At 41.5% G+C, this 72,089-nt stretch overlaps 1 protein-coding gene across 3 annotated transcripts; it reads left to right on the top strand.

The window, feature by feature from the left end:
- Nucleotides 1-10,286: 10,286 nt before the first annotated feature.
- ehbp1l1a (EH domain binding protein 1-like 1a) lies at nt 10,287-58,018 on the top strand. Of its 3 annotated transcripts, XM_085349758.1 has the most exons (31): nt 10,287-10,575; nt 17,465-17,522; nt 17,831-17,926; nt 18,003-18,056; nt 19,139-19,317; nt 19,627-19,772; nt 23,121-23,189; nt 26,442-26,510; nt 27,410-27,655; nt 28,183-28,245; nt 31,498-31,713; nt 31,831-31,974; nt 32,092-32,265; nt 32,384-32,443; nt 32,525-32,630; nt 35,172-40,441; nt 40,528-40,582; nt 40,777-40,980; nt 43,194-43,520; nt 43,827-45,413; nt 45,657-45,807; nt 49,933-50,099; nt 51,764-51,812; nt 51,911-52,423; nt 52,523-52,550; nt 52,655-52,698; nt 52,810-52,921; nt 53,023-53,122; nt 55,321-55,394; nt 56,342-56,456; nt 57,015-58,018. In XM_085349758.1, exons 1-31 carry the CDS (start codon nt 10,472-10,474, stop codon nt 57,106-57,108), a joined length of 10,674 nt encoding a protein of 3,557 aa, XP_085205884.1. In that variant the 5' UTR covers nt 10,287-10,471; the 3' UTR covers nt 57,109-58,018. The 3 variants fall into 3 exon arrangements, with proteins under 3 accessions (XP_085205884.1, XP_085205885.1, XP_085205886.1); XM_085349759.1 differs by lacking the exon at nt 40,777-40,980; XM_085349760.1 differs by lacking the exons at nt 40,777-40,980; nt 43,194-43,520.
- Nucleotides 58,019-72,089: the final 14,071 nt, after the last annotated feature.

The following is a 72,089-nucleotide window of genomic DNA, read 5'->3' on the forward strand; positions in this document are numbered from 1 at the left end:
AAAAATGGAATAAATTAATTTTTCACCTCAAAATTCCACAAACAATATCCCACAGTGACAAAGTGAAGACAGTTTAAAGCTCTTGTAGAGTGATTAAAAATAAAAACCTTTTTTGTGGACTGTAAGGGCCCCTAGACTGAGGCTCTCTTTATTGCAACAGTTTACCTCTGATGGGGGTCTTTCCCTACCAAATGTTTTAATGTACTACTGGTCTTCACATATTCATAAGCTGGCCTACTGGCTAAATTCACCCAACCTGATTTGGTGTAAACTTGAGATTCAATCAATTTCTCCATACTTTTCTCCTGCCTCCCTTATCTCTTCATCATTAAAACATCTTCTGTTGCTTCAAATCCTGCGGTGCTCTCTACACTTTAGATCTGGTTTCAGTTCAGGTCGCATTTTAAATTCATATCGCCGTCTACCAGGTTACCATTGTTAAGGAATCCTCTATTTTCCCCTGGCACTACTAACGCTGCCTATTTGATTTGGCACGAAAGAGGCACAAAGACCATGAGAGCCCTTTACAAAGATGATGTCCTTCTGAGTTTCTCAGAGCTCAAAATGTGACCTACCTCCTTCTCACTGGTTTCTCTATTTGCAAATTAGACACTGTGTCTCATCACTGTTTCCAAATTTCCCAGTTCTCCCTGCTGATCCTCCATGGGTTGACCTTCTGCTTGTTAGGCCCAATCAAAAATCAGCTATATCAAATATACATCAAACGCTTATGGTGACCGAATCTGACTTCAGGTAAAATCAGAACCGCCTGGGAGCGTGAATTAGGTGTTGAACTGTTTGAATCATGCTGGGATAAGGTGAATGTCATCATGCGCTCAAGTACACCATGTGCTACAGCTTGTACTTTAAAGTAATAGACAGAGTCCGTTTATCTAAACTTTTTCCTTTAGTTATAAATGTGACCTCTCCTTGCAATCTAAGCCATGTGTTGTTCTTCTGTCCAAGTCTGAACAAATTTTGAAGTGAATTATTTTCTGTACTTTCAGGGTTTTTTGGAATTCAGATCCTTGAAGATACTCTAATTGCCATATTTGGAGTTCCAAAGACTCCTCTTAATATGACTCCGCTGCAAACAGATCTTGGCTTTTTGTTCCCTTCTTGCTAGACGCTGTATTTTACTCCTTTGGAAATCTCCCACGCCTCCATCTGCATCGCAATGGCTTAATACTGTCCGGACATTTCTGAGGGTGGAGAAGATCTCACTCAAAGTGAAAGGTAGTTCTGTAAAAATTATCTGCAAGTGGAATATCTCAAATCTTTTCCTTAGAACAATGCAATTTACCCACCGACTGGACTGAAAAGAATTTGAAATTTACTTTTTTTAAAGGTAGGCATAGGATTTAAGCACCCCCCCTTTTTTTTCTTTTTTTAATTTATTTTATTTATATAGTGTTTAATTTTTAATTTATTACTATTATTATTTGAGTTTTACTTTATTTTTTTTACTCACTTTTTCTTCTTTTTTTCTTTCTTTTCTCAGTTTTCTGTTCTTGTGTTGGTATGATGTTTTTTTTGTATTTTAATTTGTCTTTTGTTTAACAAGAAAAAGTTAAAATGATTGGGGAAGAAATGTTTGAGAAAATATGTCATGTAAGATGCATACAATACAATGTATGTAAGTTTGCATAATCTCTTGATGAACAAATAAAAAATAAAAAATAAAAAACAAAAATATAACGTGCATATGTATTTACAGAGTTAGCTGAATACTTTGTTGAAGCAGTATTATTTAATAAAACTACAGATTTGTAACTCCATAATTAGAAAACTCCCATTTCCATGAACAAACTGGAGTCCATTGAAATCACTGCAGCACAATTGTTGAACTTGTCTGTTAAGGCGTCTGAGGATGGATCTCAAAACTGGGTTATAGCTGGCAGACAGTTGGTATTGTAGGAAACCCCCTCTGTGGCTTACAACCATATTAGAACCGGGGGCTGATAGTGACACACACTATCAGCAAAGGGTCAGGGTTTAAAAGTCTGCCAAAGGGGTACAGGTGTGATTATGGGGACGGTGGAAATGAAATACGTGGATAAAGCATTTACACTGAAGGCTGCGTTAGCTCCGGCGCATCCCTGAGTCTGGGAGCTGATTGGCCCGGGTTCAGTAGGTTAATGGGGCTGTGTGTGCGGGTGTGTTCACAACTGGCAGGGACATGCAATGTTTGTGTTGCGCTCAGCTTGACACCCACATACGGGAAGACCACACCCAGCTGTTGATGCCAGAAGCTGCAAAAAAAAAAAAAAAGCTGAGATGATTATCCAGGTGGCTCATTTGAACCCCGTGCCAGGTCATATAGGATATGACAAAACTCTGGAGTGAAGGGGGGAAGGGTGCAGTCCACGAGGACTGTGGGGTCAACGGCTGCTAGACCGTCCCACCATATCAATGTACTGCACGCCGTCTTCCTGGCGCTTTGGCACTTTGTGCCTCGACTGCAGGGGTTCCACGTGATTCGTCTCCTCGGTCAGATTATCAGGACGGACAGCATGGTTGCGGCGGTCTATGTGGTCGAACAAATCTGCCACGGCTTCAGGTGGGCAGAGGTCAACCTCTTTGCCTCCATGGAGTCAACACACTGCCTCCTGTTTTTCTCCTTAAAGGACACGACCCTCCCCTAGGGTGGGATGCCCCAGGTATTGCCTTCTCTCCTTTCTCCCTCCTCCCCTCGGTCGTCCACCAGGTCCAGACCGAGGAGGCAAGGCTGGTCCTGGTGGCCCCTCATGCCCTCAGTGATCCCGCACCCCCTGTTTGAGGGATCTTCTGTCCCGGGGGAGCAGGTCACTGCTTCATCCCTTTCCTGGGGAGGTGCGGCTGACAGCCTGGCCCCTGAGAGGGAGAGGCTATATTCTCCCCCTTCTACTTAAAATGGCATCTTATATCCATAAGATATAGTCCACCTGCTTGCATTTTCCCCCACTGCAGACAGGTTATGCTGATTCAATGATCCTCCCTCTTCTTAAGAGCTTGAAAAGGAAGCATTTTTAAGTTTTTGAAGACATTTCACCATCCAAGCTTTTTCAGTTCCAAAACCAAATAATGAAGAGTCCTAAGCATCTACACTCTGTAGGCTGTCTCTTATGAGGTGGTTGTCACATAGTGCTTCAAATGTGCTCCCCAATCATGTTGATAGAAATTAGCCAGGATTATTACTTGATTCCTCATGGCCTGTTGACTTTTGCGAATTCCCATCTCATGGCCCATACTCACTAACTTTCAAATATTAATTGATTATGAATTACATCATAATCAAAGTGGTGAGGTGATATAATGTGTGTCACCTCACCACAATGTGTGTATGGTGCATTTCATTACTGCTGGGTGCAGGAAATTACAGGCTTCACCTTCCACCCATCTATCCGTCCATCATCTTCCACTTGTCCCCTTCACTATCACGGGGGAGCCTATCCTAGCTGCTATGGGTCGACCTCTGACAGCCGTCCATTGTCACCAGTCTATGACGGGGCTATCACAGAGAGACAGACAACCATTGACGCTATAGCCATTAGTAGTAGTACAAGACGTGGTTTACACATTTGCCTAAGAAGTGAAAGATCACTGCCTTGCTCTGAAGAGGAGCCAAATCCCTTTGGGGTTGTGTCGGGAAGAGCCTCTGATGTAAACAACAGTCAAATCAAACATGTATGACTAAGTGAGAAGCTAAAAGTAGCTTCTTTATCGTTACTCATCATGTTGTTAGAAAGGAATTTCCCAAATAAGTGTATTTCTCTTCTTTCCTTGTAGTACTACAATTAATTAATGCTTCAATCTTAAATATGACAAGGTTGATAATAGGGTCATAGTAATCAAACCATTACTTAAAAAGCCATCCTTGAAAGAGTTAAACAGCTAACAGATCATCTGCTGAGGAATGGTTTATTTGAAGAGTTTCAGTCAGGTTTCAGAGCTCATCACAGCACAGAAACAGCTTTAGTGAAGGTTACAAATGATCTTCTTATGGCCTCTGACAGTGGACTCATCTCTGTGCTTGTCCTGCTAGACCTCAGTGTTCGATACTGTCGACTGTAATAGGTGTTAATGTAAGTGGACTAGTTCTTCTATAACATTTTTCTACTGTATTTGAGCACTGTCAGAAGGTGGGAAACTCAGAAAAGTCCCACTTCTGTACCAAAAGCAGACTACTCCCACACACACTAAAGAGAGGAGAGATGGAGCGACAAGAGGAGAGAGAGAAAGCAGCAAATCAACCTGAGAGGGCCGAGGCACCGTGACAAACTCGGGGTTTTGCATCTTGCCCGAGGATATTTTGGCATGCAGACCGCACATCAGAGATAAAACCACCAACCGCCCAGTTAACGCCCTCTCACATCCTGGGTCATTTGATCTCAGTAAGTCACATGATAGGCTGGGGCAAGTTCTTACAACGGTTTACCTCAGCTGATGGTGACCCACACCTGTTTTCACACTTTGGCTCATGTGATTAGGCAGATGATCAATAGTGGGTCAACTCTTTAGGGACACTCCCAGTAGGGCTTAAAAATCTGGGACTGTCCACCAGTTGCTCTGAGAACTGAAGAAGGTTCTCAGGTGAAACGTCTTCAAGAAAAGTCCAGACACTTTTCTTTCCAAGCTGCTTAGATTACCATGACCTGGATGACTGAGAATCTTCACAGACATGATTGGATGAGGGTTACCAGCCTTGCCCTGCCCCCTCAACCCGCTGCCCCATCCCTCCTCTGCACTCGTGCCACAAACCACACTCTGACACATGGGTTTTGTGTTTTATTCTAAAATAGACATTTCCTTCTAAATTCTTTTCATACATGATAATTTGTAGTGTTACCACATCTTTATGACAAGTATGTTATCATAAATGACTGTAATGAGGAACAACATGGTGATCCAGTGGATTTTCTTCTTTGGAACATTTGGGAAACAGAATGTTGATAACCCCACTGGTAGTTTCTATAACCAGTAAGGGGAATGCTGGCGTTGTCCCCGTTTGTTCAGGAGGAGGTTAACATATTGGTAACTGCAACATAAACAGAGGACACAAACCCCAGTGTTTGGTTGTGTATACATTTTGTTGGTGAAAGAACATATAACTGTTTAGTTTGAAGACTTGTTTACATTTTGGATGAATGTGCCTGTAATGAAGCAGCTGAAAGGTGCAGGCTGGTTTTCTTGGAGTTGGAACAGAGGGCTGTTGTGTCCTCCTGCTATGGACGTATTTGTAGACTTGAAATTGAGCTGGTACCAAGCTGGTCTGCTCTCACCTCCCCTCAGGAACACACGCTCATACCCAGCTGTGCATCCATGACTCTACATTAATTTGCTGGAGACTGTCATCTTAAACAGCACTGCAGCTTACCGTTTCCATACCTAACACATCCTGAACCTCAACACATCTCTTTACCCTAACATTGAAACACAATAGGTGTTTTTTGCTGCCCACATAAAGAAGAGGCCACTCACTCAGTCACTGGAAAACTAAATATAAAATCTGGATCTGTCAGCATGAGACAGTGTAGAATAAATATGTTAACATACACTTAGAGTTGTTTTTATTACTAGACAAAAAGACTCATGGAAACATTTGAAGGTGAAACTGAGTTCAGCTGACTCGCTGCTGAGAGCCTCCTTTGTCATTTCCCTGCAGTCATGAGATCAGTGTTGAGCTGTGCTGCGGCTGTGAGACGCACAGATGACTGATGGTCAAGCACAGGATTAAATACCACAGCCAACTGTTGTTCCCGATTTAGGATCCTCAGAGACAGCATGTCAAGTACAGACAATCCTGCAGCTCCCATTCACTTTAGAGTCTTAATAGTTTTTAAAATCTTTAATATTTTTTGGTTTCCTGCTTCCAACTTGAATGCTTGGATTCCTTCCTCTGCTTGTCCCACATTTCCAGGATGTACTCAGTAGAGAATGTAGGAGCTAAAGAGCAGGATTTTCAGTTTTATCTTTCTGTAACATATTGTGCTGTCTAGAGTCTATGTAACTGAGACTGAAATGTAAACTGCTGCATCATGGCAGCGAGGACAGTTCGATGTTTTGTAACGGTAATATTTCAGTGCGTGCTTCTGACAGACAGCTCACAGGTGTCTGGCTTAGCCAGGCTACAGTTACAAAGGTCACAGGCAGGAGTGCAGCAGGGATCTGATTGCTTTGACCTTACTACAAGTTTCCAAGTATATGTTATGATCATTTTGAGCTTGAATTCTTGGATGTTTTTTAGTGAGCTCTTATTGAACAGTAGAATTTCAAAACAATACAAATAATACTGAAATGGTTTATGGAAACCATCACAATCACCAGGCTGTGGTGAATGATTCTGTATGTGGTTGTACCAGAGCACTGACAGTTTCTGTAGGTTCACCAAAGCATTGGAAAAATAGCAGCTACAGTTAGGTTCACAATGACACACTTCCTTTATTTTAACTTTAAACAATCAAGATGTGTTCGAAGAGAATGTTTAGCTCTGATGACAAAGATTTAAATTGTTACATCATTGTTACATTAAGTGTTCAGGAATTACAGCAATGTTCCTCTGAAGCAGGCCACATCAGGGGATCAAAGGTAAATGGGCAAACTATTCATGTAATACTTGCATGAAAATTCCTCGCTGTCAAAGACTGTAAATATCATGGACATCAGCAAATGCTGTAATTCCTCCCCTCTGATGTTTTGCCAGATGTTTGCTTCAGCCTTCATCAGTTGGTGCTTGCTCTTGGGTCTCCCTGCGTTCAGTTATGTTTTCAGAAAATGAAAAACATGCTCTGAGATCAGGTGAGGGACATTTCCATTAAAAAAAAAAGAGAAAAAATTAATTTTCTTTCTTTCTTTGGATGGTGAAGGCAACAGTGGTACTAGTGGCAATCAGAACAGTTGGTGCAGTGACCTTCAAGCTGGGCACAGGGCTCCAGGAGATCCCAGGAGCAACACCTCTGTCCAGAAGAGCTCAGTCCTAGGAACAGCAAAGATACTGCGCAGGACCCTCAAGCTCCTCGTCTCTGGTAGGGGACTCGAGCTTGAGGAGAAAGACCGCCCGCAGTGCCCTCTACTTTAATTTTACTAATCTTGCCAACCCTAAAAATATAACATTCTTTAAAAAATGAATCAATCTATTTCTTATAGAATTTTGCATTTTTAAAAAATTATTATTATCGTTATTATTATTTTTTAACATTGATCGGTACCTTACACGAAATACAAAAACAACCCTCTTTACATTTTTACATGCTGTAGTGCCATATTTTGGGAGCATTTCAATTTGCTATGCAATAAAATACAAACATTATATCCCACATTTTAATAATATGTATGTATTAAGTCCATAGTAACTACATACATTGCTAAAATGTGCAAAAAAAGACAAAGAAATTGAAAATCGTTTTTGTTTTTTGTTTTTTTACTCATTTTTCTAGTTACAGAAATGTCAAAGATACATTCCTCAAAACTGTAAATGCAAATATAAATTCACTGTAAACAGCAATGACAGACTTATTATTCTCCTGCTTTCCTGCTGGTAAGCAGCAGAGCACCAAGCCTCTGTAAAACAACACATGCAGATGGATTATAGTGACTCACTGTTCATTTCGTATTCATTACTGTAACACACTTTAGGCAGAAGAGCATTTTTAAATATTATCCGCATATATTTGTATAGTGTTTCTATAATTTACCTCTACAAAGCTTTATGGTGTAGACGTTTGTGTTCAGTTCATCAGATTAAGAAAACACACTGCTCTGTTTGACCTGGGACATGGAGGGTGACGTGTTTTAAAACTCCTGTGGTACAGCTGTGTACTGTGGGTGTGGAAAAGAATGATCATTGTACTGTCTGATAATATCTACATGTAGTGAGAAAAGCAGGGCTCCCAGCCAGTTTCCTCATGCAACTCCAAAACAAAAGTCCAAACTAAGACTATTCACATGTAACACGTTCCTCTCTGTAACGTGTTACATGTTTGGATCTAGATAAGAGCACATTTAGAAACCAACCTATTATCAAGATGGGTTAAATAGATACCACGGTCAACTGTGTCAACTCAAACTGTGCAGTCAGCTTTTCCCTGATCTTAAAGCTTTGGTGTTATAATTGTTCTGTTTACAGTAAAAAGCAGTAAAAAGCCACTCTACAGACCACTGGAGCATTTGATATCCACACAGTAATCTATTTTCTTTCGCTTACCCTTGTCCAGATTGTGGGAACAGTGGTCTAGGCAGAGATTCTCAGACATCCCTCTCTGCAGCCATGTTTTCCAGTTCTTCTGGTGGGACCCTGAGACATTTATAAGGTGGGCAAAATATCTGCCCAACGGGTCCTGGGTCTAGTGTCTCCTCCCAGTTACACATGCCCAAAACATCTAACCTGACCAGATATTTTTTTTTGTTGTGGAACATAAGGATAAGTGGAAAAGGATGGATGGATGGATGGATGGATGGATGGATGGATGGATGGAAGAGCAGTGGCTCTAGTCTGAGACTCTCCTAAATGACCAAGCTCCTCATCCTATCTGAGGTCGCTGGAGGCCTTACTGGTCCAATCCCTGATTGCCACTAAAGTTGGGCATTACTCTGCCAGTATAGTGATTTGGGTCTGCTGGATTTGGAAAAAAGGAAGTCATGATACATACATTGGCATAAACGTAATAAAAGGTGAAAATCCCCTAGTCGAAGTTCTTCTTTAAATGTTTTTACAAATGATAAAATAGGTTACTTTTAGCTCTCAAATGTTTTTAAAAAAAATAATTTCCCAATGTCATCATTCTTTAGACTCTGCATGTAACAAATATAAAAGGCTGATGCCTGTGTGTGCCTCAGAAGCTGCATTACATCCTTCATGTGCTAGCAACAGATTATAAATAGACTGACACCTAAAGTGGAAAAGTCCCCCCAGCTGAGGGGGGCTCATGACAGAGGGAAAGGTTTCCTGCCAGTTAGTTTGTGCTTCACATTTACTCCTTGCTAAAACATCTGAACAACAGCAACAATGTTATTATTATCAGATTATCCTCCAGGATATGAAGCCACTGCATGTGTGACGTGTTAAATTAATCTGAGCTATGTCAAGGCACCCATAGTTATAACTGTAGTGAAACAGGAAGTTTAATAGGTTAGAGAACAGCTTTCATTAAATAACACATCTCCAAATTAGATAAGTTACACTACCAGCTAAAAGTTTGGACACATCTTCTCATTCAATGGTTTTTCTTTATTTTTACTACTTAAGATACTTAAGATGGATAGTAGATAGAAACCGAACAACTCAAATATATGAAGCAAGATATTATGTAGCAAAACACATTAATAAATATCTGTCTGTCTTGTATTTTAGATTCCTGAAAGCAGCACCCTTTGCTTTGTTGGCAGCGCTGCAAACCCTCGGCCTTCTCTCAGTGAGCTTCGTGATGTCATCACCTGACATGGTCACAAGAGTCACCTCTGCTGCTGAGGACGCATTCATCGGAACCAGCATGGCTACCACAGCATCCTGCAGCCACATGCATCCCATCCAGTTTGTGTTTAGTTGGACCATCATTTGTTTTCCAAACACACCTCCAGGCTGTGTCAGGGCTGTTTGACCAAGAAGGAGAGTGATGGAGTGCTGACCAGATGGTCTGGCCTCCACAGTCACCTGACCTAAACCCAGTGGAGATGGTTTGGGTTGAGATGGAGCTCAGAGTGAAGGCAAAGGACCAACAAGTGCTCAGCATCTCTGGGAACTCCTTCAAGACTGTTGGAAACCGTTTCAGGAGACGACCTCATGAAGCTCATGGAGACAACGCCAAGAGTGAGCAAAGCAGGACTCAAAGCAAAGGCTGTTTGGAAGAATCTGAAATATCAAACATGTTCTGAGTTATTTCACACTTTTCTTGTTTACTACAGAATTTCATGTGTTTATTCATAGTTTTGATGCCTTCAGTGAGAATCTACAGCGTAAACATTCATGAAAATAAAGAAAAAACATTAAATAAAAAGGTGTGTCCAAACTTTTACTGGCAGTGTGATTAGCAGTGAAACCACAGTGTAAACACTGGGTGGGGCTCTTCTGTGTGCTTTGGCTGCTCGCCCTGTGACGCTCTCCTTTGACTTCCTCTTATTTATTTATGTATTTGTGCCAAAATATAAGCATTCTAGTGGAAAATGTATCATTATTTTTGTTAAAACCTTTGTTTTAAATGCTCACGATGAGATTTAAACTGTAAACTTCCTCCTTTGTTGATGGGTGGAAGTTGGAAGAGACATCTGATTTTATTTTGAAAGTCCCAGTGACGATGGGTTCCGGTTTGTCCGCGTTAACTTCACGATACGTGACCGGAGTATTTGTTTTGTACCGTGTCTACGGATCGAGCACTGGTGAGGATCTGTCATCGAGGCAGGTGGAGTCTCCCATCCACTCCCCGGTGAAGGAACACGGAAGAGGGGACACGCCTGCCCTCCGTGTAATTTAACTTCAGCGTGTGTGACAGGGTCGAGCATGACTTCGGTTTGGAAACGGCTCCAGCGGGTAGGAAAGAAGGCGTCGAAATTCCAGTTTGCGGCTTCGTTTCAAGAGCTGATCATAGAATGTACAAATAAATGGTGAGTGATATAATTCTTATATTTGTCAGTATTTGATAACTGTGGATTTGTTGCGCACCCCGGCACTGCTCCGTGGTGTGCTCTCTGAGCGTTAAAGAGGCTGACAGAGAGAGTGATGCCAAACTCCGGTCAGGCGTGTGAACTTCTCATTTCGGCGAGTAAAGCCTGTGAAACTAAGTGTATCATCCACACTCAGTTTACACGAGCCGGCGTATTCATCACTGCGCATTAACGTCTTATTGACAGACTTAATACAATTACTCCGTGTAATTACAGGTCGTCGGCACAATACCTCAGGTTTTAATGTTCAGAAAAAATAATGCTAAATGCTTTGTTTTGCTGCAGAGAGAGCCCGCCCCATTACTTCCGTGTTTGTTTTCTTGATAAGAGAACTGTAATTGTTACCATGCGGCATCCTAATAACCATGGCAACGGGTCAAGCCAAAAAACTGTCGTGGCTGTGGGAGTGAGTGGTGGTGCAGTTTAGTGTCACTGCTGGTGTCACGTGTGCTGGTGGAAGGATGAAGCATCTACGCCGTCATCATTGGCTGAAAGTAGACTTCTGGACACTGAGGTCATGGATAAAAACTTCCCCTCTTATAAGAAATCTGTGGCAGGCCCAGGTCTGCAATAACTGTTGGGAGGAGTTAAAAACACGAGGAAACCTTTTTTTGAAGGCAAACAGTTGTTCCGGTAAAGTAGCGCTTTAACCAGATTCAAACACTTGTGTTTTTGTGGCTCATAATGTGATTCTGGGTGAGTGCTGGGCCACCACCAGCTGACTTTACACTAACTGGTCACATTTTGTGAGGCTGGGCTGTATAAGAAATCAGCCACCACTTTAATCACACTCTGGAGCTCTGACATGTGGCACAGAAAGTGCACATTTAAGAGTTTTGTCTATTTATTACTTAACAAAATTTACATTTACAATAAAGACAGCTGGGGAATAGATTTCATTACAGTATCTTTTGGAAGGTGCTGTAACATAATTCCTCATTGCAGAGAGTACTGTGCTCCCTGAGCCTGGTTCTGCTGGAGGTTTCTTCCTGTTAAAAGGGAGTTTTTCCTTCCCATTGTTGTGCTTGCTCATAGGGGGTCATGTGATTGTTGGGTACTGTGGCCCCTCTGTGAAAGAAAGCCTCAAATCAGAAGTGGACTCCATGGTATAACTCTCAAACATGCACCTTGAGATGAAGTGGTATCTCACTAATTTAGAATACTTTACCAGTCCCTTTGTAAAGGCCCACAATTAAAACCATTTAACGAAGGATATTTTATTAAAGCAATATAATAGGAGCAAAACAAAAGCAGAACCAAATAATACTAATCAGAAAATATTAATCAAATCACCTCGGTTACATGTGTCTAATGAACCCATTGTAAGCTAATGCTGAGCTTGTTCGGATCCTTGTGAAGAAGGAGGTTGGAGAGATGGGCACACCCAGGCATGAGGAGGAGCTTCCAGCTGTGAACATCTTAGGTCCAATCCTCTGAACTGCTCTTCTTATCTATTCTGCACAAAGCTTTTATACCTGCTCCTCCTTTCTCCCCCTTTTTACGTCACATCGTCTAAGATAACGTCTGGTCTCACCTGTGGAATCACTGTCCACCCGTACCTCATCATCCTCTCCCTGTCTGTCTGAGTTGTCATCATACATGATTTAAAACTAACTTTAAAAGTTAAAATCACTTCATTACAGTTTCTTTTTTTCCATGTTATTCTTACCATAGAAAGTTTCATTGTATATGAACATTCAGTCGCATATTTCTCCTTATGTTCCATTAGTTTATACAACCTCTCTGTCATGATCTTATTCTTACATGAACATCTTTTAGCATAATCCCTTTTAATCCAGTTACAGGAATACTTTCTTTTGCTGTTTTTCTTTAAAACTGAATACTCAATACATTTTCTTTTATTTAATCATACATTTATAAAGTCAGACATTCTCTCAGATTAGTGGCTCCTTGGTGTCACACCCACACACTAATTATATATATTGGCAATTAAGAATTAAGCAAAAACAAATATGAATTATGGCCGTTTGTCCTTAATTTTTTTTTTTAAAGGCTTAAAACTCCCCGAAAAGCCTTCAGCTGATCCAAAATGCTGCAGCAAGAGTCCTGACAGGGACTAGAAAGAGAGAGCATATTTCTCCTGTTTTGGCTTCCCTTCATTGGCTTCCTGTTAAATCCAGAATTCAAAATCCTGCTCCTCACATACAAGGTCTTAAATAATCAGGCCCCATCTTATCTTAATGACCTTGTAGTACCATATCACCCTATTAGAGCACTTCGCTCTCGCTCTGCAGGCCTACTTGTTGTTCCTAGAGTATTTAAAAGTAGAATGGGAGGCAGAGCCTTCAGTTTTCAGGCCCCTTTTCTGTGGAACCAGCTTCCAGTTTGGATTCGGGAGACAGACACTATCTCTACTTTCAAGATTAGGCTTCAAACTTTCCTTTTTGCTAAAGCATATAGTTAGGGCTGGACCAGGTGACCCTGGATCCTCCCTTAGTTACACTGCAATAGACGCAGGCTGCAAGGGCTGGCTTGCTTTTGTCCTGTCTCCCTCCTTTCACCTCCAGCGAGTCCTGGCTGTTAGCTGGTAGCTGTCCCTCCCTGAGCCTGATGCTGCTGAAGGGTTCTTCCTGTTAAAAGGGAGTTTGTTTCCTTCCCACTGTTACTATTTAGTGTCATCTGACTATTCTTATAGGGTGGAGGGTCTTTACCTTACAATATAACTGACCACTGTTGTTGTGATTGTGAAACATCAGCATGTAATGGTGCACAAATCTAAATAACAGAATTATTAAATGAGTCTACCAGTGAGAGACGGGGCCTTAAATGAACCCAAAAAGCCGACTGGCCCAGTCACTAAAAGTTTTGTTTTGGCAAGATAAGGACCTTTTTTTCTCTCATTATTCCACGACAGATTAATCAGATCAGATATTTGGACCTGATCCCAGATGTTGAACTTGAGTATGAGAATAAAGGAGTATAAAGGAGTACATGATTAGGATGATGATTGCCAAATTCTTTAAGAAAAACTACAATATTTTGCAAAGTGAAGAAAATTCTTTAGGAGGTAGATCTATAACTGACTCTACGAGCCAGAGACATCTTCATGGATGAACCATCAGTCCCCATTGGCCTCTTCCAGAAAACATCTAAAATCTTGGTATTTGCTCGGCATTTCTCTTCTCGTGAACAGATTGGATGATTAGTCTGGTTTTCAGTGTTCAGGACAAGCTTGAAACATGTTCCTCTTGGCCATTTCCAGTTTATGTATACAGAGGATATTGTGCTTAGCTTTAGAGCTGCTGTTTTAGGTTCGGCATGTAGGAGTTCCTTTAATTCCACTGGCGTTAGTCATTGTTCAGTCAACATGTGTTTTCAGTCTTCTGGCCCTGGCTTGTATTTTGGCCGGCCTTCCTTTCACACTGTTTGTGCTTTGTGGTAGTTTAGAGAGATTTGTCACATTTTGCATGCTCTGTACTGGGGTCAGTGGTGTCTGTTAAGGCAGTGTTACTGGAAATCTAATGACAGCACACTGTAAAAGGTAATTATCATGTAATCACGTCCTTTCTTTTTGGGCTCTGAAGGAATCTCTGAGGTCAGAGTGCCCGAGGTGGTTTTAAGCATCCCTTATTTTGTCCCATAGGATTTTCTTTTCTGGATTTCATCCCAAGACAATTAGATCAAAGCCAATATTCACCGGAACAATAAAACCACACACAAAAGTTTAACACTGAAATAAGTTAAATGTCAAAGCTAAAACGGTGACAAAGATTTTGACACCACGACTAAAACTAAACTTTTATTTCTTTCCCAGCAAAAAGTTTTTGAAACTTATGATCTATAATTGTACATTTCTTCTTCTTCTTCTTCTTCTTCTTCTTCTTCTTCTTCTTCTTCTTCTTCTTCTTGTTATTTGAAACAAAAACTGAAGCAGCAAAGTGCATAAGAAACAAACTTTGTGTCACTGCTAAAATGTTTGGTCATGTCTGTAGGACAAAGATGCAGCCAGTTCATGTCAATAGTAACCAGTTTTATACCAGGAGTAATGCAGATTAGCAGCTCAGATCGAGGACACTCAGTGAAGGAGTGAGTAATGTAGTAAGCAGACGGTTTACATACGTCTGTATTTCTTTCTGAAAACATCGGGCCAATTCAGACCAGTGAAAGGGGGCTGAAGGAGAATCTGTGTATTTGTTGATGTCAGGGTCATGAATTGCTGTGTGAAGCAGGCAGGACAGGATCCCACTGCAGACTCACAGACAGGCCTTTATTTTAGAAGACACAGCTGTGAAATATAAAACTAAGTAAACTGGGACGACGCCTGAACTAATCAGGCAGGCAGAACACACAGCAGGGAAATGAAGGAGGTCGCGACAACGGACAGAGTGAAACGAAGGGCTGAAGTATACAAGGATAATGAGGGAACGAGAAACGGGGGGAAACACAGCTGGGGCCAATCAGACGCATGAGACGAGGCACCTTCAAAGTAAGACAGGAAGTGACATGTACAGTGAGAACCAGACAACGACAGTAGGACATTGAACATGCAGATATGCACGCAGACAACTAAAGGGCCAGATGTGACCCCGAGGTCGTCTACCACCCAGTCACACTGTCTAATTTGCAACAAGAGTTAACAACATGCTTCAGTTTGACCTCCGACTAAAATGATCTCAATAAATGTTTTTTATAGGCAGATTCATCATGTAAACACCCAAAACTGGACTGATTTGGCTTTGATGAAAACTATTTTGATCATAACTAATAGAAAAGATTCCCAGAACTACAAGTTGTCAAGTTGTCATAAAGCTTAACCAAATTGCTCTAAATCAAAAACAAATACAGTGAGTAAAGCAGAAAACTGTTGAACACTTGCCCAAATGATCAACTAACCAGCTGCTTTTGGTAAGAGACTGTGAGCGATGAGTGAGAATGAAAGCAACGGACAGAGAACAGACATGGACAACACGCTTCACAGAGCTTAGAGCAACACCTGCTGCACTATTTATAACAGACATGTTTCTGTGCTGACCTATAAATGTACAGGCCTGTGGTGGTGAGTAACTCAGTGGTTTGTAGAGACAAAAGCGCCTGAAAGAAAACATTCACAGGTACCAGGAATGATGTATAACGACCTCATTTTAAAATGCACAGTGTTACAGTGTAACCATATTAGAGGAGGCTTCACAGTTTGAGGAGCATACAGCCTAGCTGATCCATATTTAAAACATTCTTCTGATAGACTTGTACAATGATTGTGATGCCACAGAAATGTCATTTATGGCAAGCTTAAATGATTCGCCCACACCCATGCATGTGTCTTACCCCAGGCTGTAGAAACAATGGGCTCAGCTTCAGCCTGAAAACTGAAAGGAACATGAAGGTGCCTTAAACCTGAAAACATCCTGTTTAAGTATACCAAACCTACCTGACCGTAACCCATAGATGTCTATGGGAAAGCTGCCCTGAACCTTGACCTTGTAAACTCTTTTCTGATGAGTTTACGGGCTTAGTCGCTCACTGAGGGTTGAGGGATGTAGCTCAGGTGGTCACTTACTAACTAGGTTGATGGTTGGATGGTGCTCCAGTCTGCATGCCAAATCCTCAGGAAAGATACTAACTCCATGTTACTCTTCGATGCATCCACTGAATGTTAGATTGGAAACAGCGTAGAAAAAAGTGCTTTTGCGAATGATCGAGTCTACAGGTTGTGTTAAAGTGCTGTATAAGAACCAGTCCACTCAAAGGAGACACTCTCTCCTGCACCATGCCTGTTTGTGATAATGCAACTATGCCTCAGTCCACTGAGCATCAGCCTGGTAGTTTTACAATGCCCATGTTATAGCTGCTCATCGCCGATGCTGTAGAATCGCCTTCTGAACAAATGTTCTTTCAACTTTGGGAACAGATGAAGTCTGGACTGTAGGGTGGATGATGAAGTTTCAACCAAAGTTTTGCAACAGAGTGACAGTTTGACAGGCGACGTGTGGACGTGTGGACGTGTGGTGTCGTGGACGATGCTTACGCACAGTGCTCAGCTGTGTTTTGGGACTGAAAGGGGGTTTTGTTGGTTGACTTTGATGGCTGGCACTGTGAAACACTGGAAAAACTCAGAAGGGCATTTCTGAACTGGAGAAGACAAATGCTGAGCAAGAGCGTAAGCATTCTCCACAACACCGCGCATCCACACGTCGCCCGTTAAACTGTCGCTCTGTTGCAAAACTTTGGTTGAAACGTCATCACCCATCCACCCTACAGTCTGGACTTCACCTGTTCCCAAAGTTGAAAGAACATTTGAAAGATTGTGCGGCGGCGCTGGTGAGCAGCTATGACACGGGCACGACCTGTTTATCTTTCTATCCCCATTTCGGTCGATGCGGGAGTCCTTACTTTTGGGATTGCGCTTGTATGTTTCAGTTTCTTGTCCATTTAGGTTCCCCTTTTGTCTTTGTCCTCTGTGTGTTTGGCATGTATGTGTGTGTGTGTGTGTGTGTCCTTGTGTGTTTTACACAAGGTCTGACCAAATCGTGGGTGCCATCATCATTGCCACACAGATTGCAATGAAACAGGCAAAACATGTCAGTGTTTCTGCTCACAACAGAGTCAGTGTCTATTGTAAAAAATAGATTTCACATACAGCCTGGGACTTGTTACCAACATGAAGCTGGAGAAGAAAATCTACAGCCTGGCTGAAGTGAAAGTCAAACTTTCATTCAGAAACTGGTTAACTTGTTTATCTGTGTGTAAGACAGTGTCTGTGTTGAAAAAGGATTTTAGTTGTTGCTGTAATATACTCATTGTATGCTGCCAGACACAGTAAAATCAGTAAAATACAGTAAAATACAATATACGCTCTGCTGTTATTCAGGCAACCGGACAAACTGAGAGTGGTGTGGATCAGAAGGAGCAGACGTCACAGCACAAAGGTAATAAAAGGAGAAACAAACGAGCGTCTTTACAAAGCACTGAAAGGAGCTAGTTGTGCCAGCGCTACTTAAGAACAAAATTTGACTTGTCATAATATAAAACCAGTGTTTCTACGTGAGCATCTGACAGATGGAGTAGTTTTTACACTGGGATTAGTCATTACTAAATATTTTGACCTAATACATGAAGGCTGCACATCCAATTTGCATAGCAATTAAAACGTACCACATTTTCCATTTTGGACTGATATAATCCTCTTTAGTGATTTGCAGCCTTTTCTTGATGCTTCCTGTTTCTGTTCTGTCAGCTGCACAGCTGGCAGCCAGGAATCCAGAACCCCTACAGAGGCTTGGTGGTTTGGCAGGTTCCAGAGAGTTTAGATATCACGGTCACACTCTTCAAGGTATGGAGCTGATTAATTATATGGATTATAGATGGGGAATATAATGTCATTCAGCTAATTATTTATGCTCTGACAGGAACCGACTGCAGAGGAGTTTGAAGACAAAGAATGGACTTTTGTTATTGAGAATGTAAGTCTGATCTTTTTGTGCTAGCTTTCATATTGTGGTATGATCATAAACACTTGGGGCCTGAAACTTGGCTACCTGGCTAATAGGACATAGAGGTGTTCTGTGGTAACGACACAGGACCAAAGTGGAAGAACAACAAACTAAATTAGAAGATGTTCTCACCATATCCAGCCATACTGAGTAGCAATGGCAAGATGATTATGTGACTAACTAGTACCGAACTGATGGGACAAGAAAAGTACGAAGTAGAACCAGAACAGCTTAGGATCCAAAGCACATCGAATCCCTTATCAAAGATGGTGGGGCAGAGGGAGTTGGACATATCTATGTCAGATGTCGTCTGGGATTCATTCCTTTGGTAAACTCCACGTTGCTCTGTGCTACTCCCTACTGCAATTCAAAGTACCACAGGGCCCACTTATCTAAATCCAAATTAGCTACAATCTATCCTATCTTAGACCCTCGCTGTAACAGGTGCAGGTCTGATGATGCCAAACTAACCCACGTTTTGGATTTACCCTGCCTTGGCAAATTTTTGTGAGGATGATCAGTATATTACTGGGCAAAACGTCGGCTGCGGTCTTTCGGTTCCCTCCTGGCTAGGCGTGCCATGTTGTTGAGGTGGAAGGCTGCTGCCCCGCCCTCCCACGATCATTGGCTGATCTCATGTTGTGTCTCAGTCTTGAAAAGATCCACTGCTCCATCCAGAACCAAAAGGGCACATTTGATCAAATCTGGGGTCTTTTTCTGACAAACTTCTCTAACCTTAACCTAACCTTCAGGATGTTCCTGCTGACTAACTGACTTGCTTATTCCATCGAGGTCTGATGTGTGTCTGTGTTAATGGGAACGTGAAGCTCAGTGGTGTTGCAGCTAACTTCTGTGGGGTTTGTAAGGAAAGGGTTTGTTAGTATTGATCACTCAATAAAAATATTTTGAGTAAAAAGATGGCGGGGGCAATGTTATGTTATGCCATACTGTGGTTAGACCTTGAGTTGTGTTGTTGTTGAGTGGTGACTAATTATCTTTGGGATTAATGAATGTGTGTGCATTCAAACTTGAACTCTATTTTTTTAAATCAGGAGACAAAAGGATGTAAAAAAGTGCTGGCATCAGCTGATGTCAATATGAAGAAGTATGCAAGCGCCACACCAGCTCAGTACGATTTAACACTGACGCTCAAACCACTCTCTGTGAAAGTGGTGGAAGCCACACTGAAGCTCAACCTGTCGTGCATCTTTCTCAGGGAAGGCAAGGCCACGTAAGTCAAGAAGCATTTTTATTTATTATTTTTTATGACGTTCCAGGAGCAGTGAGGATTACTTTTCTCTGCAGATTTCCAACGTAATGTCCAAGTTGTTGAGGTTTTACTGTGGTCTATAAAAATCTGTTGGGTTAAATTTGTATCTGGACATTTGAGCACAGCACGCTCAGATCAGCAGTTTGTGTAACATCCAGTGTGACATCAGCAGCTTTGCATTGAATCTAAAACTTTCTGTTAGGTATGTGAAAATATTAGTGGAGCTGGATAAAGGTAGTGATGTCTGCTGATTTCTTTGTTTTATCACAGAGATGAGGACATGCAGAGTTTGGCCAGTCTTATGAGCATAAAACAGAATGATATTGGTAATCTGGATGACTTTAATGACAGCGACGATGAAGTCAGCGAAGAGAGAAGGTCAAACTTTGGAACAGGACAAGTTACTTATGTTACAGGTAAGATTTGTGAGGATACCTGTGCACTGATTCAACCAGGCTAAAAATGACAGAAGACAAAATACTCAACTTTTAGGTAAAAGCAAAGCCTGGAAGATAAACGATGTCTTGTGGTTTACCTGTGTCACACATTTAGTAGGTGCCTACAGATAGTAAATGTAATGATGAGGCCCAGATATGATGGCTAGATAACAGTTATATCATCTCCAAAAGTTCAGGTTCTGTGTTTGCTGCATATGGGACTGCATGGATATGTACTGGTCAGAGTGCTGGTACATGTTCACCAGCAGAAGTACCTAAAAGGCCTGACAGCATCAGAACTAGATGATGAGACAATGAAATAGGGTGGTCTGGTCTGATGAATCAGGATAAATACCTGAGGTAGTCTTAGATAGTTCTACAAGTGATTTTTGTTTGTGTAATATTTTCTGCTACAAGAGTCAATGCATGCCTGCGCTTTTTAGGTTTTAAAATTTGCAGCTAGAAATATTGGATTTAAAGTGCAAATATGTACCTAAAAAGACAATACCAGAATTAATACATACAGTGCCATGAACAAGTATTTGTCCCCTTCCTGATTTCTTCTGGGTGCTTTGCATGTTTGAGTGACGAAATGTTTCTCCCACTGAAAACGCGACGTCCAGATAACCAGAATGAACTTTTTGGGATTAGACAAAGATGACCTGAATAAATATAAAATTCAGCTTTTAAATGATGAATCATTTATTAAAAACTAAGGAGATCTACCTGCCCGGTGTGAACAAGTAGTTACTCCCATTTGAGGCTGGGCGATATGGCCTAAAATCCATATCGTGGTATAATTTGAAGCACGTGCGGTAATGATATATATCGCGATATATTCTTTTCTTCTGTATACCACATTTTCCGCACTATAATGCACACTTAAAATCCTTTAATTTTCTCAAAAATCAACAGTGCGCCTTATGTATGAATTCTGGTTGTGCTTACTGACCTCAAATCGATTTTATGTGGTACACGGCGCTCGAAAATCTGTCAAAAAATGTTTTAGTACGACTTTGGTAAGCTATGAAGCCGCACCGCTTGATGGATTGTCGGAGCATTACGGCCACCGTAGTCAGGAGCCTCGTGGAGTAATCTGGGTCCTAAACTCTGTCCGCTTCAGGTCCCAAAGTCAAACGAACACAGCCGCATCACTGAGAGTTAAAAACTGTCTAAAATCTTTCATCTTTAATAAAATGATCAGCATTGCTGCTTTACCAGGTGTAACAATTAATTTTAACACCCAGGCATCCATAAAAACAGGATTAGTTACATTTAACAGAGTTAGAAGCTAGCAGGAAGTTAGCTCGCTAGCTTTCACCTAAACATGATGTAGCATGTTCTGACTGAGAGATTTTTGACAAAATTCAAACGTACAGCTCTGCTATCACTTCCAACATGAATGAAGACAGAAAACTAAACAGCAGTGACGTTTGCAGGGTTACTGAAGTTGGGCTAGCTGGTATATAATGATGTGCTACGTGATCGCTAGCGACACAGCTATGCTACCATAACATAAACACAGCGAAGCTGGAGAATGAATGCTAACTTTTTTCCACTCGATAAAAGTTAACGTGAGGGTTCCCGATGGTTAGAGACAAATAATAATAATGGATTGGATTTATATAGCGCTTTTCAAGGCACCCAAAGCACTTTACAATGCCACTATTCATTCACTCTCACATTCACACACTGGTGGAGGCAAACTACGGTTGTAGCCACAGCTGCCCTGGGGCAGACTGACAGAAGCGAGGCTGCCATATTGCGCCATCGGCCCCTCTGGCCAACACCAGTAGGCGGTAGGGAAAAGTGTCTTGTCCAAGGACGCAACGACCAGGACAGAGAGCCCGGGGATCGAATCGGCGACCTTCCGGTTACAGATACGCGTCCCAACCCCCTGAGCCACGGTCGCCCCGCAGTGTCATGGCAGGATGCTGTAAGATATCGTGACACTCAGGCCTTATTACTGCCAGACCTAGGAATCAAGAAATCACTTGACTAGAACCTGCGTGACAAAGTGATGCTGACCAGAAAAAAATGGACTTCATGCCATGACTGAAAGAAACTGGAGAACAGCTGAGCAACGTAGTCATTGACTTCTATCAGTCTGGAAAGGGTTTCAAAGCCATTTCTAAGGGTTTGGGAATCTAGCCAACCAACAGAGGCGATCCTTCTTTGGAGTGGCCGGCCTATAACAACAACATTGATCTAAGTACACCATCATGACTCATTCAGGTGGCCTTAACAGAATCCAGAACAGCATCTAAAAAACTGCAGGCCTCACCTGCCTCAGCCCATGAGAGAGTTCCAAGGCAAAAACCACTTCTGACCCCAAAGACCTCAACGACTCGTCTCACATTAGCCAAAAAACTACTTGAATGACCTCCAAGACTTTTAAGAAAATATTCTCTGACCTGATGAGACAAAAGATTAACTTTTTGGAAGGTTTGACTACTAAAACTCTAAATATAGTGTTATATTTAATAAAAAGAACATGATACCAACAGTCAGAAATGGAGGTGGTACTGGGATGGTCTGGAGCTGCTTTCAAGCTTCTGTACCAGCAGAGACTACTATGATTGATGGAACCATGAATCCAGAAAATCAAATAATCTCCAGTTCAGGGCAGGAAAGTCAAGCATACTCGAATAATGCAGCAGGACTATGATCTGAAAAACACACCAGCAAGTCCACCTCTGAATGACTAAAAAAACAATCTGCTAAAAGTCTGAACTCTGCAAGGAAGAGAGCCAGAATTCCTCCACAGCGATGTGAAAGACTTGTTGCCAGTTATTGCAAACACTTGATTGTAGTTCTTGCTGCCAAGGGTGGCACGAGCAGTTATTAGGTTTGGAGGCAGTTAATTCATGATTTAATAAAGGCAGCAATTACTTTTTAACAGAAGGCCAGGTAGGTTTGGATGGCTTTGTTCCAATAATGAAATCGTAACTTTATTGTGTTGCAGTGTATTTTGTATTTATTCTCCTTATCTTTGTCTGATATTAAAATTTTCTTGATTTGTAACAACAAATATGAAAAAACTAAGAAATCTTGAAAAGGGCTCATATGTTTTTCATGGCACTTCCAAACAGATTTGTTCTGTTTCTGGTAGATATGGAATCAATGCCACATGAACGAAGCATTTTAGAAACTGTTTTTAGCTTAGACTCATGTTGGAGGGAAGAAATTATGCCCCTTCTCTCTATTCTGTTTCTCTTTGAACTTATATTCCTTAACTGTTGCTGCTTCCTTTTTGGTTTCCTATATAAAATGTGCTTTCCATTCTTTTAATCACTCTGCCTGCTGTTTTCTTTCTTCATACAAAAGCCTCTGCTTCCCCCACTGAAAGAGTTCATGATCTGGCCTGGAGGCCTGTAGTTGAATTAGGCCCCACAGGTAATTCTCACTTCTGTGAATTTATTATCATTTCTCTTCCTCCTTTCAGTTCCTCTCTTCCACTTTCCACACTCACATATGTTTTCTTAAAAATAACACAAAAACCCACTTTCATATATGCATCTGCGACTTTACTTTAACCCTCTAAACCAGGGTGTCAAACTTCAGGCCTCGAGGGCCGGTGTCCTGAAACCTTTTCATGTGTCACTGCTGCAACATCCCTCGAGGACTGGAGTTTGACACCCTGATCTAAAGCCTAACCTGTCGCCGTGCATTTTCCAATGTTTTTTTTTAAACATCTGTAACTCCTGAAACATTTGCTGTAATATTTTCTGCTACAAGAGTCAATGCATGCCTGCGCTTTTTAGGTTTTAAAATTTGCAGCTAGAAATATTGGATTTAAAGTGCAAATATGTACCTAAAAAGGCAATACCAGAATTAATACATACAGTGCCATGAACAAGTATTTGTCCCCTTCCTGATTTCTTCTGGGTGCTTTGCATGTTTGAGTGACGAAATGTTTCTCCCACTGAAAACGCGACGTCCAGATAACCAGAATGAACTTTTTGGGATTAGACAAAGATGACCTGAATAAATATAAAATTCAGCTTTTAAATGATGAATCATTTATTAAAAACGAAGGAGATCTACCTGCCCGGTGTGAACAAGTAGTTACTCCCATTTGAGGCTGGGCGATATGGCCTAAAATCCATATCGTGGTATAATTTGAAGCACGTGCGGTAACGATATATATCGCGATATATTCTTTTCTTCTGTATACCACATTTTCCGCACTATAATGCACACTTAAAATCCTTTAATTTTCTCAAAAATCAACAGTGCGCCTTATGTATGAATTCTGGTTGTGCTTACTGACCTCAAATCGATTTTATGTGGTACACGGCGCTCAAAAATCTGTCAAAAAATGTTTTAGTACGACTTTGGTAAGCTATGAAGCCGCACCGCTTGATGGATTGTCGGAGCATTACGGCCACCGTAGTCAGGAGCCTCGTGGAGTAATCTGGGTCCTAAACTCTGTCCGCTTCAGGTCCCAAAGTCAAACGAACACAGCCGCATCACTGAGAGTTAAAAACTGTCTAAAATCTTTCATCTTTAATAAAATGATCAGCATTGCTGCTTTACCAGGTGTAACAATTAATTTTAACACCCAGGCATCCATAAAAACAGGATTAGTTACATTTAACAGAGTTAGAAGCTAGCAGGAAGTTAGCTCGCTAGCTTTCACCTAAACATGATATAGCATGTTCTGACTGAGAGATTTTTGACAAAATTCAAACGTACAGCTCTGCTATCACTTCCAACATGAATGAAGACAGAAAACTAAACAGCAGTGACGTTTGCAGGGTTACTGAAGTTGGGCTAGCTGGTATATAATGATGTGCTACGTGATCGCTAGCGACACAGCTATGCTACCATAACATAAACACAGCGAAGCTGGAGAATGAATGCTAACTTTTTTCCACTCGATAAAAGTTAACGTGAGGGTTCCCGATGGTTAGAGACAAATAATAATAATGGATTGGATTTATATAGCGCTTTTCAAGGCACCCAAAGCGGTTTACAATGCCACTATTCATTCACTCTCACATTCACACACTGGTGGAGGCAAACTACGGTTGTAGCCACAGCTGCCCTGGGGCAGACTGACAGAAGCGAGGCTGCCATATTGCGCCATCGGCCCCTCTGGCCAACACCAGTAGGCGGTAGGGAAAAGTGTCTTGTCCAAGGACGCAACGACCAGGACAGAGAGCCCGGGGATCGAATCGGCGACCTTCCGGTTACAGATACGCGTCCCAACCCCCTGAGCCACGGTCGCCCCGCAGTGTCATGGCAGGATGCTGTAAGATATCGTGACACTCAGGCCTTATTACTGCCAGACCTAGGAATCAAGAAATCACTTGACTAGAACCTGCGTGACAAAGTGATGCTGACCAGAAAAAAATGGACTTCATGCCATGACTGAAAGAAACTGGAGAACAGCTGAGCAACGTAGTCATTGACTTCTATCAGTCTGGAAAGGGTTTCAAAGCCATTTCTAAGGGTTTGGGAATCTAGCCAACCAACAGAGGCGATCCTTCTTTGGAGTGGCCGGCCTATAACAACAACATTGATCTAAGTACACCATCATGACTCATTCAGGTGGCCTTAACAGAATCCAGAACAGCATCTAAAAAACTGCAGGCCTCACCTGCCTCAGCCCATGAGAGAGTTCCAAGGCAAAAACCACTTCTGACCCCAAAGACCTCAACGACTCGTCTCACATTAGCCAAAAAACTACTTGAATGACCTCCAAGACTTTTAAGAAAATATTCTCTGACCTGATGAGACAAAAGATTAACTTTTTGGAAGGTTTGACTACTAAAACTCTAAATATAGTGTTATATTTAATAAAAAGAACATGATACCAACAGTCAGAAATGGAGGTGGTACTGGGATGGTCTGGAGCTGCTTTCAAGCTTCTGTACCAGCAGAGACTACTATGATTGATGGAACCATGAATCCAGAAAATCAAATAATCTCCAGTTCAGGGCAGGAAAGTCAAGCATACTCGAATAATGCAGCAGGACTATGATCTGAAAAACACATCAGCAAGTCCACCTCTGAATGACTAAAAAACCAATCTGCTAAAAGTCTGAACTCTGCAAGGAAGAGAGCCAGAATTCCTCCACAGCGATGTGAAAGACTTGTTGCCAGTTATTGCAAACACTTGATTGTAGTTCTTGCTGCCAAGGGTGGCACGAGCAGTTATTAGGTTTGGAGGCAGTTAATTCATGATTTAATAAAGGCAGCAATTACTTTTTAACAGAAGGCCAGGTAGGTTTGGATGGCTTTGTTCCAATAATGAAATCGTAACTTTATTGTGTTGCACTGTATTTTGTATTTATTCTCCTTATCTTTGTCTGATATTAAAATTTTCTTGATTTGTAACAACAAATATGAAAAAACTAAGAAATCTTGAAAAGGGCTCATATGTTTTTCATGGCACTTCCAAACAGATTTGTTCTGTTTCTGGTAGATATGGAATCAATGCCACATGAACGAAGCATTTTAGAAACTGTTTTTAGCTTAGACTCATGTTGGAGGGAGGAAATTATGCCCCTTCTCTCTATTCTGTTTCTCTTTGAACTTATATTCCTTAACTGTTGCTGCTTCCTTTTTGGTTTCCTATATAAAATGTGCTTTCCGTTCTTTTAATCACTCTGCCTGCTGTTTTCTTTCTTCATACAAAAGCCTCTGCTTCCCCCACTGAAAGAGTTCATGATCTGGCCTGGAGGCCTGTAGTTGAATTAGGCCCCACAGGTAATTCTCACTTCTGTGAATTTATTATCATTTCTCTTCCTCCTTTCAGTTCCTCTCTTCCACTTTCCACACTCACATATGTTTTCTTAAAAATAACACAAAAACCCACTTTCATATATGCATCTGCGACTTTACTTTAACCCTCTAAACCAGGTTGTCAAACTTCAGGCCTCGAGGGCCGGTGTCCTGAAACCTTTTCATGTGTCACTGCTGCAACATCCCTCGAGGACTGGAGTTTGACACCCTGATCTAAAGCCTAACCTGTCGCCGTGCATTTTCCAATGTTTTTTTTTAAACATCTGTAACTCCTGAAACATTTGCTCAAATGAAAAAATTCCAAAGCTTCCTAAAAGCAGCGATTTGTGCTTTTCAGTTTTATTAGAGTAATTACGGTAATGCCAGGCATGGTGTTGCATTAAAGTTTGGTTGAAAGAAGAGAGAGTCAGTGTGATGGAGCTCTGCAGAAAACAGACATTTTAAAGGCATTTTGGTTCTTTTTATTGTGTTTTTTTAAAAATTTGTTTTGTTTTTGTTGTTTTCTGTGTTATTTGACAAGATCTGGATGTGGCGCCTTGCCTGGGAGGACCATACTGACCCTAATATCACTGAAAAGCACAGAGTTGGTGCTTTTATAAACCATTGCAATTTTTCGATTGTGCCCCTGGAACAAGAGTTACATTAATTTGACCTAAAGGTTTGGCCTAAAACTGATTTAATGGGTTAAAATCAGTGTCCAACCTGACCTTTTTATTTATTAGAGCCAGTTTGGGAGTTTGGGAGTACACATGTCATTATGTTTTTACATTTCTGCTTGTTTCCTGTTTCCTGCTGACCTTTATTTAATTTCTTTATTTTCCATCTTCTCCCTTATCCCTGTGCATGTCATATCTTTCACTCAGTGACCTCAGAGACTGATAGGAAAAGGTCTTCTGGCATTTCTTCCACCTTTTCAGCACCATCTTATCCTCTACTGTCACTGCCAGTCCCTGATCCATCTGTTCCATCTTTCTCATTGCAAACCCACGCACAACCACCGAGCACTACCCAGCAAGCTCGGCCCTCTCCCGATGCCTACTCGTTGCCAGCCTTTGCACACTCTCACCTTCCTGTACTCCCCAAAATCTTCCAGCACACTGTTGGATCAGGTACTGGTCAACAGATGTTACTAGTTTTGTGTGCTTCCCTTTCTTCTCTTTGACCCTGAGAGCCCATTTTTAAAGGGATTATCTGCATTTGATTTAATGCATCAATGCATCTGTTGCACCAGTTGCAGAGCTGAAGCACTTTCTGTTAAAGGAGTGTATGTTCATGGATTTACACCTATTCTTAGTAAAGTTAGGATAAAACTGCAGCTCACTGTTGATATTTCTTTCTCATTATATCCTATTATAATGCTAGAAGTCATTATTATAGCTAATGCTGCAACAACTGAGGTGAGGCTGTAGGTTACTCCTGCCATCAAACTCATCTCCACTGCCTGCACTCTCTCCTTCACCTCTCATGTGCATTTTCATAAATGCTGTGAATCCTGTCTTCTGGTTGTAGCGTAGTTAACAGTCTGCATATTTTCACTTGCTCTCGTTATTTGTCTTTTATCTTCACACTGCTCCCTTTCTCTTCTGATTCTGGCGCTTCCTGGACATGTTCTGCTGGCGTCTCGTGGACATTTCAGCTCCTCAAAGGCCCCAAAGCTTCCATTTTGGCTCCTCTTCAACTGAAGCCTTGAAGGCCCAAGGTTTCCTCTCTTTAATTTCTTCAAAATTCCCCTTTACCCTCTGATCCATCTTTCTATCTCCCTCAATCCTCAAATTCCTTGCAAACAGCTTTGTTTTGGAAAAAACAAAGCCGTTTGCAAGGAATCCCGTTCTGCTCTGTTCGTATTGACATTAGAGTAGATGCATCATGTAAACTGGTATTTATGTATTTAGGGTAATGCTGCACTTCAGGGTAAAACATCCATTTAAGCAAACATACCATAAAATGTATGAAGGAAATAAAATCTGATAGCAACAGGTAAACTAAAGGTGGGTCCACACAGGAAGTGATACTTTGCTTTGTTGCTTAGTTGGTGTTCAGCTGATGTTCCTGTCTTAGGTTGCCTGGGTAACCATTTCATGGATGTGCTGTCCTAGCCAGCCAATGCTATCCTGGCTATCTTGGCAGTTGCTTCTTGTCTTGGAATTGAGAAAGGTTTAACTCAGGACTGAGTTCCCGTGCCCTCTAGCTCCCCACGCCCATTATTAGACACTGTGAAGTAGCATAACGTAAGCAGCAAGGAAGGTGATAAGTAAACAGCATCAGCAGACTATTTAAGCTTCTTTTAAATATACTTTATTTCTGGCATCTCCATAAAACAATCAACCTGGTAGGAAAACATCCCACTTGCTTTATACAGGATTTTATCCACACCTGAACCTCGTTAGTCTCTACCATCGAAACAAATAGGTCGGACCAAACAATACAATTCTAAACAAAGAACAGGAATAAGATTATGCATGAAATTGACAAACTCATTTACTCAGCTAAATGGTTTGAAAAGTAAAACACTGCATGAAGTACAACTCAAAAGGCTACTTTAAAGAAAATAATCAATACAAAATGAAAAAAAACTTCATTTGGTTACACCCAGTGATGCAATTAATGACCTCATGACCCTATACCCACATAGCAAGCAGGTCTGGCCCGGAGCTGGTATCAAGCCGGCACTGCTGGCTGACCTCTGGCATGATAAGACGTATGTGATCCAGATATGGGCCAGGCCTGGCATAGATGGCACTGTCTATGTGATTGCATGCTCATAGAAAACAGGTCTGGCCCGGATCCGGCATCAAGCTGGCACTTCTGACTGACTGGTGTCATGGCAGGGTGTATGTCAACCAGATGTGGGCCAGGTCTGGCAATGATGGCACTATTCATGTTCCTGTTTTCCTATTTTAGTTAGAGGACCCAAATGCCTTGTTGCAATACTATACTGCTATGGTAGCCAACGTTTCAAATGCAGGTTTGACAGGTTTGTTAGTTTACACTTTATCCAAAACCTAGTGACGGTTTACTCATGGTCACCACCGGGTGGCTGTAGCTCAGGAGGAAGAGCAGGTCAGCTACTGATCGGAAGGTTGGTGGTTCAATCCCTGGCTCCTCCAGTCGGCATGTCAAGAGTGTGAATGTGAATGAATGCAGTTAGGAAGCACTCAGTTTAGAGAAAGTGGGTGAATGTGGCATAGAGCACTTTGAGTAATCTGGGAGAGCAAAAAAGCGCTATAAAAGAACAGAGTTATGTTACTTTTGCACTATTATGTTCCGGCACATGTTGTTATTACATGGCTTGATTAAGGTACACATTAGGCTGACATCTGAGCCAGCAGTGTGTCTGCAACTGGCCTTGTGCTGGCCCATGTGTGGGCCACCTCTGGCAAACCAGATCTGGGCCACCAAAGGGCCGTCATTCTTTGCGGCATGTGGGCCATGTGTAAGCACATTGTGTGGGCCAGATCAGGGCCATACCAACTTTGCTATGTGGGTATAAACAGGAAATACTTGGCGGCCCTTCCCATATACCCGTCTTAAATATAGGACCTGAATACATGGACAAACATGGTAATTATAACCAAAGCAATATGAAGAAACATAATTTACCGGACATTTGCCTGTGAACAGAAGAAAATTCAAATGACCTGATGGTTAGTAGTGTTTGCTTTAAAACATATGCATGGATGTAATAGATGTAACTGCTGCTACCACAAACAAACCCAGGATAGTGTGTCAAACAAAGTTACACCAGCAATGTATAAATTAAAGCATTATGGCTAACTGTAAATTAACAAGGAAATAAGTTATCAATTCGGTTAAGGGACAAGTGGTAATACAAGCAGAATACAAGCTCACACACACACACACACACACACACACACACACACACACACACACACACACTATCGTGGTCTAAACATATCATGCATTATTAGCTCTGTATGCTGCTCAGTAACACTGGATATTTATTGCTCACTGTAACTGATGCTCATGTTGGTTGGTGCTGTGGTTTCCCTGCTGTGCTGTTTCTTTTTCTCAGCAGGTGATCGAGCAGATTTTCAGTTTCTTTTCTTTCCCCCTCGTCTTTCTCTTTCCTGGCCCCCCAGTCCTGTACGTTCTGTTTGTAATAAAATCTAAATAATAAAAATTGAACAAACTATGCCAGTCAAGTGGACCATTATAGCAAAAGCTGTGGTGGTCCACTTGGGAAAATCAATCTGTTGGGCAGACGGGACGGGCAGGAGTCCCAAAAACCTGAAAAGTGTTTTAAATATCTCCGTCCAGCCTACACATGGGATTTAAATCAGGATAGATCTCAGCAGTTTCTCTTTGCACAATATTCCAAACAAAGAATCCATGTCTTCCTATGATGAAACCAGTTTGGCCTTGAGATGTGATAGAGGGAAGCCGAGCATGTTGGTAGGTGGTTAAAGTGTTAAAGTTGACCCACTGCTTCACAGGCTGTTCCTGTCTCAGTGGCCTCTGGCCCCACGTCACTGCTGGTCACTTCCTGTGTGGACCCATCATTAGAAGTATAGTTTTCATATTGAGAATGAGACTTACTGATCTGAATCTATTTTGAGAACAGACCATTACATTAAGCACTGACAGAGCTCTGATGTCATAGCTTTGAAAATAACTGCAGAATAAATACTTTCATATGTTAAATACTAAAACTAAATGTATCCTTGGAAAGTTGTCAAACTGCTGCCAAATGTAGTGTTTTACACAAAGTAGTGTGTCATGCAGCCGATGTTATATGTAGTACTCTGCATGCACAGGTAAGCGTCCCTTGTATATTTTCACATGTGAAAAGTTTGCTGTCTTGATTATCACAATAATGCAGCGATAACTTTTCTTTTCTCTTCTTTTCTTTTCTTTTCTTTTCTTTTCTTTTCTTTTCTTTTCTTTTCTTTTCTTTTCTTTTCTTTTCTTGTCTTGTCTTGTCTTTTCTCAGCCTGTACTAGTGCACGTAGAGAGCAGAGTGGTCCTTCTTTTTCCTCTGTTTCCTCATCATCATCCTCAGCTCTACTCAGCTCTTTCCCTATACCTCCGCCACGTCCTGCTCTCAAAGCCTGCTCCACCTCTGAAAAGCTTGCCCCACCTCTGCTAGAGTCTGATATGGGGTCTGCCCATATCAAACCTACAAGTCTACCGTTTTCCCCAGAGTCAGGTAAAGGGACAGAGATTAAAGTGTAGACCAAGCAGATATTTTCCACACCCTTTACTTGACCTTTACCTTTGGTTTTTCCTTACTCTGTCCTCCCATGTTTTCCCCTTTGTTTTCCAGCTTCCTGGCAGACTGAATGGAGGCCTCCTAAATCTCAGGTCCCTCTAGCACAGCTGGCCCACTCTCCTACGTCTCTGCATCCCTTTGTCAGTGATCCTGGACAAGCTGCACTTCTGCAGAAAAAGCAGAGACTAGAGATGCCATGTAATTCTGCTCTACTTTAAACCCAGACCAGTACTCTGCCATGTTGATCAGAGGCTGCTTGCTGTACTTCTCTTTCATTCGTCTCTGTTTTTCCCTTCTTGTTTTCTTTCCTGTCAGCTTCATCTTCTCTGCCCACTGCTCAGCCTTTAGATGAGAAACCCAGCGGAGGGTCTGGATATGTTTCTTTTTGGAAACCTCAGGTCACATCTGCATTAGAGACCGCCTCACCTTCTCTACATCTTTCCTCTGCTCATGTGTTTCCTTCTCTTTCAGTCTGTGAACATGATGCAGGTACATGGTTAGGTTCAGCACAGAAAAGAGTGTAGCTGCTATGCTAGCGTGATGGCACACGAACCTCGTTTTTTAGCTTGATTTGTAAAATCGTATCTTTGCTTTTCCTTCTTATTAGAGTTCAAAAGACAGCTGAGCACCCTGAATGAAGAGGATAACCAGTGCACAGCACCCACAGGTAAGCATCAAGTCAGCATTCAGTGGGGTAAGGCCTACAGTACGGACTGCATGGCTAACTCTCTGAACTGTATGTTATTAGCCTCTAACCCTGGAGGCCCAGCCAGCCAAAGGTCAGAGAAGGTCAGAGCTTCAGAGAGGAAAAGAGATACAGCGTGTGGACTCGACACTGCCAAAGCATCAGCAGGGTAAGTTGTTCCTGCAGGCTGCTTGAGTTTGGCACTTCTGAACATTTGCTGTGTTTTCACGATCGTCTAACAATAATCCACGTTCCCATATCACAACATTTTTGCTTATGGTTCTATCAAACTGTAGTTTCGAGAGTACTTCATGAGGTGTAGTTATCCTTGTTTAATTGGCCTATAAAAATGAAAAACACTGTTTTTCCTCTTTAAGGTTATATTCTCATGTAATTCTGAGCCACTTTATTTGAAGCTGCTGTGTAACGACATTGTCTGGAAGTTATGTTCTCTCCATTTGTGCTTTGTCAGAACTTTTGATTGGATTTTCATTTTTTAACAAAGTCACAGTGAAACAAATCTGAGTAGTGAGGTGTGCAAAGATTGTGTTTGTGTGACCAACAAATCCCCAATTTTTCAGTGTAGCAAAATTACATGCTGGCATGCTATGCAACAGTTTCACTGTTGTCCACGTGAGACAAATTTAGGAAACAAACCAGTGAATTTTGAAATAAACAACGATCATGCTCGTGGTCTCACCGTGCAACTGAGATTTTCCTTTTTTGGCCTGGGAACGATGTATTCATCAAATAACCTGCTGAAAGCTCAGAGACTCACATGAGCAGCAATCCTCAACGGGAAATCTTGCACCGAAAAAACACACATTTAGTTTATTTTCTGCAAGTATTCAACTTTACAAGAGGAGGTAAAACAGGACTCACTTTAAGGGATTTAAAAATAGCACCTGAACTGTAAAGAGTTACACAGGAAGATGATTCTGGTGGGGAATAGAAAAAAAGTATTTATTTATTATTACATAATGTTTAATGTGACTCAGGAAGTGTTGCTTTTAATAAATGATAATAGTGTCATAATTGTAAGAAGAACATGTATTTACTGAGCAACAACGCGGTCTACAAGAAAGAATGAACAAAACAGCCTCGAGATCAAGAAAATAAATTGCACTAATTGCAAAAATTAGTGCAATAAATTTTTTTTGAGTTTGCACTAATTGCAAAAATGCAATTTTTTATTACAATATATAAAACCACCCCATGCTATTTCAGTCCCGAAAAAATTCACAGAATGCGTGGCATGCTTTGGAAAGATGGACGCATCGGAGAGCAACTTGGAGTTTGTATCTTGCCCAAAGATGTTTGGCGTGCAGACTGGAGCAGCCTGGGATCAAACCACTAACCTTCCTTAACCTTAGTAGATGACCTGCTCTACCTCAGAGCAGCTACATCCACCTCAAGGAAACAGTCAACAACATCCACTGAAAGAACATTTCTTTAGTAAGGCTTCTGTCAAGTCGAGTTACGCCTGATATATTGTCTCTAATCAAGCTGCATAAGAAGTCATGAACCTTTCCCATCAAGGCTGCTGAAATTCAAGTCAACCAATCATCATCTCAACTGAACAGGGTTGGAAAGTTATGAGAAAAGGCCAGACCAATCAGATTTTAGATCTGATTTTAGACTCCATGTTAAGAAGATGACGCGGTTGCTTTAAAAACAGTGTTTGAGTTCCCTGTTTGATGTTTCTGGGTGAAATTTTTGAAACTTCTGCTTTTTGATTCTGCTTTTAGAAATGTGATTTGTAAAATGTGGCACTCAATTCCTGACAGGCCACTATTTGTGATTGCTAGTCCCTTGCTTTGCATTGTGATGCAGTGATGTGATACATTGTTACAGCTAAACACCAGCTGGCAGAATTCTTATTTGTAGTTTGCATCAGTTGTGTAGTTTTGAACTTTTTTGTGGTTGCTAAAAATATAAAGTAAGTTAAAGTTACAAAGGAGAGAGAGTGTTGCCAAAGGAGCTGAGATCACTGAAGTCACTTTCAGAGTCACTGGTTGCCATTACGTCAGATTATGGTATTACTGGTATGCTAGGAACAGTGAAACAGTGAGAGCAGGTAAGTGTATGTGAGCGTGATACCTGACCTCTGCTCTGGATGCCATTAATTATGCTCTTTTTATGAGATGAGCTTCAGTTGTTGTTATTGTCACTATTCCAACAATAGTGATGTTACTGAGCAACACTGGTTGCAGCTAAAAGCACTGAATATAAAGCAAATAAAAAAGTAATCAAAGACTATGCATTGCAACAAAGTCAGAAGAAATGGAAAAAAAAAGTTGCACAGTCGCTGTGGAATCATCATCAGCAAAATGTTGTGACTTGGTGCTTTGTTTGTGGGGTGCAGTTCTTGAGTGTGGTGTCTTAGTACTGGACTGTTTGTTGTGAAATGCATTTGTCGAATACCATGCATGACATTATGAAGTTATTAAAGGAACAAAGAGTAGTAACAGTGCTTTATTCGAGCGTGTTATTTTAAAAAAATGATTTTAAAATGATTTTAAAAGATTTATATCTACTTCACAGTGACCGTAACCCTGTACCAGAGTTTCACTGTATTATTATGAAGATTATGAACTTGAATTGCATTGATCTTTAATAAAATGATTTAATATATTTATTATATTATTGTGGCATCCTCCTCCTTGACTGTAGAGTATTGACTGTGACTTTGTATTTACCTTTTCTTTAGTGATGAAAACGTGGTTTTACTGCAGTCAACATGTTCGATTGGTGCTGCAAAACCACTATCCCAAACCCAAGTAAATAACGCTGAACAGCAACTACAAAAACCTCCAAATAGTAGCACCATTCAATGGGAAGAGCTACCAAAAATGACTACAGAAAGTTATCCTGCAGACAGGATCATTCTGTGGGAAGAGCTACCAAAGGTGACTACAGAGGAAATTAGAAAAGCACCACAGAAAGACAGTGAGATGATGAAAGAAATGGCTGACACGCAGATGGAGACAAATAGAAAAGCTGGGATACTGTTGCCTGGCCCAACCATCAGCAGCACATTTGGATTTCCTACTACTTCTGAACAAACATCTGAATCCCTTGTGCACAATGAATCTACTTGGAAAAAGTCATCAAAAGATTTTGAAGTTGCAACCACAGAACTTGCTCTTCACCCAGAAGGAGACGTATATCTAGAAATAGATAAAAATGTTTGCCAGCCTAGTGCACAATGTGTGCAAAGTTGTGTGGCGCCTGAAACGGGCTATAAACAGGTTAATTTTTTGGGGACCTGTTCCAGGTTGACAAACATTGCTGGCATGCCATCCAAAATGCCACCAGATTATGAAAAACAGTGGCGTGTTGATCGAAAGCTAATCTGGAAGAAACAATCTCAAATACAGCGAATATTACCACCATCTTCATTAGAGAAGAATGAAAGTGAAAAGAAGGAAATGGTTTCACTGGCACGCTGTTGCCCCAGGAAGGCTAGAAATCCAGGATTCCCATCTGTGTCTCAATACAGTTATACAAATCACTTTGGTCCAGATGTATGCAGCATACCTGGCTCAGAATCTGTTATTGATAGCAGATCAAAGATGTCGCAAGAAGAATTTAGTGCCATGACTGAAAGAGAAGTGTTACTAAGAGAGAAGGATGGAATTCAAGAACCGGGAGTTTTGACGCCAACATGTCCAGAGCATTCCTCAATAACAGACATGACCGTGATTCCACAATCTACTATAGTAAAGTGTGGATTGGCTAAAAACAGCATTTTAGGTTCTTGTCCAAAAATCTCTCTAATTGAAGGCATTCCCTCATTATTGGAGAATCCTTTCAGCAAAAACTGGATAACAGATTTTAGACCTTTAGCAGTAAAACAAGCGAAACTCAACCTCATAATGACTGAATATAGCCTTGACCATGGTGAAATGAAGGTAATGTCAACCTTTGCCTCGATTTGTCCAAAAGAAGCTTCTGTCCCAGGATTTCCATCTGTTTTTGCACCGACAGTAATCTGTAATAAGTCTAGAATGCTCAGTCTCCTTCCATCTTCCCCCACTGTCTCCAGTATAGCTGGTTTTCCATCATTACAAGCTGACAGCAAAAACTGGAACACCATTCATCAACCATTGTGGAAGAAGCCGTCTGAAAGGGAGCTCGTGTTAGTAATGGAGCTCGATAAAATACCTAAAAACATGAATGGAATCGTTTCTCTTGCACAAAGTTGCTCAAGGAATTCGTGCATCTTTGGGTTTCCCTCTGTGCCAAATCCCAGATTGTATAATGTTGCAGATATGACAGATATGGTCAGTCTTTCATGCTCATGCCCCAAACTGTCACAAATAGCCGGATTTCCATCATATTATGATTCAAAAGACTGGATAATAAGCAAGGAACCACTGTTTGAACCAAGAATGAAAGACAAGCAGATGGACAGAGAGAGCAAAATGACAAGTAATGAGAGAGTAATGAAATTAATGGTTTTCCTTCTACCAACTTGTCCCAAAGTTTCAAGTATTCCTGGTTTCCCATCTGTTCCATGTCCCAAAATTCATGGCCTGAATATGGTCAACCTCCTTCCTTTGTGTCCAGTAATTTCTGCTGTACCTGGATTTTCATCGATTGAATCACATCTGAACGTGGGATGGCCATCTGAAACGGATTTACTGATGCACAGACCACAAAGGAATACTCATCTTAGCATAATCTGCTCACCAGTGATCATAGACAAACCAAGCCACATGCTTCCTTTAGTTCCATCGTGTACAAGATCATCATTGATTCCAGGCTTTCCTACTGTCACTAAATACAATATCCTAACTCTCCTACCCGCTTGCCCGCAAGTATCAAGTTTGCCAGGGTTTGCCTCACTCAAAGTGGGCTTAAAATCCCAGTGGCTTTTAGATCCATATACTTATGGATCTATGCATAAAAATCCAAAGGAGACAGTTTTTCTTAAAGATGTTCCAAATCAAAATGCAGAGATTATGCATTTAATGGCGCCAGCTTGCCCAGAAAACTCCAGAATCCCTGGATTCCAGTCTGCGCCCCATTACAATTCCAAGAATAAATCCAGAATAAGTTTTGTACCTTACTGTGCCAGTGCTTCATGTATCAAGGGATTTGCATCCATGACTCCAGTACCAAGCACAGGTTGGCTAAGTGAAACAAAATCTATTTTGTCAAGACCTCAGAAGAAAATGGCAGAAATGTTTGTGGTACTTACTCAACAGGTCAAGTCGGATTGCTTCAACGTAAACATACTGTTGCCTGGCCCAACCATCAGCAGCACATTTGGATTTCCTACTACTTCTGAACAAACATCTGAATCCCTTGTGCACAATGAATCTACTTGGAAAAAGTCATCAAAAGATTTTGAAGTTGCAACCACAGAACTTGCTCTTCACCCAGAAGGAGACGTATATCTAGAAATAGATAAAAATGTTTGCCAGCCTAGTGCACAATGTGTGCAAAGTTGTGTGGCGCCTGAAACGGGCTATAAACAGGTTAATTTTTTGGGGACCTGTTCCAGGTTGACAAACATTGCTGGCATGCCATCCAAAATGCCACCAGATTATGAAAAACAGTGGCGTGTTGATCGAAAGCTAATCTGGAAGAAACAATCTCAAATACAGCGAATATTACCACCATCTTCATTAGAGAAGAATGAAAGTGAAAAGAAGGAAATGGTTTCACTGGCACGCTCTTGCCCCAGGAAGGCTAGAAATCCAGGATTCCCATCTGTGTCTCAATACAGTTATACAAATCACTTTGGTCCAGATGTATGCAGCATACCTGGCTCAGAATCTGTTATTGATAGCAGATCAAAGATGTCGCAAGAAGAATTTAGTGCCATGACTGAAAGAGAAGTGTTACTAAGAGAGAAGGATGGAATTCAAGAACCGGGAGTTTTGACGCCAACATGTCCAGAGCATTCCTCAATAACAGACATGACCGTGATTCCACAATCTACTATAGTAAAGTGTGGATTGGCTAAAAACAGCATTTTAGGTTCTTGTCCAAAAATCTCTCTAATTGAAGGCATTCCCTCATTATTGGAGAATCCTTTCAGCAAAAACTGGATAACAGATTTTAGACCTTTAGCAGTAAAACAAGCGAAACTCAACCTCATAATGACTGAATATAGCCTTGACCATGGTGAAATGAAGGTAATGTCAACCTTTGCCTCGATTTGTCCAAAAGAAGCTTCTGTCCCAGGATTTCCATCTGTTTTTGCACCGACAGTAATCTGTAATAAGTCTAGAATGCTCAGTCTCCTTCCATCTTCCCCCACTGTCTCCAGTATAGCTGGTTTTCCATCATTACAAGCTGACAGCAAAAACTGGAACACCATTCATCAACCATTGTGGAAGAAGCCGTCTGAAAGGGAGCTCGTGTTAGTAATGGAGCTCGATAAAATACCTAAAAACATGAATGGAATCGTTTCTCTTGCACAAAGTTGCTCAAGGAATTCGTGCATCTTTGGGTTTCCCTCTGTGCCAAATCCCAGATTGTATAATGTTGCAGATATGACAGATATGGTCAGTCTTTCATGCTCATGCCCCAAACTGTCACAAATAGCCGGATTTCCATCATATTATGATTCAAAAGACTGGATAATAAGCAAGGAACCACTGTTTGAACCAAGAATGAAAGACAAGCAGATGGACAGAGAGAGCAAAATGACAAGTAATGAGAGAGTAATGAAATTAATGGTTTTCCTTCTACCAACTTGTCCCAAAGTTTCAAGTATTCCTGGTTTCCCATCTGTTCCATGTCCCAAAATTCATGGCCTGAATATGGTCAACCTCCTTCCTTTGTGTCCAGTAATTTCTGCTGTACCTGGATTTTCATCGATTGAATCACATCTGAACGTGGGATGGCCATCTGAAACGGATTTACTGATGCACAGACCACAAAGGAATACTCATCTTAGCATAATCTGCTCACCAGTGATCATAGACAAACCAAGCCACATGCTTCCTTTAGTTCCATCGTGTACAAGATCATCATTGATTCCAGGCTTTCCTACTGTCACTAAATACAATATCCTAACTCTCCTACCCGCTTGCCCGCAAGTATCAAGTTTGCCAGGGTTTGCCTCACTCAAAGTGGGCTTAAAATCCCAGTGGCTTTTAGATCCATATACTTATGGATCTATGCATAAAAATCCAAAGGAGACAGTTTTTCTTAAAGATGTTCCAAATCAAAATGCAGAGATTATGCATTTAATGGCGCCAGCTTGCCCAGAAAACTCCAGAATCCCTGGATTCCAGTCTGCGCCCCATTACAATTCCAAGAATAAATCCAGAATAAGTTTTGTACCTTACTGTGCCAGTGCTTCATGTATCAAGGGATTTGCATCCATGACTCCAGTACCAAGCACAGGTTGGCTAAGTGAAACAAAATCTATTTTGTCAAGACCTCAGAAGAAAATGGCAGAAATGTTTGTGGTACTTACTCAACAGGTCAAGTCGGATTGCTTCAACGTAAACATGATAGCACAAGTGGGGTCTTGCCCCAAAAAAGCCAGAGCATCCGGTTTTCCGTCTGCTCAAATTACAAACAAATCACCAAATATGGTCAGCCTAAACTCTTCTGCTCCATGTGTTTCATGCATCCCAGGTTTTCCATCAGCCAGAAGGCATAGTGCTGAATCTATGAACATACAAACCGTGGCAACATTCAACAAGATCTTGTTTAAAAACCTACGCAATAAAAGAATTAGCATTGGAGAGTTTCCTGCAAAACAAGACCATAAGCAAGATGAAGTTAAGAACATGGTAGCAATGGCTCCATCGTGTCCAAAACTCACTCAAACTCCTGGGTTCCCCAGTATTTTGCAATTGAATCCAACTGCAAAAACAATGCCTGTGCCACCTGCAACTAAGAAGCAAACCTTGCAAGAATTACCTCATGCAGAGTCATATCTCAAAGACACAGGAAATCCTGGTGTTTCTTTTGTACCTGGTAGCAGTCCAAGCACAGAACTTTCATATGGTGAGACATTTGTAATGTTAATATAAAGCTCGGAGTTATCTTTCTTTGCCATACATTTTAATCCATTTGATTTTTCTTTTAAACAGAAGAGAAACTTAAAATTGGTGCCAAGCAAAACATAGAACTTAATGTAGATAATAGGTAAGTGGACGTGCCTGATGCTCTTGCGTTTTTTGCATTTAGTGTTTGCCTAACATGCACTGCTTCGGCCAGCAAATTTAGATTGCATGGTAAACTGACAACAAATATGACGTTGAATTTCATGATATTATAATTTTAGTGCTAATTAAGTTTTAACAGCCAGGCTTTAAAATCCTTTATATTCGGGTCCTCAGAAAATCTGAAATAGAGAGGACAGCAGAGGAAGACCTAAGAGTGAAGAAACCATTGGAAAGATCTGAGCTGGTGGGAATCTTAGGTTGGGAACTATTGGAAGCTGAAGGAACAATAACAGAAAAAAAAGGAGAATCCTCTCTATCAGAAAAGGAAAAAGATATCTCTGGATTAGTGGGTGCTATTGTGGGTGTTTTCCACAAAGGGTAAGTGTTCAAACTGAAACCAACTGCATAAAGCATGGGTTGCTTATTAATAATCCTAGACAGAGTCTGATATTTCAGTGTCCAGGTCATTCTAGACTTGTGACACTGTTTGTGCTCACGGTGCAGTTTTCACTTTATCTTTATGTGCCAACATCCACAGGCTGGCTCTTTTAGTCAGCCTCGTCCACGTTGGTCAACCCCGCTCACCTGCTGGGACTAAAAGCCCCCAGCCCTTGTAATAAATTGGTACAATCTATATGAAGAGAAGAAGGCAGTTTCTTTCTGTAGACTCTGGAGACAAGCGAATGTGCCAGTAGCCTTTGGCTAAATCCAGCATTGTGAAAAAGCAAGCAGTGCCCAACTGGTCTAGGAGTTTGTCGACCTGGGACATGGGGTAAGCTGGGGCAATGGTTGAATTTGGTACGCTGGGCTCAAACTCATCTCAATCCTTAACCGAGCTCACCAGAGAAGCAGTATCAGCCTCTCTCCATTCTTTTAGGAGGTTGAGGTGGTATATTTGTGTGGCTTCACCCCTGTCTGACCGCACCACTTCATAGTCAATATCAACCACTCCCCGTGTGACCACCGAGGGTCCTTGCCACTTGGTGAGTAATTGTGAGCTTGATGAAGGGAGCAATACAAAATGTCTTAGCCTAGTCCCTCTATTGTACAGCCACTGCTGATGTTACTGGGCAGGGGGGCGATTCTCCTGTGGAAACTGGACTAAAGCCTTGCTCTCAGGTCCAGGATGTATTGAATTTTATTTTTCCCTGGGTGAGACCTTCATCCCATTTTTCTTTAATCAGGTCCAACACTACCTGTGGGTTTCTGCCAAACAGCAACTAAAAGGGAGAAAACTCGGTGGAGTCTAGCCAGTGATACCAGTTACTCTCATCCTTGTCTTGACTTCGTTGACTTGTCTTGTTCAGCGACTCCACCAGCTTGTCATTCTCAGGGTGGTAGACGCTGGCCTTAACAGATTAATCAGGCTGGTTCACCAGAAGACATTCTGTGGAGGATGCACTAGGCAGACCACTTTTTTGGCTTTATTCAATAGATACAGTTAATGTATCAATTGAAAGCAGAGAGAGGGGAAGATATGTAGCAAAAGGCCATGGGTCAGAATCAGGGCCAGCTGCTTTCAGCTGTACGGCATATGGCTGCATGCTTATCCCAGTGAGCTAAAGTGGCACCCAGAGAAAACCATTCATCACTCGGTCAAAGCTGAGTGTAGTATCTTTATGAGAATGCTCTAGTGGAAAATATTCCATGGAGCGAATCACTGGAACCGGCGGGTTCTCCAGTGAAGGCCCTGTTGTTTCCATGTCGCTAGAGTCCGCATGCTGTGCCTTGAGGCAACTGTTGTTGTGATTTGGCACTATATAAATACAATTCCATTGAATTAAACTGACATGTCACCCCTACAGACACCCATTAGCTTTCTAAATCCAGTCAAATCTGGTCCCAGGGTGTGAAAGTCGGGAGCTAACCACAGCCTTAAGTCGGTGCATTTAATTCACCAGCACTATGGGATATTAAGGGATATCCACACTCTTAAATTCCACCCACTCTGCTTCCAACAATGCCCCCGGTCAACACAAGGTTTGGTGAACCAGGGTCTGCTTGCAGCTCGAATCCACCATAGCCCATTGTGTACTCCGTTAGCACCTTACTGCAGCCTTGTACGTCGCTCTTGGACTGGGGGAGGGCGTCGGAGGGCCGATGGTGTAGAGCAGCTGTCCTGCTCCCTCAGCTACCATTTGAGCCAGCATCTCCATGGCTGCATGGGTCATGAGTACACAGCATGTCGGGAACTTGGGCGCCACCGTAACATACTCCGTTTAGTCGTAGTCCCGACATGCCGCACACTGCTTGTGCTTCTGATGCATTTTTCACTTTATTTGACACTGTGCCAACATGCACAGGTGACGTTGTCACTCTGACTCCACCTCCTCCCCTGGCACTGACCCCTGAACCCACTCCACCACCCCTCTCCTGAACTCAAGCCACAGAAAACATCCCACCACAATATTAAACTCCCTTAATTTTCAAATGTGTAGTTTTAAGTGAAGTGAAAACTTTACTAGGCTGCATTTGCATGGGAACACATCGCCAATATTTACTGGCTTCTGTAATGAGCTACATGCTGATAGAGGAGACAAATTATACATAGTTCTAGTTTTCATTCACTCATATATGAATTCATTTCTCAGTTACGAAACTGTAGCATCAATCTTGGGGCCATCGAACTCTGGGTTAGCTGAAGCTGATCACCAACCCAAGCCTCTCTCTTCTTTGGATGCAACAATGACCCCTTCGGATGAGTTTTTTCAAGTCTTTACAAATTGCACCATTCCCATCGAGGACAGGTGTGAGGCTTCTATCGGCCATGCTACGGAGGATACAGAGGAAAGATTACTCACAGGGAAGGTCGCTGTTCAAACACCAATGTGCACTGAAGGTTTACTTCCAAGGCAGCAGACTGAGGTAGAACAGGATGAGGTTAGAGTGGTGTTGTCTTCTTGTCAGCTGGAAAAAGGGTGAGTGCTGGTTGCATGGTGTGTACATTTTTGATGATAACATCTCTATTATTTGGCTTATGAGTGCTTACTGCTCAGGATGCTTGTGATGGTAAAGTCAGCCAGTACTGACACTGGAGTATGGAACTGCAATATTGGTCGCTTTGTTAAGGTTAACCTTTGTTTCCTGGATGTGCCGCTTTGTTCTAATGACTTGTTGTGTATCAGGATTTGGTTTTGTCTTAATAGGCGGTTGCATGCACAGTAGAAATATGTGACAAAGTTAAGAACAGATGATTCTGAAGTTTGTCCTTTGTTTTTCTTAAGCCCTGAACAAATAAGCATGGAAGAAAATAATGCTACCTCCCAGAAGCCCACATCAAATGAGACACTAACAGATGCCACTAAAGATAGAGAAGTAATGTTGGATGTTGCCTTGGAAGAAGCCTCACGTGATCATAACGTTATTTCTGATGGACCACAAGGTGACAGTTCAGTACCGCAGCGAGGGAAGAAGCCAAAAAGAAGAAAAGTTCAAGACCCGCCACAGAACGAGTGTGACAGTGAAAACACAGTTCCTAAACGTCCTCTTAGAAAGAAAGATAGTTTAACCCGAGACCACAAACCCAAATTTAATGGTGTATCTGTCAAGTGCCTTCCTGAAGTTGTCCCAGTGGAGTCATTAAACAAGGATGCTAATGCGGAAGTAATATCTACACAACCTGCTACCTACACAAGCCCACTCAAAAGAACTCACGATATCATCCCAAAACCAGAGCTTTGTGAGAAAACTGGCACTATTTCACTCATTAAGGAGATACATCTTCCTTCAATTGAGAGTGACAAGGGAATTACACCACAGAATTTAAATGTCACAGTTACGAATTCTGATAAACCAGTCCACTTTGATAAAGCAGCAGTTGGTGATAGGCAAGAACTAAGTCAACCAGCAATAACTTGTGACGCATCTATTGATGCACTTAATATTAAAACTCCTCAAAAGTCAGAGGATGCACCAGTCACTGCAGAAACTGAAAGCCTAACAGAAACAGCTTATTCTATCCCAAAGCCTTGTACGAATATCCATTCCAGTGGCACCTTCTCTGGTGACCTTTCAGCTACAGAAAGAGCCTCTAAAGCTGATAATGGAGAACAGGCACAGTCAGCAAGGCATGGTAGCCCTTCACAAATTTCTTCAACAGCTAAAGAACTGTCAGAGGTGGAACATAATAAAGACCTTCCTCTTCTTTCCCCAGTTTACCAACCAGAAGTAGTGGCTGGTGTACACTTAAGGAAAAGCAGATTAACCAATGAGGAAAATGTTCAAGCAGAGGATAATAATTCTTCAGAATCTCCAGTAAAACTCTCACGTTTGCCAGTGCCGAAACCAAGAGTAAAGAAACGTCTTAGTGATTTTTTCCCAGACGACACTGAAATCTCAGATAGTTCAGCTGTCAGTAACAAGGAATCAAAGGAAGGCCCACCATCACTGGATTCAAGTACGATATCTGAATTAAGTTTTGTCACAATTCATCAAGAATATGACAATACATTACAATTGGAAAAGGAAGTTCTAGCAGCAATGCAAGAAGAGTTTAGTCAGTCAGGTGGAGAGGATACAGAGCACGATTTCGGTGAGACCACTGAAGGCTGGACTTTTACAGACGAACACGTTTTTACAGATCCCTGTGAGAAGGCTGTAGAGGCAGTAACTGAACAGTATGTAATGGAGACAGTCCAGGAAGCAAAGACCGATAGGCACCTTGCAAGTACTGTTGCTTCTCAGGATGACTGGCTGCATCTAGACGATAATAAAGATAGTGAACAAATGGAAATTGAACTAAAAAAGGAAAAGAAAGATGAAGAGTTGGACTTTGGCTTTGTGTCTGTCACTGCAGGTTGTTCAGAGTTCAGGTAAGATTAGTCAATATGCATTACGATGTGTGAGGGGGAAAATTTTAACTTGGATGTGTATATATTTTTCTTTCTCTTTTTACATTAAAGTTTGCATCCCTTAAAAAAAATGAAACTAAACTCAAAAATGATTTTAAATTAGCAACATGGTCTGGAAACGTATCAGCAACTAATAGATCATTTCTTTTAGAATAAAGATGCTTACATTTTTATAATTTGCTTTGTATTTGTGTGTATTTCCAGGCAAAGGGAAACAAGAGAAGAATTATCAGGTCAGCCTGTACCGATGCCTCGGAATAAGAAGCGTTTGAGTTGTTCTTCCTTAGATGACAGCAAGTCACAAGTTGTTGCCCTTAAGCAGGACAGGAAACCAACAACATCTCCATCTCAGGAGGTACGTTTAAGCTTACTCACCTGTATATTTGTATATGAACAGTTGATCAAATAACTGGGTGTAATATATTTCTTGGAGTAAAGAAATTTTAGCTGAATTCTTTTGAAATTTACAAAAGGCCTCTTGCTGGGTTTGAAGGTGTGCACCTTTGACTAAACTACAACCAGTAGTCGAGCCAGTCATGAGGTAGTGGAAATAATTATTTGGTCCTGTGCTGAATTTTAAATGTTGCTCATTTGAAATAATCATTCTCAAATTTTTATGGTTTGTTTCTAATGGAGAGAGACAGAACACCAACCAAAGCATAAATCCTTATTTATGCCATTGAAATAAATAAGTATTTGACCCCCAGCTAGAATTGTGACTCCCACAGTTGGCTGGCAGGTCACAATCAAGATTGCAATCAGTCAATACATCTATTACAGACACATCCCAGCTTATCGCGTGTATAAAGGACACCTGTCCACAGAATCACTTTCTTCCACTCCAACCTCGCCACAACGATAGACAAGTCCAAAGAGCTGCCAAAAAATGTCAAGGACAAGATTGTAGTGCTGCAGCTTAGCGATGAGGTGACAACTGTTTGTGTGGTTATTCAAAAATGGAAGAAATATAAAATGACCATCAATTTGTCTTGGTCTGGAGCTCCATGGGATCAACTTGACCAGCTGTGTTTGACAGAAGAGAAATGCTGTGTATAACCCAAAGAACATCATCCCACAGTTAAGCATCGAGGTGAAAATATTATGACTCTAAACTCTAAAGGTTAAACGACTAGATTTACCAGAGGATTAAGCAGCTCGTTATGGATAAAATAAAGGGGTCTACCACAGGCTATCAAGGGCAAGGTTGATAACTGAGGATACCTTTGGTACTCCGGTTCTGCAGTGGTCAATGCACATTGTGTCACTGGCATTGGCTCAGGTAATACAGAGGCCTATTCTCTTCTGCTTATCCAATATATTGTCCCGGGGTCCCGATGCGACAGGCTGCCAGTCTGTCACAGGGGTAACACATTGAGACAAAGAACCGCTCACACCTGTGGTTGATCAGCAATTAACCTAACCCCACTAACTGGGTGACTTTGGACTGTGGGAGGAAGCTGGAGAGAACCTACACAGACACAGTGAGAACATAGAGAGTCCACACAGAAAGTCATGAAATTGAACCTTCTTGCTGTGAGGCAATAGTGCTAACCACTGCACCACTGTGCTGCCCTGTGCAGGAAACAGATGGACAAAAATATTCAGTACTCAGTTCACCAAGTCGAAGGAACTTAGTGAATCTAAGGAGGAGGAACTGCAGATTCAATGTGGGAGAGTCTCTTGGAGCCTTTTCCAAATTACGGCAGATTCCAAGATTATTAGTTCAAATAACTGTACATTAGTACAAGTTATACCACTTTGTCAAGGTCTGGAAGAAGACCTAAACTGTCACCCTTAGATGGGAGGAAACTTGTTAAGATGCTCAGTAATAACCAAGGAACCACTAAACTTCAGGCCCTTTTTAACAGTGAGACGAGGTTATGAATGAGCTTCTTGGACAAAATGATAAGAAATATATTTGGAGGCTTAAAGGTGAGGCTTTTTAACCGAAGAGCACTGTTTTGCTGCCAGTGGGACTGGTACACTCCACAAAATGGATGTAAACATTAAGGAGGAGGACTACCTTCAAATTCTTCAACTTTACCTCAATTCAGCACGTACATAGGTAGCACTTGCACACAACTGGGTGTTCCAATAGTGATCTCAATCATGTGTCAAAACCAGTTTTGGGATAGAAAAAGCAAACTAATTTTAAGATGTTGTCCCGTAGGAAATTGTTTAGTCATCTGCATTTAACCCATTCACTCAGTGAAGCAGTGGACAGGGTGAATCTACCAATCAGGGAGCAGTGTGTAGGGACGCTGCCTTGCTCAAGAGTACCTCAGGATAGCCATTCAAAGGATTTGACCCCCTGATCTTCTGATCATGGGGGTGAACACGCTACCTACTGAGTTATCCCTGGCCCCTGACTTCAACCCTACTGAAAAGTTGTTGACTTTAAAAGCTCTGTCTGTGCCAGGAAGCTGACCAAATTAACTGACAAGAAGAGTGGCCAAATATTCAGTTAGAATTATGCCAGAAGCTTGTTGATGGTTATAAACCATCAACCAAGCTAAAAGACCTTTAGCCAACTATGAGTTGGGCTGTATGTACACCCAACCTATTCAAATGGTGGCTTAGTAGCAACCTCCAAGTGCCGCTGCCCATGGTCCTGCCAGAAACAGAGTAAAACAGAGAAAAACATGTTTTCAAAGCCTTCAGTAATTCCAACAGAACTTCCTGCAGCTTAGTGCAATATTCTACCCACAATGCAGTGTGTTGTTTTAAACGTATTTCTACAAGTGACACAAGTAGTCTGTGATGCAACATTTGTTTGTCAACCCAAAAGCAGAAGATTGAGAATGAGAACCGTCAGTTTAACCCTACCTAGACGAGCCATTCCACAAGAGCGTCACGCTAACGGACCAATAAAGTTTTGGATTGATGTTGACACAAACCAGTTCCCTGATGTTAAGAAAGTTCCAGCTGTGACTCGAGTTTTTCACACATGAACTCTGTAAAAATCAGCTCTCGTTGCTCTCTGACTGACGGTGCTCTTCATCATTTCCTTTGGTTTGCACTGACTCAGCTTATGAGTCAAAATTTGCTTTCTGTCACGTCTCCCATTAGGAATTTCAAAGTAACTGTATCCTATATATCAACATAATGTGGCTTGTCTAACAAGCCACGCCCAGTCACAGGTGTAGATTTAGAAAAAAACCTGTTCCCTCAGTGTGTAGCTGTAGATGTTGTATTTATGTGTTACTGCTATGGGTTTGTGCACTGATAGCTTTGATAGAATTGATAGCTCTTTTTTACTTCTGTTAAGTACTCTTTAAGATGTGCTGGGTCTGATGTCATCAAAACATTTATTTTATTTTGAAAGGAAAATACCACTAATAGTTTGTATTACTTCCACTTGAGTCAGGTATGATCAAAATGCTTATTTCCGTGTGAGTTATGACCAGATTTAAAAGAGAAACATTGAGAGAACATTACTTGTTTGTCAAAACATTGTGTTTGTTTGAAATTTATAATAACCTGCTGCTTACTGGCTGGTACAAATTCCTTGTTTTGAAAATCTGGCCTAACGATCTTTGTAATCCAATTGCCCTGATATAGACTATTAAAGAAACAAAAGAGTGATTTATATTGCTACAAATATTGACTCATCTATTAAAATCATTGAATTCAGGTGTTCCTTGGCCACAGGTAATCAAGCACCTAGGCATGCAGACAGCTTCGACCGACATATGTGAAAGAATGGGCCACTCTGAGGAGCTCAGTGAATCACAGCATGGCTGTGTGACAGGATGCCACCCATGCAGCAAGTCCAGTCATGACATTTCCTCACAACTAAACATTCCACAGTCGACTGTTGGTGATATTATAACATAGTGAAAGTGATTGAGAATGACGTGCATACTGCACAGAGGTCAATCACAGCAGACGTCCAAACTTCATGCGGCCTCCAGATTAGCTTAAGAACAGTGCGTAGGGAGCGTCATGAGATAGGTTTCAATGGGTGAGCGCTGCATCCTTGCCTTACCTCACCAGGTGCAATGCAAACCATTTGATGCTGTGGTGTAAAACATGGCACCACTGGACTCTAGAGTGAAGTGGAGATGTGCTCTGGGTTTGTTGGTTGCCAGGTTGCCCAAAAGAAGTGAAGCTGTCATAACTGCAAGGGGTGGGCTGACATCTTATTAGAACCTATGAATTAAGAATGGGGTGTTATGGTGATATGCATGTGGAGACAGATGAGCAAATACTTTTGGCAATTTGTATACTGGAGAAAATCCCAAATAAATTAATTACTTAATTAATTAATGACACAGTAGCCTCGGCATGTCTATAAAACAGGTTCTGACTGTTGTTAAATAAATGTGACCCCTAAAAACGGGGGATGTGTCTGAAAAAGCTTTAAACTCCTTAACGTTTAATGCACATTAAACCTATTCAATTAAAAATGTGTAATTCTCCACTTTATGTCAAAAGTTGTGTCACTATAATTTCAAAATAATCTTAATGTGTTTTCTAGAATCCACCGGGAAGTCCGACCTTAGTTACGTCAAGTCAGTCCTTACTGGAATGGTGTCAGGAGATCACAAAGAATCACAAGGGAGTGAAGATTACCAATTTCAGCACTTCCTGGAGGAACGGCCTCGCGTTTTGTGCCATCTTACACCACTTCCACCCAGAAAAGATGTAAGAAACAGTTGCCCTATCACCCTTACTGGATAGACTGTGGACTGCTAGTTTAATTTTTAGCTTGACTATAAGCAATGACAGCTATTGTGTGCAGCTTTCCAGGTGCTCACTGGCCAAATGTTTAGCTACCTCTCTGTGTCTTTTAATGCTAATTGTATATGTAAAAATGTAGTGCTTTGATTGTTATGTAGTCAGCCAATTCTATATTGGTTGGTTAGCCATCACCAGTTTGTCCGTCTGTATGTTGAAGTCCTACTGGATCTAAGCTTGGTCATTCTCAACCGCCCTGATGGGCATGTCCCATTTTGACCTCAGGACCTCAGGCTCTGATGTTCCTGTATCCTATTCCGACCACTTGGTTATGGCGTTCCATGTATTCCCTGCCTGCTAGCATCTTGCTCCCTGCTGTTATGTGCTGGATTGTGTCAGGGGCATCTTTGCTTTTCCTTTACTCTTTCTTGAATGCCTGCCACTGTGATAGTTACTGGACTCTTTTCGTGGAGGTTGCTATGGTCTGCTCTTAGCTCATCTAGTCACTGAGCATTGTTGTTATGGGTTGCATCCTTCTCCCATATGCTCTTCGAGTATTTGTCTCCAGGCTTGGTGGAGCTGTTCTCAAATTGTTCTCCTGCCACTGAGAGAACACCTTGGATGGTTTCACTGAGAACATCTGGTTTATTCTCCTGGATTCTGTCTCTCTGGTATATCTCTTCAAACAGCTGGCCAAGGCTATTAGTTTTTGCTTGGTAGTTTCTAAGGCCTCAGGTGTGAATAGCTTGCTGTACTTCTTAGACACCCCATCTCCGATAGTTGCCCAACTTCCCTCCATGCTGCCTTGATCTTGACCTCTAGTTTCCTTCTCCATGGAGGGTACTGCTCCTTGTTGCTGTGTGTCTTATACCCAAGCATCTCAATTATCACTGCTGCCGTGGTGTAGATCAGCTGGCTGGTTTCAGTGATGGCCGCAGTAGGGATTGTCCATAAAGCTGCATTCACACCTTCTGCTAGTCCATCAGAGGGTACTTTACATAGTCTTGGTAATCTGGCACGGAGGGTTTCCAGTTTAGCCACGATCTTATCTCTCAGATCAGCTGCTCTCGCACTCACGCACCTGTTGAGCTTGGTACCCAATCTCAGATGGCGGGGATGATGATATCTCCCCGTGATCTTCTTTCGAATGTTGGTACATTGAACTAATAGTTGTTTTGATGTTGGTCTAGATGTTGGGTGTCCAAGATTCCATAGGTCCGTTGTGACGTTCATGCAACCTCTTCCTCTGGGATTATTTGCATGTTAGCATTCCACATCCCTTGTCCACTCACGCCTTCTATTTGCACAACACTGTGAAAAAAAAATACTAGTAGTCTATATGAAACAGATTTAACTAAATTTAAGGATCCCATGTGCCAACACAATACAGAGTAGCTTTTTATTATCTGTTTAGTTGTACTTACTGCTTGCTCAGTCTTAACGTGTCGTTTTATGCTTGATTTTAAATTAGTTTTACACATTGCACAGGATTTTATAGTTTTTGGTTTGCTTTCTTGGCGAGGTTTCCTTGAAAAATAATCTTTGTCAGTGCATATACTGGTTAATTAAAGGTTCAATGAAAACTTAAAAGATATAAATGTGGTATGTTGCCCTGTTTTGTCTTTTTCTAGTAATTTTGAAATGTTGGATCCATATGACATCAAGCAAAACAACAAAAAGGTGGTTAACAGTTTCCTATATTCTCATGAAATTACAAGTACTGATTACTTAATATTTGGGAAGTCCTTATAATGTCCTTGTATTTGAACATGTTGCAGGCTTTTAATGGCTTTGCTGAACTTGGAATTTCAAGGTTGATGGAGCCTCCAGACATGGTCATGCTTGCAGTGCCTGACCGCCTCATTGTCATGACCTACCTTAACCAGATCCGCACATATTTCACTGGCCAGGAGCTCAGTGTGCTTCACATAGACAAAGACACCAGTGAGTCCAGTTATGCTGTGGCAGGGGACCGGGAAGCCCAAGACGACCCCGAGGCAACTGTTCGCTACTGCGCCCAGAGGCTCCAGGAGGAGGGTATAAGTCTTGAGACTAATGGGAGTGTAAGCACTGCAGAGAAGGACAGTAAAGCCAGCAGGGACGTGGTGCCGCCTCCCAGAACCAAACGCTCGCAGGTTGCTGGGGTGAGTGCAGCTCAGTCTCCGGTGGCGCCACCACGGACTCATTTTCTGTTCAAGTCTAGTTTCTCTCATGTCAGAGATGCTGACCTGGTTAAGAAGCGTAGGTCACAGCGCAGGAGCGGGTCAGTCGAAGAAGGAGACATATCAGCGGTATGTTACCTCATGTTGCCTCCCCTGAGTTGTTTATTCCTTTGAAATGTCATTCTTTGTCTTATCTACATTGTGTGTGGATGTTGTTTGTCTCTGCAGGCTGAAGCCCAAAGGAAGTCAGAAACTGGTTAGTTCTCTTTGACTTAAACTAAAAGCAAAAACACAACAACAACAGAACTTGGACATAATGATGAATGATTGGTGGCTCATTTTTACATTTTTTTCATGCAGAGAGAATGGATGCTGCGTTAAAGGACAGAAGACCAGAGGGCCAGGTGAGCAAGCAGCTGTTTAACTGTAATTTGTAAAGTGCGTCAGGAAGTCTGTGGAGAATCTTTTGTTCTCCTCTCATCGTCTGCAGAGTGAGTAATTATTGTTGTATCTAGGACCCGAGCGAGTACGTGCTGAATCAAATGGAAGCCTTGGAAGCAGAACAAAATCACGTTGATAACAGAGCAGGTGTGGTGGAGAGGAAACTCAGACAGTTGCTGGAAACAGGTAAAATACCCGCTCTACCTGCCCACCATGTTCTAATCTAAGAAAGAGAACAAAGAAGACGATAACCAAGACGGGACATTAATGATGGTTTTACCCCACAGGCAGTGACAAGGAGGAGGAGGAGCGGTTGATTCAGGAATGGTTCACATTGGTTAACAAGAAAAATGCTTTAATCCGGAGGCAGGACCATCTACAGCTACTGTAAGACACACACACACACACACACACTGCACACATTGTGCAGAGGAAACTGTAGAATACCAGTATATCACTGACATTAAGACAAAAATCTCTCCTCTTGGCTCATTTAGCAGCACAGAGACAGGTTACAAATATGTATATACTTGATGTGTTAGTATATTGCCCAAGGATATTTGACGTGCCTGGCCGAAGCAGCCAGGGTTCAAACGACCAACTTATCTGATTAGTAGGTGACCTGCTCTGTAACTTCCCCTAAAATAACAGGACGGTGCAGACAACCAGGAGTCAATAGTACTAATCTGTGAGAACTTTAAAGTTCATTCACCACACCGTAGCCATGTTGTTGAGAAAACTCCAGAATAGCAACTAAACAGACCACATGATGTTAGTGTTTTCCAGTTTTCTTTGCAAGCTCCTTTGACTACGATGACCTGGATGACTGAGAACCTTCACAGACAATACATGAAATTACGGCGTTTAAGGCAAAAAAACCTGAGTTTGTACAAATTGAACAAGCTTGAAAGTCAATATTTAGTATAACCACCTTCATTCTACAACACAGCTTGAACTCTCCTACACAATGTTTCATGTAATCTTCAGGATTAGTACGTAGGACATTCTTCTTCGGTTGTATCTGTTCTCTTCTCTTATCCCACACTGCTTCTATAATAGTAAGGTCCAAGCTCTGCGTAGGCCAAACCATACCTGATAGTGTGGTTTTTCTATCAGGTATGCTTTTAATGCACTCGCAGTGTGTTTGGGGTTACTGTTTAATGAAGCTGCTGTCAGACAGATGCTTTCCAGATAGGCAGCTGTAGCTCACGAGGTAGATGGTGGATCAATCCCAGTCTGCAGGCCAAATGTCATTGGGCAAGATATTAACTCATTCACTGCCAGCCATTGGCAGTGAATGAGTTAAACCCATTGACTCATTCACTGCAATTGACGGCTATAGACGTCAATGGCAGTGAATGAGTTAACCCTAAGTTGCTCTCTGATGAATGTGTGTGAATGTTAGTTAGTGAGCACTTAAAATCATAGAAGAAGATGAATGTGGCGTGTTATATGAAGTGCTTTGAGTACTCTGGCAGAGTAGAAGAGTGCTGTATAAGAATCAGTCCATTTACCAGAGGGTGGATCTGTGTTAATAATTCCATTCACTCTGACGAGCTCTAAGACAGCACTTACTGAATGCAGCCCTAAACTATGTCAGAGAGTTCTTGTGTAATTTTGGCACATGCCAGCCTTTTCTTCCTGTTTTCCTTCCTTAAGAATGGTTTCTCCATGGCCTTCCACTGACACCATTTATCACGAGGCTTTGGTAACCAGTTGATGGGTCAGCGGACGGGGATCTTTCCTTTTTCTCAAGGACGTGACTTTAAGATATATTGTATATGAGGAATATATTTTTTGTAGGTCTGTTTTTACCTTACAATGAAGAGTCCTGTGAAAATGGTCAGGTCCAAGCTCAGAACTGAACATAAGTGAAAAAGCAGCCAGTGTCCCAAGAACCACTTTGACATGACAGGACAGTCTTAAAGGAGTAAGGGGTGGTTCAAGACTTTTGCATAGTACTGTATATCTCAGCACAAAGTTGCTGACTTGCTTCATGTACACCAATCAGACATAACATTATGACCACTGATAGGTGAGGTGATTATCTCTTCATCATGACTCCTGTTGGTGTGTAAAATATTAGAAAGTAAATAAGTCAGATCCACAGAGGCCCAGCAGGACTTTAAGGATCTGTTGCTAACATCTTGGTGGCAGAGACCACAGGACATCTGCAGGGCTGCAGTGGAGTCCACGTCTCGACGGGAACGTCATTATTAGGCAGGTGGTCGTATTGGTGTATTTGGTAAATTGAGTGATACTCTTATAGCACGTTTCTACTCTGAGTACTCAAAGTGCTTTTTACTACATGCTACCTTCACCCATTCACACGCACACACACACACACACACACACACACACACACACACACACACACACACACACACACACACACACACACACACACACCTTGGATTTTGGTATTTTACCTCTATTAGCAGATGGTGGAGTTGTCAACTCTGTCATAACACTTTATAGCAAGGATCTTGGTTCACATGTTGGCTGGGGGTTCCCACCTAAGACAAAGTTAAATGAAACACAAATGTTGTGTGTCATAAATCATTTCCATCTGTTCTGATTAACAGGCTTGAAGAACAAGACTTGGAACGAAGATTTGAGCTGTTAAACAAGGAGCTGAGGGACATGATGGCAATTGACGGTATTAAACTGTTTCATGTTCCCATAGTGGAGTTAAAACCTTGATTAGGGTTAGTTTAGCTCCTGAGATGTGTCAGCAGAGCTAAGAAATGGGAACTGACACCCTCTGTTTGAAAGCAAATCTCTACTGAGAGATCAGCTGCTATTTGGTGCGCTGCGTACATGTAGTGGCAGCCGAAATACAAAATACATGCAGTATAACTACATACAGGCTGAACCACCGACTTAGCCTGTCAGTAAACTTTTCCTTTCCATCCTCACTTGGCAGGAGGAAATGTTTCACAGCCCACCTCAACAAAACCGTGACACAAAAGCTTTCATTTTAAATCACATCAAACTCATTCACATGAATTTCCTCAGTAACTTTGGCTGTGCAAACAGAAGATGTTTCACTTCAAACAGCTTCCTGTGACCTTTGACACTAGCTCCCTCACTTTTTCGACAAATAGAGACAAATTAAATAGAATTTGCACAACAAGAAAATCCAGTTGGTAAAAAAGAAGAAGCATTCAGAGAGTTCAGTACTCGTCACGTGTTTTCCACTGCACATGTTTTCAAAACAGAGCTGCAGAGTCGACAACAGCAGAGTGGCCACAACCGTCTAATCACTCAACCTCTCACTCCACACCAAGCCAGGAGTCACTCAGTGTCTGTGTCACTAGAAATATTACCTGTGTAGTGACGTCCCTGCACAGAGCGTCAGCCTTTCATTTGGCAGGTCTTATCAAGCACAGTTGACAGCCACTAAATTCAGCGTGAAACTCGACGTCAGATTTCCTTTTTGACTTGACTTTGTATGAACGTTGCCACTTGATATCCTGATATGTGGAACTTACTTTGTAACAGTAAGTTCCACATCTATACAGAAAAAAAGTAAGAAGCAGCTCGTTACAGCTCGTTTCCTCCCTAAACTGTTCTCTGTCCCACCTCTGTGTCTGTGTGCTGCAGAGTGGCAGAAGACTCAGGCCCATAAACACAGAGAGCAGCTGCTGCTTCAGGAGCTGGTGTCACTGGTGAACCAGAGGGATGAACTGGTCCACAGTATAGATGCCAAGGAGAGAGGGTGAGACTCACGATACACACATGATAAACTATTCCTAGACTTTCAGATTCAACTAAAAAGGGATTTCATTAGCCTGTATGAAACATCACAACGAGCCTGGAGGCAAATCACGGTTTCATATTCAGCTTTCAAACTCTACGTCCATCTTTTTTGCATTTTTATTGAACCTCTTGACTCAGCAATAAGTCGGTGATAACATCAGTAGTTTTTGAACAGATTTACTAGTTTCTGATGAGGAATTTACTCCTGTTTACCTGACCTCACCTTCTGGTTGTAAATGGTAAATGACCTGGGTCAGAGTGCCTTATAAGGTCTCAGCCATTCATATACGTTCATACAAGCACAACCTTCCAGTTAGAAGATGACCTGCTCTTCCTCTCGAGCTGCTGTCACCTCACTCATCCCCCTCTCTGTCGGTCTGTCCAGCAGCAGCCTTCCCTTCACAGTCACTACCCTAAATAACTGAAAGACACTTTTAAAGAAAAATGGACATCCACAGTTTTCCCAACACAAAAGCATGTGCAGGCAGCTTGTAACCATCTCTCCTCTGGTCCTCAGAGCTGTGGAGGAGGATGAGCGTCTGGAGCGTGGCCTGGAGCAGCGCAGGAGGAAGTATGCTAAACAACAGAAAGAGAAGTGTGTGATGCAGTGACCACCGCAAACTTCCAAATGTTGGGCCAAGGCAGTTTTCTCTCCTCTGTCACCTGCTATCAGAATGAATGATGTGGTTTTAGGTCAGCAGTAAGTGCACATTCACACTGAATCTGAGAAGATTCAGAATTCACATTAAAGTTTGGCTTGAGTGGAAGTTTTGGTCTGCTTTGCATTTTTAATGTCTCAACATGTGCCACTAGGAACCCTTTTGTTACCTGATATATGCACTAGTTAAACCTCATGAACTGTTTGTAATGATGCAAAGTGGGTTTGAGTGTGGAAATGGTTGGAAAGCCTAGAATAGCTGGCTTAGACTATGGATGATCTATAGATCCTAGAAGCTCCAGCAGCACAAAGCCAACAGCCTTGCAACATTACAAAAAGCATCCGTGTGGGTCCGTTTTGTTTAAAGTTAATGGTTTCAAGCTGAATTTGGTGTAACGTGTGATTTTCAACAGCTTTGAACAAAAAAAAACACAAGAAAAGTCAAGGTGAGAATTTCACAAATGTAGGTGCTACTGATTGGAGCTGAGTAGCCTTCACACAAATGTAACTGAAACAGCGAGTCGCCCTGTTGAAATGTGAATGATGTCACTCTCCCGCTGCTCAGCGTGTCAAATCAAAGTTTGTATTTAAGTGTCTCAGAGGTTTTATCTTGTGTTTGCAGTTCTCTGTTCATCATTCGTGTGTACTACAGCTTACATCTCGCCAAAAGCAGTGCCTTTTATAAAGTTTTATTAACACCTGTTACATTTAAAATATTTGTAAAGACGGGAAAATACTAAAAGCTTAAATACACATTTTATGCAATTTTGAATGTGTTTTAAACTGTGGGATTATATTTGCCATTCTTCCATAGAAATTCAACGTCAATAAACCTTCCTGACACAAAACTGCTTTTGTTACTTTGTTGTCACTTTCTTCTTCTTCTTGTTGCTTTAGCAACAAAAAGTAAAAGACTGCTGAGGATTTTATAAAGACTTGTTTGTTCAAAACAACAAGGGTGGTTTTCAGAATATCAAATAATTGTACGTGGATACATGTATAGTTGTATGATTACAGTGTAAAACCTCACTGAACAATAACATGCAGCATGAGTCATCTTCATCACCATAGAGTGACCTGCTGTTTCACATACAAACATTAGGACTGTTTTGGGGCCATTTTACAGATAACCTGAGGAACCCAAAGCTGTAGATACACTGTTTGCACCGACTACAAAGACAACCCAAGTTTTAATATGATAATAATAGAAATTCATATGTAATAATGAGATATATCAATCCTAAATGACATACCTTTGTGTACATGTCATTATCAAAGTGTTTATGAAAGTTATTTTTAATTTCATCAGACACTCACTGTCACAGTTTGGCTGAGACGCTGACTGTGTGGAGTGAGGAGGTGGACCCAAGTGCAGAGAGACAAAACCTGACGTAACAGAAAACGAGCCATTTATTAAGGCTGGCAAAACTAAACCTAAACTGGGTGAACTGAGGCTAAACATAAAAAATCATGGAAAAGAAACAAGAACATAGAAACCTGACATGAAGGCCTGGCATGAATTCAAAACCCTGGAAACATGGCATGGACACAAGGCAGGAAAACAGACGGGCGAGGAATGAATGGAAACACACAGGAAATGAAACTAAACACACTGAACAGGACACCAGACCTCTTCAAAATAAAACAGGAAACAAGGCACGCAGACATGAAACATGAAGGGCGAGGGAGAATGTACAGGACTTTACCTCAGCTGTGGTTGTTTTAAAGTGCTTTATAAATAAAGATGATGATGATGGTGATGATGGTGGTGGTGACTTTCCCTTTTTACCCCTCAGCTGCTGCTTCAGGAGCTGAAGGCTGAAGGGTCACCCCACCGGGAAAGTGGTGTGGACCCCAAAGTTTGGGAATCTGATAACTTGATAATCTTGTGAACATAATAAATCAAGAAAGACGTCACTCATTCATTTCACTTTTGACTGGGAACGACACAGATGGAACAAGGTTGATTAAAACACTCAAAATTCAATGAAAGGTGGTGCTCATCACTTTTATATGTTCAAGTGCATAGTGTGGAGGATGTTGTAAGGCCTTGAGGTAATCAGATGTAAAACACAATATTTATGAGTGTTTTAAGTTGTAAATCGGTCAGATTTGACAGAAATGTGAGAGGAAGTTAAATCCAACAGCACTGGAAACACTTCCTGAACCAGCATGACTTCAAATGACTCGACACACTCTCAAAAACCTTGGCACATAGTAGCATCCCATTCTTAATCCATAGGGTTTAATATAATGTCAGCTCGCCCTTTACTTCTATAACATCCTCCAATCTTCTTTCCACAAGTGTATTTATGGGAGCCTTTTACCATTTGTCCTGAAGTGGCCCTCACCGACTACAAATGCCAGAGCCCTGCTTTGTTTCTATAATTTTTGTTCATCACATTTTTTATTTTACAAATTTGATATGTTATTAGCACAAAAGAGCACCTTTTTATTTAAAATGGTTTTATTTTGTGTTGTGAATTATTGCTTAATGTCCATTTTTGTTTGGTAAAGGTCCAGTGTTGACTACAGAAAGAGACTTAGTGTGACAGTACAGGCATTTGCAATAAACCTCTGTCTGCAACTGATGGTTAAAAATGGTTAAAATAAAACATTTCAATTCAGATTTTTGGTATTTAAAGTAGAAAATAAACACTGAGTGGTCTATTTGAATGAGTGTACCAGTTAAGCACTATATGGCTGAAAACAACAGTTTTAGGAGGTTATTTAAACATATCACATATCGTGTGATATAGTCAAAAAAATATTGTTATATTAGATTTTCCTCATATCGTCCAACCCCACCTCGAGGTGACTGCTGTTGTGATTTGAATAAAACTGAAATGAATAAGGAGACATAAATACAACACAGGGGAAACGCAGTGGTTCTCACTGCTGCCGCACAGCAGCGATGTCCTGGGTTCCAGTCTGTGTGGACTTTACATGTTCGCTCTGTGTGGGTTCGCTCCACAGTCGAAAGGCTGCAGTTAGCGGGGTTAAGTTAACTGGGGATTCTGATTTGCCCAGGTGTGAATGTGAATGGTTGTCTGTTTCGATGTGTTAGCCCTGCGATAGATTGGTGACCTGTCCAGGGTGAACTCCATCTCTTGCCCTGTGGCAACTGGGATATGCTCCAGCCCTCATTAGTTTGTTACACTTATGTGTGATATGACCCGCATGTGAAACTCATGCACTCTGCATGGGACAGCTGGCTCGTGAATCACTTTACGCTCTGCTTCGGCATAAAGTCCAGTTCACCATGAACTTTTTATAATTATTTGATATCAAAGCCTGAATGGCATTTTATATTTTTAAAATTTCAGTGAAAGTTATACTGAAGTCATCGTGTTCAGTGGTGTGTGTGCTGCGACCTGGATCCCCTGCAGCCATGTGCTAAACCAACACTGACTAATCTTGGTGTCAAACTGTGATTTATTCTTGATACGCAGATAAAATCCATCATCAAAGCTACTTTTTATCATTTGAGACTTTTATCCAAGCACAAATCCACCTTCAAACAGTACCTCTGGACTACTGCAATGTGCTCTGTTTTGACCTTTGAAAAGATCCCCTTACTGTTTGTCCAAGATGCTGCAGCTTGTCTTTTAACTCGCAAACACGAGTACATTTGTCCTGTCCTCGGCTCCCTTCCCTGGCTTTCTGTTTGTTTAAGGATTCATTCAAAGATTTTTTTCCCCTAAAAGCGTAAATAATGTGTGTTTAAACTCTTTCCTCTGATTATTTTCATGTTGACTTAAACAATATCTCCCCCTGCTGTTACTGCAACTTCTGCATGAGTATGCATTTCACGCTTTGAAGAGGCAAACATACATGTTAGGATGCCCCCCCCCCCCCCCCCCCCCCCGAAACTAATAAAAACTCAACTAAAATGAAACATTTTCAAACACTAAAACCTCAAAACAAAGAATCCTGCTCTGTAAACTCACTGATTGTAAAACACAAAACGATAAAAACAATGCTCTTTAAATCTAATGTTACTTGTAATAAATGTGGCCTTTTTGTAGCTTTGGAGGCCAGGCTCAGTGAACTGGAGTTAGACTGTGAACTCTTGAAAATAAACCAGTATGGCCAGTAGCCAGGACCCTGTAACTGCTGCAGGGACAACAGCTTAACCCAGTAAGCTGTCACTCAGCAGGTCCTCCAAGGCAGTTGGGAACCCTGGCTAACGAGATGACTGTGAAGAGGAAGTGCAGCCTGAAACTGAAGCCATCAGAATGTGAACCAACCTGTTTCAAACAGAGTCGTCAGACACAATGACTCTGTCCCACGTCCAAAAGTGAAGCGATTACTTCTAAAATATGCTCAAATGCATTCATTTAATAATCTTTCTGTGACACAAAATAAACTTTTGAGATATTTTCAAGTGAGAATGTAGATGTATAAACTTCAAATATCTTATTAAGAGCTTCATGTTATTACTCAGATTTTTCATCAGATTTAGTGTCCAGTTCAATTCCACTGGGTGACTTTTACATTCACTTATATAACTTTCAAATTTGAATAATTTCCTCTGGAATGAATAAAACATTCTGATCAATGTAGATGATGAAACAGTGCATTTAGTTCATTATTGGGCTACTTTAAAGTGTCAGAATGCAAATAAGCTGCCTCATTGTTTTAATCCCACAGTCGATCTTGTCTTAATTTATGGAGTAGAAATCCCCGAACACCTACACAGCACTGTAGCACAATGTATATGACTGCAATTAAATGCACAAAGCATAAGGAAAAATAATACACGATAAAGATCTAGATAATTATAATGTAGAGTTAAGTAAGCATGTTTAAGTTCAGCCCTGTCATGGTCCCTCAGTCATCTCTGGCTTTGTCGCATGCTAGTTTTTCTCTCTCCTCCTTTGTGTGTGTTCATGGGCAGTGCTCATCGCGGGTTAGTGGAGGTCACTACTTAAGGTAGTGGCTGAAGGATCAGTGTTTGCTGGAACTGAATGGTTGTAATCTTGGCTCCTGTTATGCTGGGTGTTTTTGCTCTGCTGCTGTGGATTTGTGGCCCTCTGTGCCCTGTGAACAGGTTCCTCTACTTCTATGCCTGGTGTGGTGAGCCTGAGCCTGACTGCGAGAGAGTGAGGACTGTACATGTTGGATGTTTGGAACCATTCCTGTGTGGTTTTTCTTGTTGTCTCTCCCCAGCACAAGCATGATGTCAGACATTAAGCTGCCAATCAAGCTTGCCCTCGAGGAATGGATTGTTGTGGACTAACTTGACCTGGGAGACATGGAACATGTGGTGAATGTGCATGGATGCTGGAAGATTGAGTCTGACTACTGAAGGGTCAGTAAAATGGGGACTGAACTTAGAGGAGAGGGCCTTCAGAGGGATGTCCTTAGCTGTTAGCCATTCCTTTTGTCCAGGTTCATATCTGGGAGCGGCCATTTGGAGGCGATCCAAATAGTGGCGCTGCCAATGAACGGTTCTGAGTAGAGCTTCCTGAGTCTGGGCCCAAATGCATCAACTACATCAAAGGTGATGTTGGACAGATGGAACTGTGACGTCAGCTTCTACCTCAGGGAAAAGAGGCGGCTGATATCCTAGGGATATAAGACGAGAGACTAGTAGCAGATGAGGTGAGTGAATTGTGTTTGTACTCTTCCCACGGGAGCTGCGAGGACGAGGTATGACTAGAGCACAAGGAAAAACAGGGTAAGTATTAACAAGATTAGGATGAATCATGAAAGCATGAATGGCCTACAGTATCACAGATGTGGGATAGCGGACGAACTGGCGAAGAATAGTTGTGTACGCTGGTCTTAAAACTGCCAACTGGATCACAAACAGGTGAGGATGACAGGTGTGATGATTTGGACTCCACCCAGAGGTCGAGTCCCCGACCCTGTGGAAAAACAGAAGCACTGGCTTAACCGCTGAAGGGCTGATGATTCTGTCCACTTCGAAATGTCCAATGTAGTGTGGCAACAGCTTGCGAGAAGTTGCCCTGAGTGGAATGTCCTCAGCAGCGAGCCCAGCCTTGTGTCTAGGAGAGTAGGTGGGCGCTGGAGCCCTTTGATGATTGGCGTAGAGATGTGACGGACTGAAGCAGCATCTCCAGACTTGGAGGTGGTGCTTGACAGATGGTACTGTGAGCTCAACCTCATGTTCTGAAAACAATGAGAGTTGATACTGAGGAGGCTTCAGGTCTGTAGCAGAGGAGGTGAGTGAGTTATAAGCATACTCATAGGATAGGTGGACCAAGTTGCCGGGTTGTGCGCGGTGATGCAGCGGAGGGTGGCCTCCAGTTCCTGATGAAGGTGTTCTGTCTGACCGTTGGTTGATAACCTGAGCTGAGGCAGGGCTTAGCTGCAAGAGCGGTGCAGAAAGCCTTCCACACCTGAGAAGTAAATCGGGGACAAACACTATTTCCACTCGGACACCATGCAATCTGATTACTTGTTCCACTGGAATTCTGGATTTGTTGAGATGATTGGTTTTGAGCTTAGGTCTTTACAAAATCTGCTTAAGTGGTAGGACTTTGCACTTCATTGCTCCCTTGCACAATAAAGGAGAGACTTTATTGCTGGACTCACACTTACAGGTGTGAGATGACACCAGAGAGTCGAATCCCCTGTGGGGGTGTTTTGTTTATTATTTTCCATTATTTGGACCCATTTTTCCTTTCATGTAATGCTATTGTTTTTATTGTGTGTGTAAGTGATTATTCATGTTGAGATTGACAGGTTGTGTTGAATGCAAGTCAAGTTCATCAAACCAAACTCATTAGTCATCCACTTTGTTTAGCAGTCATTAAGCAAAACTTAATACACTAACACAGGACTATCAAAATAAAACAGGAAACAAGAGACGTGATAGGACACGTGATTTGATACGATGACTGGGGGAATGAGGACACAGAGACAAGACAATGAGGGAGGGACAATATAATCACAAAGAACTGAAGGCAACAGAAACACTCTCTAAACATGTCGACAGAAAAACTAAGAACTGAAACAGAAACTAAATGATGAAAAGAAAACACTAACAAAACCAACCATGCATCAATCAAAGAGTATAACTCAGCTTAGCGTACTACACCCAAACACAGAACAGTTCAAAACATAAACGCCACGACAGTCAAAGGATGTTAACAACAAGATTGTAGTTATTTTTAAACATTAGTGTTTCCTGAATTTAATCCTTTTCCTTCACTTTTGGACATAGTTTGCAACTATTTGCATGTGTGTGTGTGTGTGTTGGAATGAATGTCTGATTATGTGTCGTCTTTGGAAGCACTCATCTTTGTTCCAGTATTTTGAGTTTCGTTTTGCTTTTGTGATTCTTTCTTTTGGAATTAAGGAATGTAAGGCCTCCCTAAACTAATACTAACTGGATTAGTTTGTACTTCTTAATAATGTCTTTTCATCATTTATAGTCCAGTTATTTCCAGTTCTTGGTTCCTGATTACATAATTCCCTTTCATGTCCGGTATGTTGCTAGTCCCACCTCTGTGTCTTGTCCCCATGGTTGTTTAGCTCCGATCTTCCCAGTCCGTGTGCTTTGTCTTGTCGAGTTAATGCGCTTGTCTCTCTGTTTTCTTGCTACCTGTTTCCATGTTCATCTCTCTGTGTTTCCTCTTTTTTGTCTCCACAGTCAGTCACGTCTCCATGTCCGTTTATTCCCGGTCACAGTTTCAAGTCATACCTTACGTTTAATCAGCACTTTGTAAATACACATACTATTTTATTTTATGTTTTTATTTTTAACGTTTTTATGGCACAACCCTGTTTGTGCTGGTGCAACATGTTAAAAAAATCTGACCATAAGAATCCTACGGACAGTTTTCTAACATGGGTCCACACCCTTGTGTGAATGCACTTAGTTGAACAAATCTACAGTGTATACTGTGTGGAGTCTCTGGGGGTCGCTGTTGTCTTGTTATAGACTAAAGACTAAAAAATTCTGGACTATACTTTGACCTCCAGAATGATGATTTCAGTTTTACTGCTTAAACTGTGGCTAAATAAGACATTACATCATATTTTGCTCTATTTTATATTGTATCGTACCTTTCAGGTAAATATGCAGCACTTCACACAGCAATGTCAGTTAAAGGACTTATTATTTAACTTAAAAATAGCAGTTAATATAGATAGATCAAATATCTTGTGATTAAAAAGCAGAAATGCCATTTTAGATCATGCATACATACATATCCTTGTGCCTGCCAAGGTTTATTTTCAGATGTAATAAACTGTGACAGGCACAGATAAAAAGATTTTGCAGAAAAATAAAGAGAACAGAACAGAGAAAGAAGGAAATAACAAATATGATGTGCACAAAGGTTATGTGCACAGTTTTGTTCTTACACAGCAGATATGAGAGGAAAGGAGAGAGGGGAGAGCGGGAACGGGAAGATTGATGCGTTATGCCCAGTCAGTGTTGCTGCAGTTGCAATTAGATAATAGGTCTGGATCAGCAGCACATGGCCGGCTCAACACCATTAAAGATTAGCCTGAGAAAGCTGTTTCACTGCCTGCTTATTGCAGACCTTTCCATGGCCACTTGGCTTTCTGTATCTCATCTGTAAACCTGTTACCTTGTATACATTAACCTTTTCATGCATGAATTATGACAACCTCAATCAGGATTTTTCCTTAAGTATTTTTATTCATCTTTAGCAGTGTTGGGAAGGTTACTTTTAAAATGTATTCCATTACAGAATACAGAATACATGCCCCAAAATGTATTCTGTAACGTATTCCGTTACGTTACTCAATGACAGTAACGTATTCTGAATACTTTGGATTACTTAATATATTATCATGCTTTTTACAACAACGTGAATGTACTATTGCTGTGTGATTTATTACTATTACTGAAGGTCCGCGACTCCGAACTGTAGTAAAGGGACCTCTGACTGATACGGCGGGGTCCCTGTCGGCTCGTAGCCGAAAAATAGCTTTACTTTGTTGTGTGGGTCAACTTTTCTTGCGAGAGACAGAGAGAGGCGTTGAAAGGCTGCTCCAACGGAACTTATTGTTTTCGGAGGAAAACACTAACACGGTGTACAGTCGAGTCTTAATAGCTTACTTACAACTGGGCTCGTCAGGCACTCTTCTTGGCTGAAGTGGTTATTATTATATTTACATGCTTCCAGCTCCCGTTTTTCCTCGATGACAACTCGTACCTTTCCACTCCCCTTTTTCTCCCTCCTCGCGCTCACAGACCCATAACGTGTATGGCAGTGCATTCTCCCTGCAGCACGGACTACACTGCCCATGATGCTACATTCTTTAGAGCTATGCTTGTAGCATTCTGCCTGTTAGCTTAGCACAACAACAACGAAAATGCGCTCTCTCACCCAGGAAACACACAGTCGCAGAGAGAGAGAGAGAGAGAGAGAGCGTCGCCCTGTAACCATGGCAACCGTAACCCTGCCGCCTGGAACAACAGAACGTAGCTGTCAAACAAAACCCAAACAGTCCTGACCCGCGACAAAATGAAACAGGAAAGTACCGCAGTGTAATCCATTTATTTCAACAAAGTAACTGTATTCTGAATACCACCTTTAAGTATATAAGTAACTGTAACGGAATACAGTTACTTATATTTTGTATTTTAAATACGTAACGGCGGTACATGTATTCCGTTACTCCCCAACACTGATCTTTAGGCATGAAAGAACGATTTTTAAACTTCATTTTCTAAACATACTTTTGAAAGAGTTTTTTACATGTCCACTTAGGTGGACAACACTGGCTGACTAGTGGGGGGCAGGTATGGAGGGACACATCAGTGTCCAGTGTAGTGGTTTATGTGCAAGTACACCATCAACACTGACACAAGTGCAAGAAACTGAACACAGTCGTGGCTTCTTTCTACAATAGAAATCAAATATTCTCCCATATCTGCTGCAGAAGTTCCCATAAATGTGGACCAGGTTGCTTTGCTTTCACCAGTTCATCCCAAACCAGCTCGATGGAGACTGGAGACTGTGCTGGACACTCCACGTCTTGTCCTTGTTTCCTGAGGTAGTTTGGCACAGCTTGGCCTGATGTTTTGGGTCATTATCCTGCTGTAGGATGACGCCCTGACCAACCAGGTGCATACCAGAGGGTTTTGCATCGCGCTGCAGGATGCTGGAACTTCCCCTTAATGACAACGTGTACAACCATTGGAGATGTGAGCAGGACAGACGGAACAATTGACGGAAAAAGTGTGGACTTTATACCAGTTTTTAAATTGTGTTGATCGTCCACGTGAAACCACAGTTATGATAAAAATATCTGCAATGTTTGGTTTTCTTCCTGAATACTGGTTGTTTATATTTACTGCGGGAAGAAACGGTAAAAACGGCGTTTTATAAGAAAAACTCTCGAAAGCCTGTGAGCAAAAACAACACCAACCCCCCCCCCCCCCACCACCCTTTTCTATTGGTGGAAAAATGTACCATGTCGACCAATCAAAAAATGATATGGCAACGTGGCATCTAGTTGTTAAGAAACGGGGGAAGTTTTAGGAGTGACGGCGGTGTTTTGAGATGTGAGAGATTTGCGACGTTTAGCGCAAATCTTGTGTAGTTAGTGTGTAGTGTAGTCAATAGTGTTGTTGTGTGTGTCAGAACAATGAGGCGACTGCTGAATGTTACAGGTGTTACAGCAGTGATACATCTCCTGTTGTCAGGCCTGCAGGTATCAGGCTGTTGTTCTCCTTTATCTCATAGTGGACAGAAATTATTTTTTGGAGTGACACAAATAATTTGTGTGGCATCAGATTTGATGCAGAACAGCTGATTGTTCTGTAAATAGTTTGAAATGTTTATTTAAAAACGCCTTGGCTGCATTTTTAGGTAAACAGCTGCAAAAAACGTTGTTATTTGCATAACTCAGTAACTTTTTTGAAGAAGTAACTATGTAATTAATTGCCCAACATTGGTCATTATTTACTGTATTTTGCAGACAGAGTTACAGACTCTCTCGCAGACCACAGACTCAGACTCATAATACAAGTCAGAGCTTTACTGAAGTTCAAGTTATTTTTACTTCCAATAGTGTTAACATACTACACAGGTCACGAACAAGATTGTTTTTTAATTTTCATTGTAAGTGGGCCGAAGCAGTTAATTAAAAGTAGTCTAACATATGTCGGTTTTTGAGGAGTCATTGAAACAAGGCTCTCTCCCTCAGACACTAAGACAGGCTTCTGTCTCATTACTGCATAAAGAAGGAAAGGATCCTACCTGTTGTGGCTCCTATCGACCAATAAGCCTTCTTAATGTAGACTTTAAAACTTATCCAAACTGCTAGCAACCCGTTTGGAAAGAGTTCTCTCTTCTATTATATCCGACGAACAGACAGGCTTTATTAAAGGAAGACATTCCTTTTTTAATATACGGTCCCTTCTTAATATAATATGTTCCAAAAATCATAGCACCGTTCCTGAGGTGGTGATCTCATTGGATGCTGAAAAAGCATTCGATCGAGTGGAATGGGAGTATCTTTTTGCGGTCTTGAGGAAATTTGGTTTTGGTGACAGTTTTATATCTTGGATTCATCTTTTATATACTACACCACTGGCATCTGTTTGTACTAATACTGTGAATTCTGAATATTTTACTCTATGACGTGGTACATTTCAAGGTTGCCCACTCTCAGCTTTACTTTTCACTTTAGCAATAGAGCCTCTCTCTGTGACTCTCAGAACCTCGCCTCTGTTTCAAGGGGTTATTCGTGGTGGTACGGATCATAGGGTTGCTCTGTATGCAGATGACTTATTACTATATGTTACAAATCCAACAATTCATTTATCCTCTATGCTGAAAATACTTCTAAATTTTGGCTCTTTCTCTGGGTACAAGATTAATATACAAAAAGTGAATGTTTTCCTATAAACCCAGCTGCACAAGAGCTTAGACAGACAGATTTTAATTTCCATTTAGCTTCTTCAGGTTTTAGATATCTAGGAGTGCATATTACCAGTTCATTTAAAGCTTTGCGAACAGCAAATTTTAACCCTTTGCTGACCTGTGTAAGGTTGGCTTTTCAAAGGTGGGCAAACCTTCCTGTATCACTGCTTGGCAGGATTAATATTATAAAAATGAATATTCTACCTAAATTCCTCTACCTTTTTCAGTGTATCCCATTGTTTAACCCTAAGTCCTTTTTCAAATCTGTGAATCGAATGATTTCATCATTTATATGGGCAAATAAGACCCCCAGGATTAGTATGACCTCACTACAACAGGGTAAGCTCAGTGGGGGTCTTGCTCTGCCCAACTTGATGTTTTATTATTGGGCAGCCAACATTCAGAAGTATACCTATTGGCTGAATGATCCTCAGGCTTCTTGGTGTTGCCTTGAGGCTCAATCATGTTTCTCTTCCTCACTCCCAGCACTATTATTTTCATCCCTTCCTGTTTCCCTGTTACGATTCACAGACAACCCTGTTTTAATTGGCTCTCTAAAAATATGGTATCAATTCCAGCGTCACTTCAATTCAGTCTCTGCTTCTGCTCTGACCCCAGTCTGCAAAAACCACCTCTTCCCCCCGTCCCTGGTGGACTCCTCCTTCTGTATATGGGTAAGAAAAGGTATCAAATGTTTTTATGACTTTTTCAAAGATAACATTTTTCCAGCTTTAGTGACCTATGTTCTCTGTATGATTTGCCCTCGTATCATTTGTTCTGCTACTTTCAAATAAGACACTGTGCATCTTCTATCTTGCCAGAGTTTCCAAGTCAGCCTCTCAAGCCTTGGTGAGAAGACTTATTCCAGCTGAAGCCTCACAGTAAGGCTCTAATATCACAAATTTTAATTATGGCATTTGGCAATTACTCAACCAAAAAAACTGCTTCAAGTTGGGAACAGGAACTGGGTCTTAAGTTTGGGGAAGGTTACTGGGAAGTAATTGACAAAATTCATACCTCAGCCTCATGTGCAAGACTCTCCCTTATTCAGTTTAAGACGGTATACAGATTACACTTCTCAAGACCCAGACTATCTAAAATATATCCCAGCATTCCTGAGCGGTGCAACAGATGCAACACCTCCCTCTGTGATTTAACTCACATGTTTTTTGCCTGCCCGACACTTCAATGATGATGAACATTTTATTTTGAAATGCTCTCTCATGTTCTGAGCGTTACACTCAAACCATGCCCACTAGTTGCCATTTTTGGTGTTTCTGAAGACGCCACCCTAAACCTTAGTCGTAAGCAGCTGGATGTTATCGCTTTCACTTCACTGCTGGCACGGCGTCGAATTTTGCTGTCTTGGAAAGCTCCTCACCCTCCAGCCCGATCACGTTGGCTGGAACATGTTATGTTCTTTTTAAAAATGGAGAAAATAAAATTCAGACTCAGAGGAAATGTTAACAAGTTCTCACAGATGTGTGATGGCCTAATCTTTATTGAGATATGTCTTTGTATCGGTTGGTACTTGCTTTATTGGGCCTGATATGTCAAATTACATGTAAAAACTCTATAAATAAAGAGGGAAAAAAGTAGTCTAACATAAATGTAAACGCTGTAATTTGATTATTTTAATAAACCATGTAACTTGGATGCATTCGATGCTGCTGTGACCACAGTGCACACGTCTGCTGTTGCTCACAGTGGTCCAAGGGACCGCTCAGGGAGTTTGTGTGTTCGCTCAGACACATGAAAAATTAGAGGGAACATTGCCCGGTACCATTACAAATTGTTTCAGTGACATAGATTATCTCACTGGTTTTAGTAATACTGGAAGCAGGATTTTCCACAGAGCGGTGTTCACATCTGCAGCAGTCCAACCCTGAGAATCCCACAGTACCAGAGATGCTGCTGCCTGTTCCTACATGCTGTGGAAACTGGCCACATGAAATCAGACCTGCAAAAAACAATCAATCAGCACCATCTGTACCATCATTCTAGGTTCTTTAGGCCTGGACTCTTCTGTTTTCAATCCACTTTTTAAAATAAAGAAACTAGAGACATCACTGATGGATCACAAAACTGGCACTAAACAATATTTGGGACTTTGACTTTGTCACAGCACTGAGACTGAAAGACAGACGACGAGAGTGAACAATGTTCAACTGGGAGAATGGAAGATAGATGGGTGTTTATATTCTGGGGAAGCTTGGCAGAATATGAATACCCATTGGATATTAGGCAAAAGATGCAGAAAATGGAGCTGCCATGCAGGATAACAAAGATTCTTTGATGTAGGAGGATATACAGAAGGTTGGCGTGAGAAAAGATGATGCAAAGGATAGAGTGATGTTTGAGATGGACAGTGGAAGTTTTAGTGACAGTCACCCTCAAAATAGCCACTGAAACGTGGAAACAATTGGTCCGGTCTATAACTAGTAAATGGTTGTCAGCAAGAGTTGCAGATGCTGTTTAACATCTTCACACTTTGGGGCTAGAAACAGGAGTGGCTGATATCCTGAAGTAGAGTGAAAATATAAAAACAAAGTGTCAAAGAGGGGCTGAAGGCACCAAAACTGAACCCAAGTGCAGAAATCCAGTGCGGAGCTTTTAACAAACTTTATTTGGCTTGAGCCGAGACACAGAGGAATCATTAATCGTAACAACGTGTACAACGTGTTAACAACTTGGCAAGGGAATGCGGCGAACATGGACTGGTTACGGGATGAGGGGGCCTGGTCTAATCTTGTTAATACTTACCCTGTTTTTCCTTGTGCTCTAGTTGTACCTCGTCCTCGCAGCTCCCATGGGAAGAGTGCAAACACAATTCACTCACCTCATCTGCTACTAGTCTCTCGCTTTTCAAAGTATCCCTAGGATATCAGGCAGAGTGGTTAGTGCCTGTGACTGCCTCGCTCAGTCTGTCCATTACTCTGTTAGTCGAAACCAGAAGAAACACTATAGAACTGAGGGCAACTTAGGGAGGGGTACAAAATGCACAGCTTTAGAAATTCAATCAATAATGGGGAGCATGGTGGGCTTAGCTCAGTGC

The sequence above is a fragment of the Diplotaxodon limnothrissa genome, linkage group LG3 (genome assembly GCF_057381915.1).
Source record: "Diplotaxodon limnothrissa isolate DT_005_m linkage group LG3, D_limnothrissa_male_GT1.1, whole genome shotgun sequence".
NCBI lineage: Eukaryota > Metazoa > Chordata > Actinopteri > Cichliformes > Cichlidae > Diplotaxodon > Diplotaxodon limnothrissa.

Coding starts and splice junctions, on each gene's coding strand:
- ehbp1l1a (XM_085349758.1), top strand. CDS start 10,472: ATGACTTCGGTTTGGAAACGGCTCCAGCGGGTAGGAAAGAAGGCGTCG. Junction 19,773..23,120: donor ACAAGTTACTTATGTTACAG/GTAAGATTTGTG, acceptor TTCATACAAAAG/CCTCTGCTTCCCCCACTGAA. Junction 40,583..40,776: donor GAACTTAATGTAGATAATAG/GTAAGTGGACGT, acceptor TCGGGTCCTCAG/AAAATCTGAAATAGAGAGGA.